General features: G+C 47.4%; 1 protein-coding gene across 1 annotated transcript; it reads left to right on the top strand.

Annotated features, from left to right (window-relative positions):
• The first annotated feature begins 26,476 nt into the window (after positions 1-26,476).
• On the top strand, positions 26,477-59,266 carry LOC122544263 (sialic acid-binding Ig-like lectin 13). Its single transcript, XM_043683340.2, has 8 exons — positions 26,477-26,585; positions 30,133-30,214; positions 38,362-38,727; positions 39,591-39,884; positions 40,656-40,937; positions 45,288-45,384; positions 47,141-47,225; positions 58,427-59,266. The coding sequence occupies exons 2-8, from the start codon at positions 30,175-30,177 to the stop codon at positions 58,532-58,534; spliced, it is 1,272 nt and encodes a 423-aa protein (XP_043539275.2). The 5' UTR covers positions 26,477-26,585; positions 30,133-30,174; the 3' UTR covers positions 58,535-59,266.
• Positions 59,267-71,680: the final 12,414 nt, after the last annotated feature.

Below are 71,680 nucleotides of genomic sequence, written 5' to 3'. Positions count from 1 at the left end.
GTGAGTGTGAGAGTGTGTGTGTGAGAGTCTGTGCATGTGTGAATGAGAGTGGGTATGTGAGTGTGAGAGTGTGTGTGTGCATGTGTGAATGAGAGTGGGTATGTGAGAGTGTCTGCATGTGTGAATGAGATTGAGTATGTAAGAGTGAGAGTGTGTGTGTGAGTGTGAGAAAGTGTGTGTGCATGTGTGAATGAGAGTGGGTATGTGAGTGTGAGAGTGTGTGTGTGAGAGTGTGGGTGCATGTGTGAATGAGAGTGGGTATGTGAGTGTGAGAGTGTGTGTGTGAGAGTGTTTGTGCATGTGTAAATGAGAGTGGGTATGTGAGTATGAGAGTGTGCGTGTGTGAGAGTGTGTTTGTGTGAGTGTGTGTGCATGTGTGAATGAGAGTGGGTAAGTGAGTGTTAGAGTGTGTGTGTTAGGGTGTGTGTATATGTCTGAATGAGAGTGGGTATGCGAGTGCGAGAGTGTGTGTGTGAGAGTGTGTGTGCATGTGTGAATGAGAGTGGGTATGTGATTGTGAGAGTGTGTGTGTGAGAGTGTGTGTGCATGTGTCAATGAGAGTGGGTATGTTAGTGTGAGAGTGTGTGTGTGAGAGTGTGTGAGCATGTGTGAATGAGAGTGTGTATGTGAGAGTGAGAGTGTGTGCGTGAGAGTGTGTGTGCATGTGTGAATGAGAGTGGGTATGTGAGTGTGAGAGTGTGTGTGTGAGAGTGAGTGCATGTGTGAATGAGAGTGGGTAAGTGAGTGTGAGAGTGTGTGTGAGAGTGTGTGTGTGAGAGTGTGTGTACATGTGTGAATGAGAGTGGGTAAGTGAGTGTGAGAGTGTGTGTGAGAGTGTGTGTGTGAGAGTGTGTGTACATGTGTGAATGAGAGTGGGTATGTGAGAGTGAGAGTGTGTGTGTGAGAGTGTGTGTGCATGTGTGAATGAGAGTGGGTATTTGAGGGTGAGAGTGTGTGTGTGAGAGTGTGTGTGCATGTGTGAATTTGAGTGGGTAAGTGAGTGTGAGAGCGAATGTGCTTGTGTGAATGAGAGTGGGTAAGTGAGTGTGAGAGTGTGTGTGAGAGTGTCTGTGTGAGAGTGTGTGTGCATGTGTGAATGAGAGTGGGTATGTGAGAGTGAGAGTGAGAGTGTGTGAGAGTGTGTGTGCATGTGCGAATGAGAGTGGGTATGTGAGTGTGAAAGTGTGTGTGTGAGAGTGTGTGTGCATGTGTGAATGAGAGTGGGTATGTGAGTGTGAAAGTGTGTGTGTGAGAGTGTGAGTGCATGTGTGAAAGAGAGTGGGTAAGTGAGTGTGAGAGTGTGTGTGAGAGTGTGTGTGCTTGTGTGAATGAGAGTGGGTAAGTGAGTGTGAGAGTGCGTGTGAGAGTGTATGTGTGAGAGTGTGCGAGCATGTGTGAATGAGAGTGGGTATGTGAGAGTGAGAATGTGTGTGTGAGAGTGTGAGTGCATGTGTGAATGAGAGTGGGTATGTGAGTGTGAGAGTGTGTGTGTGAGAGTGAGTGCATGTGTGAATGAGAGTGGGTAAGTGAGTGTGAGAGTGTGTGTGAGAGTGTGTGTACATGTGTGAATGAGAGTGGGTATGTGAGAGTGAGAGTGTGTGTGTGTGAGTGTTTGTGTGCATGTGTGAATGAGAGTGGGTATGTGAGAGTGAGAGTGTGATAGCGTGTGTGCATGTGTGAATGAGAGTGGGTATGTGAGTGTGAGAGCGAGTGTGCTTGTGTGATTGAGAGTGGGTAAGTGAGTGTGAGAGTGTGTGTGTGAGAGTGTGTGTGCATGTGTGAATGAGAGTGGGTATGTGAGTGTGAGAGTGTGTGTGTGAGAGTGTGTGCATGTGTCAATGAGAGTGGGTATGTGTGTGTGAGAGTGTGTGTGTGAGAGTGTGTGTGCATGTGTGAATGAGAGTGGGTATGTGAGTGTGAGAGTGTGTGTGTGAGAGTGTGTGTGCATGTGTGAATGAGAGTGGGTATGTGAGTGTGAGGGTGTGTGTGTGAGACTATATGCATGTGTGAATGAGAGTGTGTATGTGAGTGTGAGTGTGTGTGTGCATGTGTGAATGAGAGTGGGTATGTAGTGTGAGAGTGTATTTGTGAGAGTGTGTGTGCATGTGTGAATGAGAGTGGGTATGTGAGTGTGAGAGTGTGTGTGTGAGAGTGTGTGTGCATGTGCGAATGAGAGTGGGTATGTGATCATGAGAGTGTGTGTGTCAGAGTGTGTGCATGTGTGAATGAGAGTGGGTATGTGAGTGTGAGAGTGTGTGTGTGAGAGTGTGTGTGCTTGTGTGAATGAGAGTGGGTATGTGAGTGTGAGAGCGTGTGTGTAAGTGTGTGCATGTGTGAATGAGAGTGGGTATGTGAGTGTGAGAGTGTGTGTGTGAGAGTGTGTGTGCTTGTGTGAATGAGAGTGGGTATGTGAGTGTGAGAGCGTGTGTGTAAGTGTGTGCATGTGTGAATGAGAGTGGGTATGTGAGTGTGAGAGAGTGTGTGTGTGAGAGTGTGTGTGCATGTGTGAATGAGAGTGGGTATGTGAGTGTGGGAGTGTGTGTGTGAGAGTGGGTGTGCTTGTGTGAATGAGAGTGGGTAACTGAGTGTGAGAGCGCGTGTGAGAGTGTATGTGTGAGAGTGTGTGAGCATGTGTGAATGAGAGTGTGTATGTGAGAGTGAGAGTGTGTGCGTGAGAGTGTGTGTGCATGTGTGAATGAGAGTGGGTATGTGAGTGTGAGAGTGTGTGTGTGAGAGTGAGTGCATGTGTGAATGAGAGTGGGTAAGTGATTGTGAGAGTGCGTGTGTGAGAGTGTGGGTGCATGTGTGAATGAGAGTGGGTATGTGAGTGAGAGAGTGTGTGTGTGAGAGTGTGTGCATGTGTGAATGAGAGTGGGTAAGTGATTGTGAGAGTGCGTGTGTGAGAGTGTGGGTGCATGTGTGAATGAGAGTGGGTATGTGAGTGTGGGAGTGTGTGTGTGAGAGTGTGTGCATGTGTGAATGAGAGTGGGTATGTGAGTGTGAGAGTGTGTGTGTGAGAGTGTGTGCATGTGTGAATGAGAGTGGGTATGTGAGTGTGAGAGTGTGTGTGTGAGAGTGGGTGTGCTTGTGTGAATGAGAGTGGGTAACTGAGTGTGAGAGCGCGTGTGAGAGTGTATGTGTGAGAGTGTGTGAGCATGTGTGAATGAGAGTGTGTATGTGAGAGTGAGAGTGTGTGCGTGAGAGTGTGTATGCATGTGTGAATGAGAGTGGGTATGTGAGTGTGAGAGTGTGTGTGTGAGAGTGAGTGCATGTGTGAATGAGAGTGGGTAAGTGAGTGTGAGAGTGTGTGTGAGAGTGTGTGCGTGAGAGTGTGTGTGCATGTGTGAATGAGAGTGGGTATGTGAGTGTGAGAGTGTGTATGTGAGAGTGAGTGCATGTGTGAATGAGAGTGGGTAAGTGAGTGTGAGAGTGTGTGTGAGAGTGTGTGTGTGAGAGTGTGTGTACATGTGTGAATGAGAGTGTGTAAGTGAGTGTGAGAGTGTGTGTGAGAGTGTGTGTGTGAGAGTGTGTGTACATGTGTGAATGAGAGTGGGTATGTGAGAGTGAGAGTGTGTGTGTGTGAGAGTGTGTGTGTGAGAGTGTGTGTACATGTGTGAATGAGAGTGGGTATGTGAGAGTGAGAGTGTGTGTGTGTGAGAGTGTGTGTGCATGTGTGAATGAGAGTGGGTATGTGAGAGTGAGAGTGAGAGTGTGTGAGAGTGTGTGTGCATGTGCGAATGAGAGTGGGTATGTGAGTGTGAAAGTGTGTGTGTGAGAGTGTGTGTGCATGTGTGAATGAGAGTGGGTATGTGAGTGTGAAAGTGTGTGTGTGAGAGTGTGAGTGCATGTGTGAAAGAGAGTGGGTAAATGAGTGTGAGAGTGTGTGTGAGAGTGTGTGTGCTTGTGTGAATGAGAGTGGGTAAGTGAGTGTGAGAGTGCGTGTGAGAGTGTATGTGTGAGAGTGTGCGAGCATGTGTGAATGAGAGTGGGTATGTGAGAGTGAGAATGTGTGTGTGAGAGTGTGAGTGCATGTGTGAATGAGAGTGGGTATGTGAGTGTGAGAGTGTGTGTGTGAGAGTGAGTGCATGTCTGAATGAGAGTGGGTAAGTGAGTGTGAGAGTGTGTGTGAGAGTGTGTGTACATGTGTGAATGAGAGTGGGTATGTGAGAGTGAGAGTGTGTGTGTGTGAGTGTTTGTGTGCATGTGTGAATGAGAGTGGGTATGTGAGAGTGAGAGTGTGAGAGTGTGTGTGCATGTGTGAATGAGAGTGGGTATGTGAGTGTGAGAGCGAGTGTGCTTGTGTGATTGAGAGTGGGTAAGTGAGTGTGAGAGTGTGTGTGTGAGAGTGTGTGTGCATGTGTGAATGAGAGTGGGTATGTGAGTGTGAGAGTGTGTGTGTGAGAGTGTGTGCATGTGTCAATGAGAGTGGGTATGTGTGTGTGAGAGTGTGTGTGTGAGAGTGTGTGTGCATGTGTGAATGAGAGTGGGTATGTGAGTGTGAGAGTGTGTGTGTGAGAGTGTGTGTGCATGTGTGAATGAGAGTGGGTATGTGAGTGTGAGGGTGTGTGTGTGAGACTATATGCATGTGTGAATGAGAGTGTGTATGTGAGTGTGAGTGTGTGTGTGCATGTGTGAATGAGAGTGGGTATGTAGTGTGAGAGTGTATTTGTGAGAGTGTGTGTGCATGTGTGAATGAGAGTGGGTATGTGAGTGTGAGAGTGTGTGTGTGAGAGTGTGTGTGCATGTGCGAATGAGAGTGGGTATGTGATCATGAGAGTGTGTGTGTCAGAGTGTGTGCATGTGTGAATGAGAGTGGGTATGTGAGTGTGAGAGTGTGTGTGTGAGAGTGTGTGTGCTTGTGTGAATGAGAGTGGGTATGTGAGTGTGAGAGCGTGTGTGTAAGTGTGTGCATGTGTGAATGAGAGTGGGTATGTGAGTGTGAGAGTGTGTGTGTGAGAGTGTGTGTGCTTGTGTGAATGAGAGTGGGTATGTGAGTGTGAGAGCGTGTGTGTAAGTGTGTGCATGTGTGAATGAGAGTGGGTATGTGAGTGTGAGAGTGTGTGTGTGTGAGAGTGTGTGTGCATGTGTGAATGAGAGTGGGTATGTGAGTGTGGGAGTGTGTGTGTGAGAGTGGGTGTGCTTGTGTGAATGAGAGTGGGTAACTGAGTGTGAGAGCGCGTGTGAGAGTGTATGTGTGAGAGTGTGTGAGCATGTGTGAATGAGAGTGTGTATGTGAGAGTGAGAGTGTGTGCGTGAGAGTGTGTGTGCATGTGTGAATGAGAGTGGGTATGTGAGTGTGAGAGTGTGTGTGTGAGAGTGAGTGCATGTGTGAATGAGAGTGGGTAAGTGATTGTGAGAGTGCGTGTGTGAGAGTGTGGGTGCATGTGTGAATGAGAGTGGGTATGTGAGTGAGAGAGTGTGTGTGTGAGAGTGTGTGCATGTGTGAATGAGAGTGGGTAAGTGATTGTGAGAGTGCGTGTGTGAGAGTGTGGGTGCATGTGTGAATGAGAGTGGGTATGTGAGTGTGGGAGTGTGTGTGTGAGAGTGTGTGCATGTGTGAATGAGAGTGGGTAAGTGAGTGTGAGAGTGCGTGTGAGAGTGTATGTGTGAGAGTGTGCGAGCATGTGTGAATGAGAGTGGGTATGTGAGAGTGAGAATGTGTGTGTGAGAGTGTGAGTGCATGTGTGAATGAGAGTGGGTATGTGAGTGTGAGAGTGTGTGTGTGAGAGTGAGTGCATGTGTGAATGAGAGTGGGTAAGTGAGTGTGAGAGTGTGTGTGAGAGTGTGTGTACATGTGTGAATGAGAGTGGGTATGTGAGAGTGAGAGTGTGTGTGTGTGAGTGTTTGTGTGCATGTGTGAATGAGAGTGGGTATGTGAGAGTGAGAGTGTGATAGTGTGTGTGCATGTGTGAATGAGAGTGGGTATGTGAGTGTGAGAGCGAGTGTGCTTGTGTGATTGAGAGTGGGTAAGTGAGTGTGAGAGTGTGTGTGTGAGAGTGTGTGTGCATGTGTGAATGAGAGTGGGTATGTGAGTGTGAGAGTGTGTGTGTGAGAGTGTGTGCATGTGTCAATGAGAGTGGGTATGTGTGTGTGAGAGTGTGTGTGTGAGAGTGTGTGTGCATGTGTGAATGAGAGTGGGTATGTGAGTGTGAGAGTGTGTGTGTGAGAGTGTGTGTGCATGTGTGAATGAGAGTGGGTATGTGAGTGTGAGGGTGTGTGTGTGAGACTATATGCATGTGTGAATGAGAGTGTGTATGTGAGTGTGAGTGTGTGTGTGCATGTGTGAATGAGAGTGGGTATGTAGTGTGAGAGTGTATTTGTGAGAGTGTGTGTGCATGTGTGAATGAGAGTGGGTATGTGAGTGTGAGAGTGTGTGTGTGAGAGTGTGTGTGCATGTGCGAATGAGAGTGGGTATGTGATCATGAGAGTGTGTGTGTCAGAGTGTGTGCATGTGTGAATGAGAGTGGGTATGTGAGTGTGAGAGTGTGTGTGTGAGAGTGTGTGTGCTTGTGTGAATGAGAGTGGGTATGTGAGTGTGAGAGCGTGTGTGTAAGTGTGTGCATGTGTGAATGAGAGTGGGTATGTGAGTGTGAGAGTGTGTGTGTGAGAGTGTGTGTGCTTGTGTGAATGAGAGTGGGTATGTGAGTGTGAGAGCGTGTGTGTAAGTGTGTGCATGTGTGAATGAGAGTGGGTATGTGAGTGTGAGAGTGTGTGTGTGTGAGAGTGTGTGTGCATGTGTGAATGAGAGTGGGTATGTGAGTGTGGGAGTGTGTGTGTGAGAGTGGGTGTGCTTGTGTGAATGAGAGTGGGTAACTGAGTGTGAGAGCGCGTGTGAGAGTGTATGTGTGAGAGTGTGTGAGCATGTGTGAATGAGAGTGTGTATGTGAGAGTGAGAGTGTGTGCGTGAGAGTGTGTGTGCATGTGTGAATGAGAGTGGGTATGTGAGTGTGAGAGTGTGTGTGTGAGAGTGAGTGCATGTGTGAATGAGAGTGGGTAAGTGATTGTGAGAGTGCGTGTGTGATAGTGTGGGTGCATGTGTGAATGAGAGTGGGTATGTGAGTGAGAGAGTGTGTGTGTGAGAGTGTGTGCATGTGTGAATGAGAGTGGGTAAGTGATTGTGAGAGTGCGTGTGTGAGAGTGTGGGTGCATGTGTGAATGAGAGTGGGTATGTGAGTGTGGGAGTGTGTGTGTGAGAGTGTGTGCATGTGTGAATGAGAGTGGGTATGTGAGTGTGAGAGTGTGTGTGTGAGAGTGTGTGCATGTGTGAATGAGAGTGGGTATGTGAGTGTGAGAGTGTGTGTGTGAGAGTGGGTGTGCTTGTGTGAATGAGAGTGGGTAACTGAGTGTGAGAGCGCGTGTGAGAGTGTATGTGTGAGAGTGTGTGAGCATGTGTGAATGAGAGTGTGTATGTGAGAGTGAGAGTGTGTGCGTGAGAGTGTGTATGCATGTGTGAATGAGAGTTGGTATGTGAGTGTGAGAGTGTGTGTGTGAGAGTGAGTGCATGTGTGAATGAGAGTGGGTAAGTGAGTGTGAGAGTGTGTGTGAGAGTGTGTGCGTGAGAGTGTGTGTGCATGTGTGAATGAGAGTGGGTATGTGAGTGTGAGAGTGTGTATGTGAGAGTGAGTGCATGTGTGAATGAGAGTGGGTAAGTGAGTGTGAGAGTGTGTGTGAGAGTGTGTGTGTGAGAGTGTGTGTACATGTGTGAATGAGAGTGGGTAAGTGAGTGTGAGAGTGTGTGTGAGAGTGTGTGTGTGAGAGTGTGTGTACATGTGTGAATGAGAGTGGGTATGTGAGAGTGAGAGTGTGTGTGTGTGAGAGTGTGTGTGTGAGAGTGTGTGTACATGTGTGAATGAGAGTGGGTATGTGAGAGTGAGAGTGTGTGTGTGTGAGAGTGTGTGTGTACATGTGTGAATGAGAGTGGGTATGTGAGAGTGAGAGTGTGTGTGTGTGAGAGTGTGTGTGCATGTGTGAATGAGAGTGGGTATTTGAGGGTGAGAGTGTGTGTGTGAGAGTGTGTGTGCATGTGTGAATTTGAGTGGGTAAGTGAGTGTGAGAGCGAATGTGCTTGTGTGAATGAGAGTGGGTAAGTGAGTGTGAGAGTGTGTGTGAGAGTGTCTGTGTGAGAGTGTGTGTGCATGTGTGAATGAGAGTGGGTATGTGAGAGTGAGAGTGAGAGTGTTTGAGAGTGTGTGCGCATGTGCGAATGAGAGTGGGTATGTGAGTGTGAAAGTGTGTGTGTGAGAGTGTGTGTGCATGTGTGAATGAGAGTGGGTATGTGAGTGTGAAAGTGTGTGTGTGAGAGTGTGAGTGCATGTGTGAATGAGAGTGGGTAAGTGAGTGTGAGAGTGTGTGTGAGAGTGTGTGTGCTTGTGTGAATCAGAGTGGGTAACTGAGTGTGAGAGTGCGTGTGAGAGTGTATGTGTGAGAGTGTGCGAGCATGTGTGAATGAGAGTGGGTAGGTGAGAGTGAGAATGTGTGTGTGAGAGTGTGAGTGCATGTGTGAATGAGAGTGGGCATGTGAGTGTGAGAGTGTGTGTGTGAGAGTGAGTGCATGTGTGAATGAGAGTGGGTAAGTGAGTGTGAGAGTGTGTGTGAGAGTGTGTGTGTGAGAGTGTGTGTACATGTGTGAATGAGAGTGGGTATGTGAGAGTGAGAGTGTGTGTGTGTGAGTGTGTGTGTGCATGTGTGAATGAGAGTGGGTATGTGAGAGTGAGAGTGTGCGTGTGAGAGTGTGTGTGCATGTATGAATGAGAGTGGGTATGTGAGTGTGAGAGCGAGTGTGCTTGTGTGATTGAGAGTGGGTAAGTGAGTGTGAGAGTGTGTGTGTGAGAGTGTGTGTGCATGTGTGAATGAGAGTGGGTATGTGAGTGTGAGAGTGTGTGTGTGAGAGTGTGTGCATGTGTCAATGAGAGTGGGTATGTGTGTGTGAGAGTGTGTGTGTGAGAGTGTGTGCATGTGTGAATGAGAGTGGGTATGTGATCATGAGAGTGTGTGTGTCAGAGTGTGTGCATGTGTGAATGAGAGTGGGTATGTGAGTGTGAGAGTGTGTGTGTGAGAGTGTGTGTGCTTGTGTGAATGAGAGTGGGTATGTGAGTGTGAGAGCGTGTGTGTAAGTGTGTGCATGTGTGAATGAGAGTGGGTATGTGAGTGTGAGAGTGTGTGTGTGAGAGTGTGTGTGCTTGTGTGAATGAGAGTGGGTATGTGAGTGTGAGAGCGTGTGTGTAAGTGTGTGCATGTGTGAATGAGAGTGGGTATGTGAGTGTGAGAGTGTGTGTGTGTGAGAGTGTGTGTGCATGTGTGAATGAGAGTGGGTATGTGAGTGTGGGAGTGTGTGTGTGAGAGTGGGTGTGCTTGTGTGAATGAGAGTGGGTAACTGAGTGTGAGAGCGCGTGTGAGAGTGTATGTGTGAGAGTGTGTGAGCATGTGTGAATGAGAGTGTGTATGTGAGAGTGAGAGTGTGTGCGTGAGAGTGTGTGTGCATGTGTGAATGTGAGTGGGTATGTGAGTGTGAGAGTGTGTGTGTGAGAGTGAGTGCATGTGTGAATGAGAGTGGGTAAGTGATTGTGAGAGTGCGTGTGTGAGAGTGTGGGTGCATGTGTGAATGAGAGTGGGTATGTGAGTGTGGGAGTGTGTGTGTGAGAGTGTGTGCATGTGTGAATGAGAGTGGGTATGTGAGTGTGAGAGTGTGTGTGTGAGAGTGTGTGCATGTGTGAATGAGAGTGGGTATGTGAGTGTGCGAGTGTGTGTGTGAGAGTGGGTGTGCTTGTGTGAATGAGAGTGGGTAACTGAGTGTGAGAGCGCGTGTGAGAGTGTATGTGTGAGAGTGTGTGAGCATGTGTGAATGAGAGTGTGTATGTGAGAGTGAGAGTGTGTGCGTGAGAGTGTGTATGCATGTGTGAATGAGAGTGGGTATGTGAGTGTGAGAGTGTGTGTGTGAGAGTGAGTGCATGTGTGAATGAGAGTGGGTAAGTGAGTGTGAGAGTGTGTGTGAGAGTGTGTGCGTGAGAGTGTGTGTGCATGTGTGAATGAGAGTGGGTATGTGAGTGTGAGAGTGTGTATGTGAGAGTGAGTGCATGTGTGAATGAGAGTGGGTAAGTGAGTGTGAGAGTGTGTGTGAGAGTGTGTGTACATGTGTGAATGAGAGTGGGTAAGTGAGTGTGAGAGTGTGTGTGAGAGTGTGTGTGTGAGAGTGTGTGTACATGTGTGAATGAGAGTGGGTATGTGAGAGTGAGAGTGTGTGTGTGTGAGAGTGTGTGTGTGAGAGTGTGTGTACATGTGTGAATGAGAGTGGGTATGTGAGAGTGAGAGTGTGTGTGTGTGAGAGTGTGTGTGCATGTGTGAATGAGAGTGGGTATTTGAGGGTGAGAGTGTGTGTGTGAGAGTGTGTGTGCATGTGTGAATTTGAGTGGGTAAGTGAGTGTGAGAGCGAATGTGCTTGTGTGAATGAGAGTGGGTAAGTGAGTGTGAGAGTGTGTGTGAGAGTGTCTGTGTGAGAGTGTGTGTGCATGTGTGAATGAGAGTGGGTATGTGAGAGTGAGAGTGAGAGTGTTTGAGAGTGTGTGCGCATGTGCGAATGAGAGTGGGTATGTGAGTGTGAAAGTGTGTGTGTGAGAGTGTGAGTGCATGTGTGAATGAGAGTGGGTAAGTGAGTGTGAGAGTGTGTGTGAGAGTGTGTGTGCTTGTGTGAATCAGAGTGGGTAACTGAGTGTGAGAGTGCGTGTGAGAGTGTATGTGTGAGAGTGTGCGAGCATGTGTGAATGAGAGTGGGTAGGTGAGAGTGAGAATGTGTGTGTGAGAGTGTGAGTGCATGTGTGAATGAGAGTGGGTATGTGAGTGTGAGAGTGTGTGTGTGAGAGTGAGTGCATGTGTGAATGAGAGTGGGTAAGTGAGTGTGAGAGTGTGTGTGAGAGTGTGTGTGTGAGAGTGTGTGTACATGTGTGAATGAGAGTGGGTATGTGAGAGTGAGAGTGTGTGTGTGTGAGTGTGTGTGTGCATGTGTGAATGAGAGTGGGTATGTGAGAGTGAGAGTGTGCGTGTGAGAGTGTGTGTGCATGTATGAATGAGAGTGGGTATGTGAGTGTGAGAGCGAGTGTGCTTGTGTGATTGAGAGTGGGTAAGTGAGTGTGAGAGTGTGTGTGTGAGAGTGTGTGTGCATGTGTGAATGAGAGTGGGTATGTGAGTGTGAGAGTGTGTGTGTGAGAGTGTGTGCATGTGTCAATGAGAGTGGGTATGTGTGTGTGAGAGTGTGTGTGTGAGAGTGTGTGTGCATGTGTGAATGAGAGTGGGTATGTGAGTGTGAGAGTGTGTGTGTGAGTGTGTGTGTGCATGTCTGAATGAGAGTGGGTATGTGAGTGTGAGGGTGTGTGTGTGAGAGTATATGCATGTGTGAATGAGAGTGTGTATGTGAGTGTGAGTGTGTGTGTGCATGTGTGAATGAGAGTGGGTATGTAGTGTGAGAGTGTATTTGTGAGAGTGTGTGTGCATGTGTGAATGAGAGTGGGTATGTGAGTGTGAGAGTGTGTGTGTGAGAGTGTGTGCATGTGTGAATGAGAGTGGGTATGTGATCATGAGAGTGTGTGTGTCAGAGTGTGTGCATGTGTGAATGAGAGTGGGTATGTGAGTGTGAGAGTGTGTGTGTGAGAGTGTGTGTGCTTGTGTGAATGAGAGTGGGTATGTGAGTGTGAGAGCGTGTGTGTAAGTGTGTGCATGTGTGAATGAGAGTGGGTATGTGAGTGTGAGAGTGTGTGTGTGAGAGTGTGTGTGCTTGTGTGAATGAGAGTGGGTATGTGAGTGTGAGAGCGTGTGTGTAAGTGTGTGCATGTGTGAATGAGAGTGGGTATGTGAGTGTGAGAGTGTGTGTGTGTGAGAGTGTGTGTGCATGTGTGAATGAGAGTGGGTATGTGAGTATGAGAGTGTGTGTGTGCATGTGGGATTGAGAGTGGGTATGTGAGAGTGTGTGCATGTGTGAATGAGAGTGGGTATGTGAGTGAGAGAGTGTGTGTGTGAGAGTGTGTGCATGTGTGAATGAGAGTGGGTAAGTGATTGTGAGAGTGCGTGTGTGAGAGTGTGGGTGCATGTGTAAATGAGAGTGGGTATGAGAGTGTGGGAGTGTGTGTGTGAGAGTGTGTGCATGTGTGAATAAGAGTGGGTATGTGATCGTGAGAGTGTGTGTGTCAGAGTGTGTGCATGTGTGAATGAGAGTGGGTATGTGAGTGTGAGAGTGTGTGTGTGAGAGTGGGTGTGCTTGTGTGAATGAGAGTGGGTAACTGAGTGTGAGAGCGCGTGTGAGAGTGTATGTGTGAGAGTGTGTGAGCATGTGTGAATGAGAGTGTGTATGTGAGAGTGAGAGTGTGTGCGTGAGAGTGTGTGTGCATGTGTGAATGAGAGTGGGTATGTGAGTGTGAGAGTGTGTGTGTGAGAGTGAGTGCATGTGTGAATGAGAGTGGGTAAGTGAGTGTGAGAGTGTGTGTGAGAGTGTGTGTGTGAGAGTGTGTGTACATGTGTGAATGAGAGTGGGTAAGTGAGTGTGAGAGTGTGTGTGAGAGTGTGTGTGTGAGAGTGTGTGTACATGTGTGAATGAGAGTGGGTATGTGAGAGTGAGAGTGTGTGTGTGTGAGAGTGTGTGTGCATGTGTAAATGAGAGTGGGTATTTGAGGGTGAGAGTGTGTGTGTGAGAGTGTGTGTGCATGTGTGAATTTGAGTGGGCAAGTGAGTGTGAGAGCGAATGTGCTTGTGTGAATGAGAGTGGGTAAGTGAGTGTGAGAGTGTGTGTGAGAGTGTGTGTGTGAGAGTGTGTGTGCATGTGTGAATGAGAGTGGGTATGTGAGAGTGAGAGTGAGAGTGTGTGAGAGTGTGTGTGCATGTGCGAATGAGAGTGGGTATGTGAGTGTGAAAGTGTGTGTGTAAGAGTGTGTGTGCATGTGTGAATGAGAGTTGGTATGTGAGTGTGAAAGTGTGTGTGTGAGAGTGTGAGTGCATGTGTGAATGAGAGTGGGTAAGTGAGTGTGAGAGTGTGTGTGAGAGTGTGTGTGCTTGTGTGAATCAGAGTGGGTAACTGAGTGTGAGAGTGCGTGTGAGAGTGTATGTGTGAGAGTGTGCGAGCATGTGTGAATGAGAGTGGGTATGTGAGAGTGAGAATGTGTGTGTGAGAGTGTGAGTGCATGTGTGAATGAGAGTGGGTATGTGAGTGTGAGAGTGTGTGTGTGAGAGTGAGTGCATGTGTGAATGAGAGTGGGTAAGTGAGTGTGAGAGTGTGTGTGAGAGCGTGTGTGTGAGAGTGTGTGTACATGTGTGAATGAGAGTGGGTATGTGAGAGTGAGAGTGTGTGTGTGTGAGTGTGTGTGTGCATGTGTGAATGAGAGTGGGTATGTGAGAGTGAGAGTGTGCGTGTGAGAGTGTGTGTGCATGTGTGAATGAGAGTGGGTATGTGAGTGTGAGAGCGAGTGTGCTTGTGTGATTGAGAGTGGGTAAGTGAGTGTGAGAGTGTGTGTGTGAGAGTGTGTGTGCATGTGTGAATGAGAGTGGGTATGTGAGTGTGAGAGTGTGTGTGTGAGAGTGTGTGCATGTGTGAATGAGAGTGGGTATGTGTGTGTGAGAGTGTGTGTGTGAGAGTGTGTGTGCATGTGTGAATGAGAGTGGGTATGTGAGTGTGAGAGTGTGTGTGTGAGAGTGTGTGTGCGTGTGTGAATGAGAGTGGGTATGTGAGTGTGAGGGTGTGTGTGTGAGAGTATATGCATGTGTGAATGAGAGTGTGTATGTGAGTGTGAGTGTGTGTGTGCATGTGTGAATGAGAGTGGGTATGTAGTGTGAGAGTGTATTTGTGAGAGTGTGTGTGCATGTGTGAATGAGAGTGGGTATGTGAGTGTGAGAGTGTGTGTGTGAGAGTGTGTGCATGTGTGAATGAGAGTGGGTATGTGATCGTGAGAGTGTGTGTGTCAGAGTGTGTGCATGTGTGAATGAGAGTGGGTATGTGAGTGTGAGAGTGTGTGTGTGAGAGTGTGTGCGCATGTGTGAATGAGAGTGGGTATGTAGTGTGAGAGTGTGTGTGTGAGAGTGCGCATGTGTGAATGAGAGTGGGTATGTGAGTGTGAGAGTGTGTGTGTGAGAGTGTGAGCATCTGTGAATGAGGGTGGGTATGTGAGTGTGAGGGTGTGTGTGTGCATGTATGAATGAGAGTGGGTATGTAGTGTGAGAGTTTGTGTGTGAGAGTGTTTGCATGTGTGAATGAGAGTGGGTATATGAGTGTGAGAGTGTGTGTGTGCGAGTGTGTGCATGTGTGAAAGAGAGTGAGTATGTGAGTGTGAGAGTGTGTGTATGTGAGAGAGAGTGTGTGTGCATGTGTGAATGAGAGTGGGTATGTGAGTGTGAGAGTGTGTGTGTGAGAGTGTGTGTGCATGTGTGAATGAGAGTGGGTATGTGAGTGTGAGAGTGTGTGTGTGTGAGAGTGTGTGTGTGAGAGTGTGTGCATGTGTGAATGAGAGTGGGTATGTGAGTGTGAGAGTGTGTGTGTGAGGGTGTGTGTGCATGTGTGAATGAGAGTGTGAGAGTGTGTGTGTGTGAGAGAGAGAGTGTTTGCATGTGTGAATGAGAGTGGGTATGTGAGTGTGATAGTGTGTGTGTGAGAGTGTGTGTGCATGTGTGAATGAGAGAGGGTATGTGAGTGTGATAGTGTGTGTGAGAGTGTGTGTGCATGTGTGAATGAGAGTGGGTATGTGAGTGTGAGAGTGTGTGTGTGAGAGTGTGTGTGCATGTGTGAATGAGAGTGGGGATGTGAGTGTGATAGTGTGTGTGTGAGAGTGTGTGTGCATGTGTGAATGAGAGAGGGTATGTGAGTGTGATAGTGTGTGTGAGAATGTGTGTGCATGTGTGAATGAGAGTGGGTATGTGAGTGTGAGAGTGTGTGTGTGAGAGTGTGTGTGCATGTGTGAATGAGAGTGGGGATGTGAGTGTGAGAGTGTGTGTGTGAGAGTGTGTGCATGTGTGAATGAGAGTGGGTATGTGAGTGTGAGATTGTGTGTGTGTCTGTGTGAGTGTGTGTGCATGCGTGAATGTGAGTGAGTATGTGAGTGTGAGAGTGTGTGTGAGAGTATGTGGGCATGTGTGAATGAGCTTGGGTATGTGAGTGTGAGAGTGTGTGTGTGTGAGAGTGTGTGCATGTGTGAATGAGCTTGGGTATGTGAGTGTGAGAGTGTGTGTGTGAGAGTGTGTGCATGTGTGAATGAGAGTGGATATGTGAGTGTGAGAGTGTGTGTGTGTGAGAGTGTGTGCATGTGTGAATGAGCTTGGGTATGTGAGTGTGAGAGTGTGTGTGTGAGAGTGTGTGCATGTGTGAATGAGAGTGGGTATGTGAGTGTGAGAGTGTGTGTGTGTGTGTGAGAGAGTGTGTGTGCATGTGTGAATGAGAGTGGGTTTGTGAGTGTGATAGTGTGTGTGTGAGAGTGTGTGTGCATGTGTGAATGAGAGTGGGTATGTGAGTGTGAGAGTGTGTGTGTGTGTGAGAGAGTGTGTGTGCATGTGTGAATGAGAGTGGGTTTGTGAGTGTGATAGTGTGTGTGTGAGAGTGTGTGTGCATGTGTGAATGAGAGTGGGTATGTGAGCGTGAGAGTGTGTGTCAGAGTGTGTGCATGTGTGAATGAGAGTGGGTATGTGAGTGTGAGAGTGTGTGTGTGAGAGTGTGTGTGCATGTGTGAATGAGAGTGGGTATGTAGTGTGAGAGTGTGTGTGTGAGAGTGTGCATGTGTGAATGAGAGTGGGTATATGAGTGTGAGTGTGTGTGTGTGAGTGTGTGTGTGTGAGAGTGTGTGCATCTGTGAATGAGGGTGGGTATGTGAGTGTGAGAGTGTGTGTGTGAGAGTGTGTGCATGTGTGAATCAGAGTGGGTATGTGAGTGTGAGAGTGTGTGTGTGAGAGTGTGTGTGCTTGTGTGAATCAGAGTGGGTATGTGAGTGTGAGAGTGTGTGTGTGTGTGAGAGAGTGTGTGTGCATGTGTGAATGAGAGTGGGTTTGTGAGTGTGATAGTGTGTGTGTGAGAGTGTGTGTACATGTGTGAATGAGAGTGGGTATGTGAGCGTGAGAGTGTGTGTCAGAGTGTGTGCATGTGTGAATGAGAGTGGGTATGTAGTGTGAGAGTGTGTGTGTGAGAGTGTGCATGTGTGAATGAGAGTGGGTATATGAGTGTGAGTGTGTGTGTGTGAGTGTGTGTATGTGAGAGTGTGTGCATCTGTGAATGAGGGTGGGTATGTGAGTGTGAGAGTGTGTGTGTGAGAGTGTGTGCATGTGTGAATGAGAGTGGGTATGTGAGTGTGAGAGTGTGTGTGTGAGTGTGTGTGTGTGAGAGTGTGTGCATCTGTGAATGAGGGTGGGTATGTGAGTGTGAGAGTGTGTGTGTGAGAGTGTGTGCATGTGTGAATGAGAGTGGGTATGTGAGTGTGAGAGTGTGTGTGTGCATGTATGAAGTTGAAACTGGATGCTGCCTGACCTGCTGTGCTGTTCCAGCAGGTCACACTCTCACACACACACACTCACACACACACTCTCACACTCACATACCCACTCTCATTCACACATGCACATACTCTCACACACACACTCTCACACTCACATACCCACCCTCATTCACAGATGCACACACTCTCACACACACACACTCACACACACACACTCACACTCATATACCCACTCTCATTCACACATGCACACTCTCACACACACACTCTCACACTACATACCCACTCTCATTCATACATGCACAGGAGAAAGTGAGGTCTGCAGATGCTGGAGATCAAAGTTGAAACATTATTGCTGGAACAGCACAGCAGGTCAGGCAGCATCCAGGGAACAGGAGATTCGACGTGAGGACCATTGGGGTTCTGTCCTGGTGGCGGTTGGAGGGGCGGGGCTCAAGGGCGGAGGAGCGGGAAGTGGAGGAGATGCGGTGGAGGGCACCGTCGACCACGTCGGGGGGGAAATTGCGGTCCTTGAAGAAGGAGGCCATCTGGGTTGTACGTATTTTGAACTGGTCCTCCTGGGAGCAGATGCGGCGGAGTCGAAGGAATTGGGAGAATGGGATGGCGTTTTTACAGGGGGCAGGATGGGAGGAGGTGTAGTCCAGGTAGCTGTGGGAGTCGGTTGGTTTGTAGTAGATGTCCGTGTTGATTCGGTCGCCCGAGATAGAAACAGAAAGGTCTAGGAAGGGGAGGGAGGAGTCCGAGACTGTCCAGGTGAATTTGAGGTCGGGGTGGAAGGTGTTAGTGTAGTGGATGAACTGTTCAACCTCCTCGTGGGAGCACGAGGTAGCGCCGATACAGTCATCAATGTAGCGAAGGAAAAGATGGGGGGTGGGGCCAGTGTAGTTGCGGAAGATGGATTGTTCCACATACCCTACGAAGAGGCAGGCATAGCTGGGGCCCATGCGGGTGCCCATGGCTACTCCTTTTGTTTGGAGAAAGTGGGAGGATTGGAAAGAAAAGTTGTTCAGGGTGAGGACCAGTTCGGTCAGTCGAAGGAGGGTGTCGGTGGAAGGGTACTGGGTGGTACGGCGGGAAAGGAAGAAGCGGAGTGCTTTGAGTCCTTCGTGATGGGGAATGGAGGTGTACAGGGACTGGATGTCCATGGTGAAGATGAGGCGTTGGGGACCGGGGAAGCGGAAATCCTGGAGGAGGTGGAGGGCGTGGGTGGTGTCACGAACGTAGGTGGGGAGTTCTTGGACTAAGGGGGACAGGACCGTGTCGAGGTATGCCGAGATGAGTTCGGTTGGGCAGGAGCAGGCTGAGACGATGGGTCGTCCGGGGCAGTCAGGTTTGTGGATTTTGGGCTGGAGGTAGAAACGGGAGGTGCGGGGTTGTGGGACTATGAGGTTGGAGGCGGTGGATGGGAGGTCCCCTGAGGTGATGAGGTTATGGATGGTCTGGGAGATGATGGTTTGGTGGTGGGGGGTGGGGTCATGGTCAAGGGGGCAGTAGGAGGAGGTATCTGCGAGCTGGCGTTTGGCCTCAGCGGTGTAAAGGTCAGTGCGCCAAACTACTACTGCGCCTCCCTCGTCAGCTGGTTTGATGGTGAGGTTGGGGTTGGAACGGAGGGAGTGGAGGGCTGCGCGTTCCGAGGGTGAGAGGTTGGAGTGGGTGGGAGGGGTGGGGGAGTTCAGGTAGCGGTTAATATCGCGGCGGCAGTTTGCTATGAAGAGGTCGAGGGCAGGTAGGAGGCCAGCACGGGGTGTCCAGGTGGGCGGGGTGTGTTGGAGGTGGGAGAAGGGGTCGTCAGAGGGTGGGCGAGAGTCTTGATTGAAGAAGAAGGCACGGAGGCGAAGGCGGCGGAAGAATTGTTCGATGTCACTCCGTGTATTGAATTCATTGACCCGAGAACGTGTGGGAACGAAGGTGAGACCCCTCCTGAGGACTGATCTCTCATCCTCAGAGAGGGGCAGGTCCAGAGGGATGGTGAACACACGGCAGGGCGGGGAGCTAGGACCTGGTGTGGGGCTGGAGCTGGATGTGGGGGCGGGGTTAGGCCTGGGGGTGGGGACAGAGGTCGGCGTGGGGGCGGGGCTAGGTCTGGGGGCGGGGACAGAGGTCGGCGTGGGGGCGGAGCTGGACATGGTGATGGACACCGGCGGGGGGGCGGGGTTAGGCGTGGTGATGGAACGCGGTGTGGGGGCGGAGACACATGTGCCACCAGGACAGAACCCCACTGGTCCTCACCTACCACCCCACCAATCTCCATGTACAGCGCATCATCCGCCGTCACTTCCGCCACCTCCAAACAGACCCCAGCACCAAGGATATATTTCCCTCCCCTCCCCTATCAGCTTTCCGTAGAGACCACTCCCTCCGCGACTCCCTTGTCAGATCCACACCCCCCACCGACCCAACCTCCACTCCCGGCACCTTCCCCTGCAACCGCAGGAGGTGCAACACTTGCGCCCACACCTCCCCCCTCACTTCTCTCCAAGGCCCCAAAGGAAACTTCCATATCCTCCACAGATTCACCTGCACCTCCACCCACATCATCTACTGCATCCGCTGCAGCCGGTGTGGCCTCCTCTATATTGGGGAGACAGGCCGCCTACTTGCGGAGCGATTCAGAGAGCACCTCTGGGCCACCCGGACGAACCAACCCAACCAACCTGTGGCACAGCATTTCAACTCCCCCTCCCACTCCACCGAGGATATGCAGGTCATTGGACTCATCCACCGCCAAACCACAACAACCCGACGGTCGGAGGAGGAGCGTCTTATCTTCCGACTGGGAACCCTCCAACCGCAGGGGATGAACTTGGACTTCACCAGTTTCTTCATCCCCCCTCCCCCCACCTTGTCTCAGCCGGATCCCTCCAGCCCGGCACCGCCTTCCTGACCTGCAGTCTTCTTCTTGACCTCTCCGCCTCCATCCTACTCCGACCTATCACCCTCACCTTGACCTCTTTCCACCTATCACATTTCCAACGCCCCTCCTCCAAGTCCCTCCTCCCTACCTTTTATCTTCTCCTGCTGAACACTCTCTGCTCATTCCTGAAGAAGGGCCTGTGCCCGAAACGTCGAATCTCCTGTTCCCTGGATGCTGCCTGACCTGCTGTGCTGTTCCAGCAATAAAGTTTCAACTTTGATCTCCAGCATCTGCAGACCTCACTTTCTCCTGTGCATGTATGAATGAGAGTGGGTATGTAGTGTGAGAGTGTGTGTGTGAGAGTGTGTGCACGTGTGAATGAGAGTGGGTATATGAGTGTGAGAGTGTGTGTGTGAGAGTGTGTGCATGTGTCAATGAGAGTGGGTATGTGTGTGTGAGAGTGTGTGTGTGAGAGTGTGTGTGCATGTGTGAATGAGAGTGGGTATGTGAGTGTGAGAGTGTGTGTGCATGTGTGAATGAAAGTGGGTATGTAGTGTGAGAGTGTATTTGTGAGAGTGTGTGCATGTGTGAATGAGAGTGGGAATGTGAGCGTGAGAGTGTGTGTGTCAGAGTGTGTGCATGTGTGAATGAGAGTGGGTATGTGAGTGTGTGAGTGTGTGTGTGAGAGTGTGTGTGCATGTGTGAATGAGAGTGGGTATGTAGTGTGAGAGTGTGTGTGTGAGAGTGTGCATGTGTGAATGAGAGTGGGTATGTGAGTGTGAGAGTGTGTGTGTGAGAGTGTGTGCATCTGTGAATGAGGGTGGGTATGTGAGTGTGAGAGTGTGTGCGTGAGAGTGTGTGCATCTGTGTATGAGGGTGGGTATGTCAGTGTGAGAGTGTGTGTGTGAGAGTGTGTGCATGTATGAATGAGAGTGGGTATGTAGTGTGAGTGTGCGTTTGTGAGAGTGTGTGCATGTGTGAATGAGAGTGGGTATATGAGTGTGAGAGTGTGTGTGTGAGAGTGTGTGCATGTGTGAATGAGTGTGAGTATGTGAGTGTTAGAGTGTGTGTGTGTGAGAGAGAGTGTTTGTGCATGTGTGAATGAGAGTGGGTACGTGAGTGTGAGAGTGTGTGTGTGAGAGTGTGTGTGCATGTGTGAATGAGAGTGGGTATGTGTGTGTGAGAGTGTGTGTGAGAGTGTGTGTGCATGTGTGAATGAGAGTGGGTATGTGAGTGTGAGATTGTGTGTGTGAGAGTGTGTGTGCATGTGTGAATGAGAGTGGGTATGTGAGTGTGAGGGTGTGTGTGTGAGAGTGTGTGCATGTGTGAATGAGAGTGGGTATGTGAGTGTGAGTGTGTGTGTGCATGTGTGAATGAGAGTGGGTATGTAGTGTGAGAGTGTGTGTGTGAGAGTGTGTGCATGTGTGAATGAGAGTGAGTATGTGAGTGTGAGAGTGTGTGTGTGTGAGAGAGAGTGTTTGCATGTGTGAATGAGAGTGGGTATGTGAGTGTGAGAGTGTGTGTGTGTGAGAGTGTGTGTGCATGTGTGAATGAGAGTTGGTATGTGAGTGTGAGAGTGTGTGTGAGAGAGAAAGTGCATGTTAAATAGTGTATGCGAGTGTGTGTGTGCATGTGTGGGTGTGTGCGTGTGTGTGGGAGAGTGTGTGAGTAAGAATGTGTGTGTGTGTGCATGAGAATGAGTGTTTGAGAATCTGATTGTGTGCAATTGATTGTGAGTGACAGAGGGAGTGTGCATGCTGCGCTGCGCTCACCAAGTATTTCCAGAATTTACTGTCTTTTCCCTTTCGCAGTCCTTTACTGTTTTACGAATCTCCCAGAGATGAGGCAGGAGAGTGCGGCAGGGTGCTAGACTGGATAGGTTGAGGATTTACCTTTGGGAAGACCAAAGGATGGAGCTGAACCTGCCACGGTTGAGCACTGCATATGGGGACAGGGGAGGGGTGGATGGTCCATGCATTCAGACTTCCCCAACTGAACTAGTCCCCCTTGCCTGTGTTTGGCCCACATCCCTCTAAACCTTTCCTATTCATGTACCAATCCGAATGTTTTTAAATGTCGGAACTGATTCACTACAGCATGGAAGAAGGTCACTTGGTCCATATCGACCCTCTGAAGAGCATCCCACCTCGACCTACCCATGGCTAACTCACCAAGCTGCACATCCCTGAATACTATGGGTAATTTAGCGTCACCAATAAACCTGACCTGCACATCTTTGGACTGTGGGAGGAAACTGGAGCACCCGGAGGAAACCCACGCAGACATGGGGAGAATGTGCTAACTCCACACAGACAGTTGAGTGAGGCTGGAATCGAACCTGGGTCCCAAGAGCTGTGAGGTCACAGTGCCAATTACTGAGCTGCCATTGCATTAGGGAACGTGGCCCCTGTCAGTGACCCCCAAATACCATGATCATGCTTCAGAAAAAAAACTGCTGGCTACTTCCGTGTTTAGCGCCCTGTGGTTTTCTGACTTTTTAGTGATGTTTAGCAGCCAATAGAACAGGAAGTGACCGAGTCACCCCACTAATACATGATGCACTCATCTGATTCATGAGTGGCTTCGAGGGAAGAAAGTCCATCTGGTCTTAATTGGTCTACACCACAATTTAGGAAGGCCTTTAAGAGAGTGCAGAAAGGATTCAAGAGAGTTCTGGGTTGATGCACATCAGTGACTTTGAGAGACTGGAGACACCTGGGCTGTCCTACTTGGTGAGGAAAAGGCTAAGAGAGAGCGAGAGAGAGAGGTGTTCAAAATCATGAGGAGTCTGGAGAGAAGTAGAAACTGTTCTCATTGAGGAAGGAGGAAAGAATGACAGGGCACATAACAACATAAGAAGCTATAGTAAGCCATTCAGCCCTTCGAGTCTGCTACTCCATTTAATGCCTGATCTTATCGAGTCACACAGCCCGGAAACAGACCCTTAGGCCCAACCAGTCCATGCCAAGCACAATCCCAAACTAAACTAGACCCACCGGCTTGCTCCTGACGCACATCCCTCCAGACCTTTCCTCCTCACGTACTGATAAAAGCATCTTTTAAATGTTGTAACTGTACCTGCTCCTACCACATTCTCAGGAAGTTCACTTACTCTCTGTGTAAAAAACATTTGCCCCTCATGTCTTTTTCTCTCACGTTAAAACTATGCTGCCTAATCTTGAAAGTCTCCATCCTCTGGAGAACACATCTACCATTAATCCTATCTACACCCCCATGATATTACAAATCTCGATAAGGTCGCCTCCTGACATCCAATGCTGCAGTGAAAAAAGTCCCAGCCTATTTAGCCCCTCCTTAGAACTCAAACCCTCCATCCTTGGCAACATCTCGGTGCATCTCTTCCGAACCCTCTCTCGCTTATTAATATCCTTCCAATAACAGGGCAACCAGAACTGGACAGAGTACTCTAGAAGTGGCCTCACCCACATCCTGTGCAACATCTTGGCTTCAACTCCACCCTCCTGTCCACTTTCCATAACTCTCCAACCCAAATATCTGTTGACAGACTCATTTAGCTTCTGCATCGTCCTGGGGTTCACAGCACTCCGGGTTTAGTGAATTCAAGAAATTCATAGTCATTGGTAAAACAGGTTAGAATATTTATCATGCAGTGAATGGCTGGCTGTAAAGTTTGAGAGTGGCGGTCTCAGGTGGGGTTTTCAGAAAGGAACTGGACAGATTGGTGCAAAGGGCAAACAGGCAAGATGAAAGGAAGAAGGTCTCACTCAATCGAGTTGATGGAATTATCATGTTTCACCTTCTTTTCACTTCTCCAATGCAGTCACTTCCTTCCTCAAATAAGGAAACCAAAACAGCACACTGTTTTTGAAATGTGGTCTCACCAGTACACTGTATAACTGAACCACAACCTCTGTATTTTTACAACTAAGGGCATGAGATGGCCATTCAGCCCCCGGAGGTCTGCTTTGTCATTTGATACAATCATGGCTGATCTCATCTCCCGGCTTCGACTCCACTTTCCTGGCCAATCTCCACACTCCTTTAGCTCATTACTCATTAAAAACCCTGTCCACCTCTCCTTAAATTGATTTCATGTCCTGGCATCCACCGCACTCTGGGGCAGTGAATCCCACAGCACCATAAGATCATAAGACTCGGAATGGGCAATAAATGCTGTCCAGCCAGCAATGCCTACATTCTCCAAATGAATTTGACTAAACAAAACAGGAGCAGAATGAGGTCATTCAGCCCATCAAGTTTGCTCCGCCATTCGACCATGGCTGATATATTTCTCAATTCCATTTTTCTGCCGTCTCCCCGAACCCTTGATTCCCTTCACTAATCAAGAATCCATCTATTTCTGTCTTAAATACATTCCATTGCCTCCTGTGGCAGCGAGTTCCACAGACTCACCACCCTCTGGCCAACGAAATTCCTCCTCATCTGATTTCTAAAGGGTCGTCCCTTCTCTCTGAGGCTGCGCCCTTGGGTCCTAGTCTCTCCTACGAGAGTGGAAACATCTCTATTTTAAATCTGCTACTTATTCGCTGTGCTAAAGTATACTGTGAAGGGACATTAGACTCCCCCTGCAAGTGTAGGTAGGAAGGAATTAAGCCTTTCTCTCTCTGGCCTTCTCCCCCTGATTGGTGTAAACAAGTACATCAAGTCAGCAAAAGAGACTGGAGAAACTCTGGACAAGTACTGAACTGCCAATGGAATAAGAAGTATCCACCTTAATGGCAACAATATCTCACAACCAATTCACCAGAGACAAGTCAAACATTGATTCTTTTTTTGACCTGTACATTTTAGACTCAACTCTCATTTCTATTCTGTACAGATGCGGGCTGCGTTTCTGAAAAATATTTTCTGATAAACCTCTTCAGTGATGTCACGTCACATCACTGGAGGAATTGAGACTTGAACCCAGGTCTTACGGACCAGAGGAAGGGACACTACCACAACAGCCCAAAATATTGCACTGCATTTTTTTTTTCCTCAAGTAATAGTTGTGAATAAATCCATTCCTTCTTTAGCTCTAGAACACCCGGTTAAAATTGCTCCTTTTATAACAAAGCGATAACTTTTCAATGGAAAACCTTATCCATAAAGGACAGGATCTCTTTCAAATTAAGTAAATTGTTGCGACCAACTAAGGAAGGGGTGCAGTGAAAAAGAGAAGCCAGGTCATTCCGACTCCTTACTCAGGGTATTCTATCTCGACTCAAAATGAACTGGGGACCTTTGGCCAGAGACTTGTTGTAATAATGCTCAGATCCCTCTGCATCTCAGAGCACTGCAATCTCTTAGGTCATCTATGTCCCTTTTATTCTTCCCATCAAAATGGACAATTTCATACTTTCCCTCATCATATTCCATTTGCCCACTCCCTCAAACTACCTATATCTTTTCTTGCAGCCTGTTTTGCACCCACTTCACCAGTTAGGGTCTTTTCGGTAATAATGTCAGCAACAAATTTGGCAATATACCTTACATCCCTTCATCCAAGTCATTAATATAATTGTAAGCAGTTGAGGATGCAGCGCTGCTCCTGCGACACACTATTTGTACATATCCTACTGTATGCCATATAACATAATGGCTGGTACCTAAAAACTGTTATGGACCAGGCCAGACCCCCTCCCAACTTTTTAAGAAGATAGCCCATACCCTAATTTTTTTTTTTATTTGACAGAGGTAAAGTGGATATTCCAGTAGAGATGCAGCTGGTCAAACCACTCAGCTTTAAGCAAACCAAGATTTATTTAAACATTATGGATGAAACACGAACAAAAGAAAACAGAATTTAGAACAACTTATTTGATAACCCAACCGACCATATCACAACTTAACAAAAGAGCTGTTCCAATTCCTACAACATCCCAGAGACACACGTCTTGGCAAAAGGTAAATTCAAACACAGGTTCTTTCAGGCAGGAATCGTTTCAGAGAGAAAGTTCAGGCAAGAAACATCTGTTAAAGCCTGGAACTTCATTTCACTGTAGCTGCTTCTCTCGGTTCCAAGCAGTTTTCTGATTGCCTGCTAAAACTAAATCAAACTGAAAAAAACCTGAATGGGACAACTGTCCACTCCCTTGCCATTGTTTTGAAGTAGCAATTTCCAGACAAATTGACACCTCTGCCTTTACGACCCCTCTTGAAAAATAACAAGGACAACATAACTTCGCTAGAGGGGTAGCATCGCCACACAACCAAACATCCACAACACAGGATCTGTCCATGACAGACACTGTGAAGCTGCATAGTCAAGACATGATAACAGCATATGGATTCGATTCAGTTATGTTGTATGTCTGCGAAAGTATTATTCAACATTATATGTCGAAAGATAGCGTACTGATGTGCATTCTTGCACATACTTGTCAGAGCAGGTTTCCTGCTATTCAGAGGTCTGAAGGGGATGCTGTATTATTGCATATATCTCAGAAAAGCACAAAACCATTAGACAGCAAGATGGCATGATAACATGTGATGCTGTAGTATAAGAGATGTCCATTTCTTCGATTAGTAGTTATCATTTAGTCACTTTGGCAGCAGTCAGTCAGTCTAGGAGTCAGACGAAAGTGAGGACTGCTGATGCTGGAGATCAGATTCGGGAGTGTGGTGCTGGAAAAGCACAGCAGGTCAGGCAGCATCTGAGAAGCAGGAGAGTCAACGTTTCAGGCAAAAGCGCTTCATCAGGAAACGGTCTAGCAGTCAGTCAGTTAACTATTTGCTAACTATATAGTAATTGAAGTATACAAGTCAGACTGTATATGAAAGTCAAAGAGCTCATATTAGTGAGGATTGTTTTTTATTTTGTCAATGATCTCCCAGATATCTGACTCAATACAAAAACAAGCGCTCAATGGTCCATGTTTTATCGGCTAACTCACAGAAACCCACAAGCACTAAAGCTGCTGCGTAAGGACTGGGAGGATCATTTCATGCCCTTGAGCCTGTGATACAGGAAATGCTGAAGACTATTATAGCCCATTACAGCCTGTTATACAGGAGCTCATTCATCTCCTGAAATCCTCTCAACACATGTCCAGGCTGCTCCAGTCATTTTCACACTGGGTCAACACACAAGCCTTAACAGTTCCTTAAATTATCAAAGTGCAGTTTCTCAATTCGTTCCTACTTCCTCATCTGACTGGCAGCAACACACCAACTTTTCCTCACTAGGAATACATTGAGGCAACAGCACAGAAAGGCAGCATTCAGTCCACGAAAGACTGGGACAGCGGTCACTCCCAAGCCAGCAGCTGAACAGTTGCATGGTAAGTAACATACTGATGGGAATTCACTCCCACTGTTAACATCATCCCTTGTGGATAATGTGCCTTTTAAAAAAAAAATTCCAATGATTGATGCCTTCAAACATTTTTATGAAGACTCAAGTCTGTGTTTGAACAGAACATTGTTATAGCTCAAGGGATGATGAAACAGCAGAGCATGAGGTTTACTCCATAATGCATGCTGATGCAGAAACATTGTTTACTAAGAACGTGCTGTACAACAGTAGGGAGAGAGACAGAGAGCACAATACTGGTGGAGGGTCAGCACTGAGGGAGCGCCGTACTGTCGGAGGATCAGTGCTGAGGGAGTGCTGCAGTGTCGGAGGGTCAGTGCTGAGTGAGTGGGCACTGTCGGAGGGTCAGTGCTGAGGGAGTGCCGCAATGTCGGAGGGTCAGTGCTGAGGGAGTGCCGCACTGTCGGAGGATCAGTGCTGAGGGAGTGCCGCAGTGTCGGAGGGTCAGTGCTGAGTGAGTGGGCACTGTCGGAGGGTCAGTGCTGAGGGAGTGCCGCAATGTCGGAGGGTCAGTGCTGAGGGAGTGCCGCACTGTCGGAGGATCAGTGCTGAGGGAGCGCCGCAGTGTCGGAGGGTCAGTGCTGAGGGAGTGCCGCACTGTCGGAGGGTCAGTGCTGAGTGAGTGGGCACTGTCGGAGGGTCAGTGCTGAGGGAGCGCCGCAGTGTCGGAGGGTCAGTGCTGAGGGAGTGCCGCACTGTCGGAGGGTCAGTGCTGAGGGACCACCGCACTGTCAGAGGGTCAGTGCTGAGGGAGCACCGCACTGTCGGAGGGTCAGTGCTGAGGGTGCGCCGCACTGTCGGAGGGTCAGTGCTGAGGGAGTGCCGCAGTGTCGGAGGGTCAGTGCTGAGTGAGTGGGCACTGTCGGAGGGTCAGTGCTGAGGGAGTGCCGCACTATCGGAGGATCAGTGCTGAGGGAGCGCCGCAGTGTCGGAGGGTCAGTGCTGAGGGAGTGCCGCACTGTCGGAGGGTCAGTGCTGAGTGAGTGGGCACTGTCGGAGGGTCAGTGCTGAGGGAGCGCCGCAGTGTCGGAGGGTCAGTGCTGAGGGAGCACCGCACTGTCGGAGGGTCAGTGCTGAGGGAGCGCCGCAGTGTCGGAGGGTCAGTGCTGAGGGAGTGCCGCACTGTCGGAGGGTCAGTGCTGAGGGACCACCGCACTGTCAGAGGGTCAGTGCTGAGGGAGTGCCGCACTGTCGGAGGGTCAGTGCTGAGTGAGTGGGCACTGTCGGAGGGTCAGTGCTGAGGGAGCGCCGCAGTGTCGGAGGGTCAGTGCTGAGGGAGTGCCGCACTGTCGGAGGGTCAGTGCTGAGGGACCACCGCACTGTCAGAGGGTCAGTGCTGAGGGAGCACCGCACTGTCGGAGGGTCAGTGCTGAGGGTGCGCCGCACTGTCGGAGGGTCAGTGCTGAGGGAGTGCCGCAGTGTCGGAGGGTCAGTGCTGAGTGAGTGGGCACTGTCGGAGGGTCAGTGCTGAGGGAGTGCCGCACTATCGGAGGATCAGTGCTGAGGGAGCGCCGCAGTGTCGGAGGGTCAGTGCTGAGGGAGTGCCGCACTGTCGGAGGGTCAGTGCTGAGTGAGTGGGCACTGTCGGAGGGTCAGTGCTGAGGGAGCGCCGCAGTGTCGGAGGGTCAGTGCTGAGGGAGCACCGCACTGTCGGAGGGTCAGTGCTGAGGGAGCGCCGCAGTGTCGGAGGGTCAGTGCTGAGGGAGTGCCGCACTGTCGGAGGGTCAGTGCTGAGGGACCACCGCACTGTCAGAGGGTCAGTGCTGAGGGAGTGCCGCACTGTCGGAGGGTCAGTGCTGAGGGAGTGGGCACTGTCGGAGGGTCAGTGCTGAGGGAGTGCCGCACTGTCAGAGGGTCAGTGCTGAGGGAGTGCCGCACTGTCGGAGGGACAGTGCTGAGTGAGTGGGCACTGTCGGAGGGTCAGTGCTGAGGGAGCGCCGCAGTGTCGGAGGGTCAGTGCTGAGGGAGTGCCGCACTGTCGGAGGGTCAGTGCTGAGGGACCACCGCACTGTCAGAGGGTCAGTGCTGAGGGAGCGCTGCACTGTCAGAGGGTCAGAGCTGAGGGAGTGCCGCACTGTCGGAGGGTCAGTGCTGAGGGAGCGCTGCACTGTCGGAGGGTCAGTGCTGAGGGAGTGCCGCACAGTGAGAGGGTCAGTGCTGAGGGAGTGCCGCACTGTCGGAGGGTCAGTGCTGAGGGAGTGCTGCACTGTCAGAGGGACAGTGCTGAGGGAGCGCCGCACTGTCGGAGGGTCAGTGCTGAGGGACCACCGCACTGTCAGAGGGTCAGTGCTGAGGGAGCGCTGCACTGTCAGAGGGACAGTGCTGAGGGTGCGCCGCACTGTCGGAGGGACAGTGCTGAGGGAGTGCCGCACTGTCGGAGGGTCAGTGCTGAGGGAGCACTGCACTGTCGGAGCGTCAGTGCTGAGGGAGCACCGCACTGTCAGAGGGTCAGTGCTGAGGGACCACCGCACTGTCAGAGGGTCAGTGCTGAGGGAGTGCTGCACTGTCAGAGGGTCAGTGCTGAGGGAGTGCCGCACTGTCAGAGGGACAGTGCTGAGGGTGCGCCGCACTGTCGGAGGGTCAGTGCTGAGGGAGCTTCATTGATTTACTCACCGAGTATGGACCAGCATTCATTTCCCAACCCGAGACGCCAAGAAGGTGATTGTGAGCTTATGATTGTGATTCTTGAACCACTGCAGTGCAGTCCATGTGATGTAGGTTGATACACAATGTCCTTCAGGAGGGAATTCCAGGAGTTTGACCCAGCTATACCAAAGGAATGGTGATATATCTCCTAGTTAGTACGGTGAGTAGATCAGAGGGGACCTTGTTCCCATGTATTTGCTGTCCCTATCCTTCCAGATGGTCGTAGGTTGGAAGGTGCTGCCTGAGGATCTTTGGTGAATTTTTGCAGTAGTAACAGTGCTGCTGCTGAGCATCGGTAGTGGAGGGAGTGAATGTTTGTGGGTGCGATGCCAATCAAACAGACTGCTTTTTCCTGGATAGCGTTGAACATCAAGTGCTATTGGAGTGCAGCTCTGTCGGTCGGTCAGTGCTGAGCAAAGGTGTATCTGTTCAGTGATGTGATCATTTGGAAACTGATTCATTCTGCCCCCTCAGCTAGATGTGAAATTTTCCACGGTACCCTCTTTGTCGAGAAGCAAATCATGAACCAAGCATTAACTAACTGCAGGTCATGGAAGACCGTGCAGAGTATTGCATTGTTCGTCATGGTATCTTTCTGTGTGTAAATTGACTGCCAAACTTCTCCCAACAAAACAATTAAAAACCATTCCATTCATGCACAGCACTAGTGATATTGTGTGGCATCAATGGGCACTTGGCGAATGCAAGTCCTGGATTGTTTCACTTTCTTGAAGCCTTCTATCACTCTGCAGAGTCCCTACCATCCCAGGGAATGTAAGTAATCTGTGAGCACTTTATCTGAAGCCAATCTGATCTCCCAAGAGCTGATGGTCAAGATGTGAGTTCTCATTAACTCCTTTCCCTTTCAGAGCCTGAGAAGGAGAAGCCGATGAAATAACTGTGAACAGACTATGTTCCAGAAGTCTTACTTCCTGCTCTCACTTCTCCAAGGTAATGGCATTGTCAGCTCAGACAGGTTTATGGTTAGAAATCTTTTTAAAAGATCGTTGCTATTGGAAACCAATTTAGCAGTGAGCCAGCTATGATTGGGAATTAATTCAGCAGTGAGCCAGAGAAACTTGTACCAAGTCCCATTTAACCATCAGACTATGCTCACTGGTATGCACTGGTTCCTGTCTATAAAACATTGCATTATGAATTCATTACCTTGTCTTCAAAACCCAAACTGATCTCTGTAACCTCCTCCAGCCCCTACACCCCTCCCTATCTTTGTAACTTCATCCAGCCCCTACACCCCCTCCCCATCTCTGTAACCCCCTGCAGACTCTACACCCCTCCCGATCTCTGTAACTCCCTCCAGCTCCAAAACCCCACCCTATCTCTGTAACCTCCGACAGCCCTACACTCCTCCCTATCACTGTAATTCCATCCAGCCCCTAAACCCCTCCCTATTTCTGTAACCCCCTCCAGCCCCTAAACCCCTCCCTATCTCTGTAACCCCCTCCAGCCCCGACACCCCTCCCTATCTCTGTTACATCCTCCAGCTCCAAAACCCCTCCCTCTCTCTGTAACCCACTCCAGCCCCACACCCCTCCCTATCTCTGTAACCTCCTCCAGCCCCACACCCCTCCCTATCTCTGTAACCTCCTCTAACCCCTACACCACTCCCGATCTCTGTAACCCCCTCCAGCCCCTACACCCCTCCCTATCTCTGTAACCTCCTCCAGCCCCGACACCCCTCCCTATCTCTGTAACCTCCTCCAGCCCCTACACCCCTCCCTCTCTCTGTAACCCCCTTTAGCCCCTGCACCCCTCCCTATCTCTGTAACCCCCTCCAGCCCCTATACCCCTCCCTATCTCTGTAAACCCCTCCAGCCCCTACAACCCTCCCTATCTCTGTAACCTCCTCCAGCCCTGACACCCCTCCCTATCTCTGTAACCTCCTCCAGCCCCTACACCCCTCCCTCTCTCTGTAACCCCCTTTAGCCCCTACACCCCTCCCTATCTCTGTAACCTCCTCCAGCCCCTACACCCCTCCCTCTCTCTGTAACCCCCTTTAGCCCCTACACCCCTCCCTATCTCTGTAACCTCCTCCAGGCCCTACACCCCTCCCTATCTCTGTAACCTCCTCCAGCCCGTACACCCCTCCCTATCTCTGTAATCCCATCCAGCCCCTAAATCCCTCCCTATCTCTGTAATTCCATCCAGCTCCTAGAATCCCTCCCTATCTCTGAAACCTCATCCAGCCCCTACACCCCTCCCTATCTCTGTAATTCCATCCAGCCCCTACAATCCCTCCCTATCTCTGTAACCCCCTGCAGCCACTACACCCCTCCCTATCTCTGCCACATCCTCCAATCCCTACATCCCCTCTCTCTGCAACCTCCTCCAATCCCTATGCCCCCTCCCTATCTCTGTAACCTCCTCCAGCCCTGACACCCCTCCCTATCTCTGTAACCTCCTCCAGCCCCTACACCCCTCCCTCTCTCTGTAACCCCCTTTAGCCCCTACACCCTTCCCTATCTCTGTATCCTCCTCCAGCCCCTACACCCCTCCCTCTCTCTGTAACCCCCTTTAGCCCCTACACCCCTCCCTATCTCTGTAACCTCCTCCAGGCCCTACACCCCTCCCTATCTCTGTAACCCCCTCCAGCCCGTACACCCCTCCCTATCTCTGTAATCCCATCCAGCCCCTAAATCCCTCCCTATCTCTGTAATTCCATCCAGCTCCTAGAATCCCTCCCTATCTCTGAAACCTCATCCAGCCCCTACACCCCTCCCTATCTCTGTAATTCCATCCAGCCCCTACAATCCCTCCCTATCTCTGTAACCCCCTGAAGCCACTACACCCCTCCCTATCTCTGCCACATCCTCCAATCCCTACACCCCCTCTCTCCGTAACCTCCTCCAATCCTTATGCCCCCTCCCTATCTCTGTAACCTCCTCCAGCCCCTACACCCCTCCCTATCTCTGTTACCCCCTCCAGCCCCTACACCCCTCCCTATCTCAGTTACCCCCTCCAGCCGCTACACCCCCTCCCTATCTCTGTTACCCCCTCCAGCCCCTACACCCCTCCCTATCTCTGTTACCCCCTCCAGCCGCTACACCCCCTCCCTATCTCTGTAACCCCATCCAGCCTCTACACCCCTCCCTATCTCTGTAGCCCCCTCCAGACCCTACACCCCTCCCTATCTCTGTAACTCCTTCCAGACTCTACATCCCTCCCTATCTCTGTAACCTCCTCCAGCTCCCACACCACTCCCTATCTCTGTGACCTCCACTTCCACTACAACCCTCCCTGTCTCTGCCACCTCCTCCAATCCTTGCACCCCCTCCCTATCTCTGTAACCCCCTCCAATCCCTGCACCCCCTCCCTATCTCTGTAACCTTCTCCAATCCCTGTACCCCCTCACTATCTCTGTAACCCCCTCCAATCCCTGTACCCTCTCCCTATCTCTGTAACCTTCTCCAATCCCTGTATCTCCTCCATATCTCTGTAACCCCCTCCAATCCCTGCATCCATCCCTATCTCTGTAACCTCCTCCAATCCCTGTACACCCTCCCTATCTCTGTAACCCCCCTCCAATCCCCGATTCTTATCCCTCAGCCATAGGGTCCATCTCTGGCCGTCTGATAGCCCTGACCTCCAGGATTCCCTCCCTAAACTTTAGGGACAGGTGTCACATCTGAAGGGATATGTGCTCGTTTCAGTGATACGTTCCCATGGCCATATTGTTGCGTCCTTTAGAAGACTCAGAGAGTTCAGGTTGTGTACCCCTGATTCACCTCTATGAAAGAGAAAACCACAGAAGGAACTATTTCAGTACTGACGAACCATCAGTCCTCAGCTAAGGAATCACCTTCATTCCACTACACCCCCATGTCAACGAATTCCACGGTACTCACCTCTTTTTCCTCTGCCTCCATGCCTACCTTTTCGATCGTGACTCCAACCCACTCTCTGAAGACCCCTTCTCCCACCTCCAACAAACTCCGTCTGCTTTGACACCCTGTACTGGGCTCTCACCCTCCCTCGGCCTCTGCATCTCCGACTGCCATTGCGAAATCAACCTCTCCACCCATTCCAACCTCCTGACTGTCCACTCCCTCTGCTCCAACCCCAACCTCACCAGCAAACCAGAGGACAACGGTGGTTGGACGGCACACTGACCTCTACATTGCTGAGGCCAGATATCAACTCGCTGAAACCTCCTCCTACTGCCCCATTGACCATGAGCCCACCTCTCATCACCAAGCCATTGTCTCTGACACCAACCCCCACCTCATCACCTCAGGCAATCTCCTATCCACAACCTCCAACCTCATTGTTCCCCAACACCACATTGCCCGGTTCTATCTTTTACCCAAAATTCACAAACCTGACTGCCCCAGTCGACTGGTTGTCTCTGCCTACTCCTGCCCTACTGAATTCATCTCTGCTTATCTCAAATTGGTAAAAACAATGACTGCAGATGCTGGAAACCAGATTCTGGATTAGTGGTGCTGGAAGAGCACAGCAGTTCAGGCAGCATCCAAGGAGCTTCGAAATCAACGTTTTGGGCAAAAGCCCTTCATCAGGAACCAAGAGTGGAGATGTGGGAAATGGAGGAGATGCGATTGAGGGCTTTGTTGATCGTGGGGGAGGGGAAATTATGACCCTTGAAGAAGGAGGACATCTGGGATATCCTGGAGTGAAATCGCTCACCTTGGGAACAGATATGGTGGAAGCGGAGGAATTGGGAGTAATGGATCGTGTTTTTACAGGAAGGGACCCAAACAGTCTGCCTCCAACGACATTCTCATTAGATCAGCAGAATTGCTCCTCACCCTCAACAAATTCTCCTTTGAATCCTCCCAGTTCCTACAAACCAGAATGTTGGTTGTGGGTTCCCACGTGGTTCCCACCTTTCCCCCTGCCTCTTCACAGGGCATGTGGAACAGTCCCTCTACCACAGCTACACCATCGCCCAACTTTCCCTCTGCTACGTTGATAACTGTATTGGGTGCTGCCTTGTGCTCTCATGAGGAGCTTGAACAGTTCATCAATATCACCAAAACCTTCCACCCTGACCTCCAATTCTTCTGGACCATCTCTGACACCTCCTACCCCTTCCTGGACCTTTCTATCTTTGTCTCTGGCAAACTGGAAATCTACTTCAAACCCACGGAATCCCACTGCTACCTTGACTACACTTACTCCCCATCTCCCTTCCAGTAAAAACACGATCCATTACTCCCAATTCCTCTGCTTCCACCATATCTGCTCCCAAGGAGAGCGATTTCACTCCAGGATATCCCAGATGTCCCCCTTCTTCAAGGGTCATAATTTCCCCTCCCCCACGATCAACAAAGCCCTCAATCGCATCTCCTCCATTTCCCACATCTCCACTCTTGGTTCCTACACCCTCAACCACATCAAGGATCAAATCCCAATCCACCTTACTAATCTCCAAATCCAGCGCACCATACTCCAGCATTTTCACCACCTACAGTCAGACCCCACTACCAAAAATACATCTCCCTGCCCACCCCTATCTGCGTTCCATTAGGACGTTCCCTCCACGACTCCTTTGTTAGGTCCACGTTCCCCATCAACCCCTTCTCCACAGCCAGTACCTTCCCTTGCTGCCAGAAAACTGTGCCCACCCCTCCCCTTTCACCTCCGTCCAAGGCCCCCAAAGGACCATTGCAAATTCAGTAGAGATTTACTTGCATATCCTTCGACCTCATTTACTGCATCCGTTGCTCTCGACGTGGTCTCCTCTGATTTGGAGAGACCGAGAGCAAACTTGTGGAACGGTTTAGGAAACATCTCTGGTGCGTACGCACCAACCAACCCCACTTTCTGGTGGCCAGCCATTTCAATCCCCTTTCCACCCCCCTGATGACATGCCCTTTCTGGGCTTCCTCCACTGCTTAAGCAAGGCCACCCACAAACAGCAGGGGGAAGGACACCTCAACTCCCGCCTTGGGACCCTGCAACCACATGGCCTCAACATAGAATTCACCAGTTTCCAAATCTCCCCACCCCATCCCAGATCCAACCCTCTGACTCGGCACCACTCTCTTGATCTGACCATCTTCCTTCCCACCTATCTGCTCCACCCTTCCCATTGACCGATCACAATCACCTCCTACCTTTCCCCTCAGCTGCTCCCCCCCACCTTTTAATTATCAGCCCCCTTCCCCCTCCTCAGTCCTGATGAAATGTCCTGCCCAAAATGTTGACTCTCCTGCTCCTCGGCGCTGCCTGACCTGCTGTGCTTTTCCAGCTACAAGCTTTATCGACTCTCACTATCTCCTAGTGTGAACTCTTTGAAAGGTCGCTCCAAATAGAGCCCCTCGGCCTCCACCCCCCACCCCCACCGGCTCTTTTCCATCACTGCCCTGCAGATTGCTCCTTTGGGCTATTCCTCACACTGCATGTAAAAGCTCTGTGCTCCTCCTAGATCTGAGGAAGAGTCATACCGAACTCGAAAGGTAGCCCCCCTTTTCGTCTCCATGTGTCTTGCTGGATCTGTGAGATTCTCTCATGTCCTCTGTGCCTGATGCAGCACTTCTCCCAACAGCATGAGCCGTGGCCGTCACTGCTTGGACACATGGCCACATCCTAACTCTTTTAGAATTAGAATTAGAATCCCGACATTGTGGAAACAGGCCCTTCTGTCCAACAAGTCCACACTGCCCCTTCCAAAGAGTATCCCACCCAGACTCATTATCCTGCATTTACCCCTGACTAATGCACGTCACTTACACATCCCTGGGTACTATGGGGCAATTTAGCACGGCCAATCCGCCCAAACCTGCACATCCCTTAGCACTATGGGACAATTTAGCATGGCCAATCCACCCTAACCTGCACATCCCTGGGCACTATGGGATGCAGGCCCGAAGGGCAGAATGGCCTACTCCTGCACCTATTGTCTATTATCCCCTGGACACGATGGGACAATTTAGCATGGCCAATCCACCCTAACCTGCACATCCCAGGGCACTATGGGATGCAGGCCCGAAGGGCAGAATGGCCTACTCCTGAACCTATTGTTTATTACCACCTGGGCACTATGGGACAATTTATGGGCCAATCCACCCTAACCTACGCATCCCTGGACATGATGGGACAATTTAGCATGGCCAATCCACCCTAACCTGCACATCCCTGGGCACTATGGGACAATTTAGCATGGCCAATCCATCCTAACCTGCACATCCCTGGGCACTATGGGACAATTTAGCATGGCCAATCCATCCTAACCTGCACATCCCTGAACACTATGGGGCAATTTAGCAATGGCCAATCCACCCTAACCTACACATCCCTGGGCACTATGGGTAATTTAGCATGGCCAATCCACCCTGACCTGCACATCCCTGGGCACTATGGGACAATTTAGCATGGCCAATCCACCCTAACCTGCACATCCCTGGACACTATGGGACAATTTAGCATGGCCAATCCACCCTAACCTGCACATGGAGCACCTGAAGGAAACCCACGCAGACACGGGGAGAATGTGCAAACTCCACACAGACAGTCGCCCAGGGCTGGGATCGAACCCGGATCCTTGGCACTGAGCCACCGTGCCGCCGCATTCTATTTGCTGAAGGGTTCCTCTTGCCATTTTTAGTTGGATTTTTTCACCACTGCCTCACAGTGACAGCCTCGTGTTATGTTCTCTCCACACAATCCAAACCTTTCAGTATCTCAACAATCTCAAGGAGGTCACCTTTCAGCCTTCTGTTCTCTTGCTTAAAAAAGCATGAAGTCCCCCAGGTCCTGAGGAGATCAATACCAGAATGCTGAGGGAGGTGAGGGAGAAAATCATATCAACTAGTCAAGATGTCCAGCCTCGCATTGATCACATTGGACTGCATGTATTAATGATTTGTCCATTCCACAAGTTAACTAATGTCTTCCCGTTGTTGTGCCACCTTCCAGCCACTAAATTTGGTGTTCTGCCCAAGTTTAGAAATTATGGTCTTGCTCCAAATTGCTCATGCAATCTGTCAGCAGGCCCTCTTTGCCTCTCCTGTTGAATTCAGCACATTTATAGAAGGACACGTTCTAATGTTGGTTCCTATTCAATTTTAATAAAAAGGCAGTGAGACCATCTGTGAAAGTTGTGCACCCAACAACGATGGGTATCCTCTGACATGTGCAAAACTCATGCTAGAGGCTTTTCGCTTGACTGTTTCATAGTGTCTGCTGGAGGAGGGTCAGTGCTGAACTTGGGGATGATAGGATAGTGAAGGCAGCATTTGGTATGCTTTCCTTTAATGGTCAGAATATTGAGTACAGGAGTTGGGAGTCATGTTGTGGCTGTACAGGACATTGGTTAGGCCACTGTTGGAATATTGTGTGCAATTCTGTTCTCTTTCCTATCGGAAAGATGTTGTGAAACTTGAAAGAGTTCAGAAAAGATTTACAAAGATGTTGCCAGGGTTGGAGGATTTGAGCTATAGGGAGAGGCTGAACAGGCTGGGGCTGTTTTCCCTGGAGCGTCGGAGGCTGAGGGGTAACCTTATAGAGGTTTACAAAATTATGAGGGGCATGGATAGGATAAATAGACAACGTCTTTTCCCTGGGGTCGGGGAGTCCACAACTAGAGGGTATAGGTTTAGGGTGAGAGGGGAAAGATATAAAAGAGACCTAAGGGGCAACTTTTTCACGCAGAGGGTGGTACGTGTATGGAATGAGCTGCCAGAGGAAGTGGTGGAGGCTGGTACAATTGCAACATTGAAAAGGCATCTGGATGGACATATGAATAGGAAGGGTTTGGAGGGATATGGGCCGGGTACTGGCAGGTGGGACTAGATTGGGTTGGGATATCTGGTCGGCATAGGCGGGTTGGACCGAAGGGTCTGTTTCGGTGCTGTACATCTCTATGACTCTCTGAGTTGGCCTCCAATGTTGCATTGGAATCAGCAATACAACAATGTGGAGTCTGGATCAGAGATGATTCCTCAGACAATGAGGATCCAAAGAGATCCCTTTTCCAGTGCGGGTACATTGATATCACTTTGACACTGAGCATCCGAAAAGATCGCTCAGGCAATGAGGATCCAGGAAATTCCTTTACAATTAGATTTGGAATCTCTGTTAATACTGTTGCTAAATAGTGTTATTTCTCTGCCCAGCTGGACTGGCACAAGAATGGAAAGCCAATACTCCAGGTGAGGTGGTGGCACAGGAAGGTTCCTGTGCACAGATTCCATGCCGCTACAGTTACCCTTCACATCTGGCAAACCAATCGCGAGTCGGAATTTGGTTTAATAATGAGGATCAGAGAACACTGCCAACTGTTTTTCACTCCAAGGATCATAGTCGTGAGTTGGCACGGTTCCGCCATCGGACCCAGCTGTCTGGTGACTTGAAAGACGGAGACTGTTCCCTGATTATGAACAACATCACACGGGAAGATGCAGGATCCTATTATTTCAGAGTAGAATTTGACAATACGAACAGTTACAGCTACCGTCCTGTCACCCAGCTTCACGTTTCTGGTAAGAACTGTGTTATAATGACACAACTATTCACATCCAGCACTCAAGTGGAATTAACACAAACTGCAACATTTACTGATGAACACAGAGTTTATTATGACACAGTGACTGATCTCAATAACTTGGTGATAACTTCCAGTTCAGTCACAGAGCAACCTCTTACGCTGACTTCAATGTCAGTGATTAAATATGTTGACTGTGCCCATCGGTGCTATCAGGTTGTCCATTCCCAACCATCTCCCTGATCCTGTTTAAAGATCTTGCACAGTCAAAGGAAAGACTGACATACTTAAAGTGTTTTTAAGCTCAGAGTGTTCCCAGAGATGTTAAGCTGATGAACCTTGCAGAATGGTCACCATTTAGAAGCGAGTCTGTGCAGCAGGTTCCCGCAAGCAGACCCCTGAAGAATAAAAAAATTGTCCTGACGAAGAGTCACCAAACCCGAAACTTTAACCTTGCTTTCTTCCCACAGGTAACGCCAGAACTTTGATTTTCTCCAGCATATTTTTATTCCTGTGATGAGAAAGAAAAATCTGTTCATGTTCTATGTGCTGGCTTAGAAATACATTCAAATTGTCTCTTTGCTGTCTTGTTCAGGATTTAGTCTACTTTTTAAAGTGACTTTTGAATAAGAGCTAGTTTTGCCCAAGTAGGGAACTCAGATTCAACCCGACTTCAGTGTAATCCAGAAGCAGCTCAGAAACACAAATTCCACACTAATCAGAAATTGCTCCCTGATCATTATAATTTCTCAGTTCTGATATTGTCCTTGTAAACATGCTTTCCTATGTAGGTCTGTGATTTATATTTGAGCTGTTGCTTCACATTATATACATCTAAAGGATCCATTCTCTATGTGTTAGATTTCAAAGATAAACCCACGATATTCCCTGAGGAAATTATCGCTGGGAAGCGTATGAACTTAAGTTGCACCTTCAACACAACGTGCAATGGAACAGCTCCTGTCTTAGCCTGGGACACTCCCACTGCCGTACCTGGATCAGTCTCAAACACTGTAACTCAGCATGGTGTCACTCTGACCTATACTTCTGTTCTGAGCCTGATCCCATCACCCAGACACCAGGGACAAACTCTCACCTGCAGAGTGAGTTATCCAACTGTTTCATCAGAGCAGCCCTTCGTACTGACAGTGCAATGTAAGTATGGACATCCTTCATTATTTATGTTGTGCACAGCAGGATCTCACACTGTGGTGACAGCAGGATTTTTTTTTATTCTTTAAATTGTCCAGCGAGAAATAGCCATTCAATATTGCTATGGGAACATCGATAAGTAGAGCAGACAGAATCAGTTTCATATCTTGGACGGAATATATCATTATCGTCAGTACGGCACATTTTCAGCACTGACCCTCTGACAGTGCGGCGCTCCCTCAGCACTGACCCTCCGACTGTGCGGCACCCCCTCAGCACTGACCCTCCGACAGTGCGGCGCTCCCTCAGTACTGACCCTCTGACAGTGTGGCGCTCCCTCAGTACTGACCCTCTGACAGTGCGGCACTCCCTCAGCACTGACCCTCCCACAGTGCGGCGCTCCCTCAGCACTGACCCTCCGACAGTGCGGTGCTCCCTCAGCACTGACCCTCCGACAGTGCGGCACCCCCTCAGCACTGACCCTCCGACAGTGCGGCACGCCCTTAGCACTGACCCTCCGACAGTGTGGCGCTCCCTCAGTACTGACCCTCCGAGAGTGTGGCGCTCCCTCAGCACTGACCCTCCGAGAGTGTGGCACTCCTTTAGTGCTGACCCTTCAACAATATGCCACTCCGATTCTGCTAAAATGAACTACCTTTGGTTATGTGATTGGTGGTGAATGCACTTTCATTCACATTGCACCTTTCATTATCCCATGGTCTCTCAAAGTGCTTCACAGACAATGTGTGTTAACTGATCTTAATTTGGTTTTAGACTCACCACGGAATCTCACAATTACTTTCCTTCGTGTGATTGAAGATTCATTGATCAATTCACCTAAATGGAATTCTACAATGATAATCTGCTCTGTGGAGAGTTTCCCAGCTTCTAACTTGACATGGAGACATCTTCATGTGATAATGAACAGAACAAGTTCCAACAATGAGCTGTGGTTGGAGATTCCTCACATTACGTACAGGGAGACTGGAGACTATCAGTGTGTGGCAGAGAATGAACATGGAGCAGTGGAGGGCTCCATAACCATCACAGTGGATCGTGAGTGTACACAGACTTCAACAACTGTTTAATGATCAACAAATTGGCATCTGTAAGAATTGTGGGTTTCACAAAGACACTTTGGCTGTAATTGTGTCAATAACCGATGTGGGTTTGCCTGATTGAGGAGTCACCAGCAGTTACGTGCCTACACTCAGAAACACACAGACACACACATTCATGCACACAATTACACACACTCACAAGCACACACTGAAAAAACACACACATTACAGTATCATAATTTCACTTGGAAGTATACATTGATAATCATGTCCTACCATTCTACAAACTGTCACAAAATGAATAACTGTATAAAATTGCAGCAAGATCAGCAAAATGACAAATTTGCCTAACTGATGGAGAAAGGTAATTTATATCAGGTTTCATCATTTACAGAAAATAACTCTACTTATTGTAATCCACTTAAGTCTATCAGAAACAGGGAAAGTACAGGATTTCTGATATACAATTTAAACAATATCCTTCAAAAATCCCAAATATGCCATTAATCAATTGGGATTATAAAAAAAAGTCATATGCTTTGACAAACATACTATTGATGAGGAAAGAATATTCACAAGGAACTATCTTGTTAGCTTTAAATAAAATTTAATAGACATTTATCGGGATATTGAGTATAAGAGCTGGCAGGTCATGTTCAAATTGTACAAGACATTGGTTTGGCCGCATGTAGAGTACTGTGTACAGTTCTGGTCGCCACATTACCAAAAGGATGTGGACGCTTTGGAGAGGGTGCAGAGAAGGTTTACGTGGATGTTGCCGGGTATGGAAGAGGCTAGCTATGAAGAGAGGTTGAGTAGGTTAGGTTTGTTTTCATTAGAAAAAAGGAGATTGAGGGGAGACCTGATTGAGGTTTACAAAATCATGAAGGGTATAGATAGGGTGGATAGAGACAAGCTTTTTCCCAGGGTGAGAGATTCAATAACGTGAGGTCACACTTTCAAGATGAGAGGTGAAAGGTTTAAGGGGGATACACTCAGCAAGTACTTTACACAGAGGGTGGTAGGTGGCTGAAACGCGTTGCCAGCAGGGGTAATTGAGGCAGGCATGGTAAGTTCATTTAAGATGCGTCTGGACAGATGCATGAGTAGGTGGGGAGCAGAGGGATACAGATCCTTAGGAATTGGGCGATAGGTTTAGACAGTGGATTTGGATCGGCACAGGTTTGGAGGGCCGAAGGGCCTGTTCCTGGGCTGTAAATTTTCTTTGTTCTTTAATTTTAAGTAAATAGTTGCTACAGGGTAAAAATGGACAGTCAGCGGGGTAGTATGTGTCTGCTGAAAATTGTGGGAATTTAGAGACAGTTGGAACGTCTCTGATGACAACATCTGCAGGAAGTGTGTCCAATTGCAGCTCTGTCAGACCTCATGGATAAGTTGGAGTGGCAGTTGGACACACCTAGGAGCATGCAGGAAGTGGAAAGTGTCATAGAGAGGAGCTTTAGAGACATGGTCACACCCAAGCTTCAGGCAGATGGATGGGTGACTGCTAGAAGGAACAAGCAGACAGTGCAGGATTCCCCTGTAGCTAACCCACTCTCTAACAAGTATACTACATTGGATACTGTGAGGTGGGGGTATTGCCTATCAGGGGATAGTGAAAGCAGTAGCCAGAGCAATGGTACCTCTTTGTTGTTCAGCAGGGAGGGTCAAAGTGCAGGAGAGTAGCTGTAATATGGGATTTTATAGTCAGATGTACACCTTGATGGCTGCGAAAGAGACTCCAGGACTGTTTATTGCCTTCCTGGTGTCAGGATTAAGGGAGTCTCTGAGTGGGCATGGGATATTCTCAAAAGGGAAGGTAAGCAGCCAGAGGTTGTGGTATACATTGGTACCTACAACGTAGGCATGAAGCGTGACAAATGTCCTGCAAAGGGAAAATCCTGTAAAGCAGGACTTGGGATTACTCCCTGTGCCAGGAGATCAGGAATAGGTAGATGGTACAATTGAATGCGTGACTAAAGAGCTTATGGTGGAGGGAAGGTTTCAGCTATGTGGATCATTGGATTGTCTTCAAGGGCATGTGGGACCTCAATAATGAGAGCGGGTTGCATCTAAACTGGATGGACACCAATATCCTGGCAGGGAGGTTTATTAGTGCCACTCGGGAGGGTTTAAACTAGTGTGGCAGGGGATAGAGAGCAGAGCTGTAGGTCAGCACATGAAATGACTTGAGGAGTTAGAGACTAAAGCCAGTAAGGCTAAGGGGAAGAACAGTCCCCTGTTACTGGAGAGAGGTTACTGAACTTGGCAGGGCTGTCTGTCTGAAGTGCATTTGTTTTAATGCGAACAGCATGACAGGTAAGGTGGATGAACTTAGAATTTGGATCAGTATATATAACTATGATGTTGTAGCTATTACAGATACATGACTGGCAACTCAGTATTCCATGATTGAGGTGGTTCAGTCAAAATAGAAGACTGTGTAGAGGAGATGGGGGAATTGCTGATTCAGGAGAGAGAATGACTTGGAGGGCTCATCCAGTGATGCCATATGGGTAGAACTCAGGAATAGAAAGAATGCAATCTCTTCATAGAACATAGAAAAATACAGCACAGAACCGGCCCTTCTGCCTACGATGTTGTGCCGAAGATTAATCCTAATGTAAAATCAAATAACCTTACCTACGCACCCCTCAACTCACTGCTCTCCATGTGCCTGTCCAGCAGGCACTTAAATATCCCTAATGACCCTGCTTCCACCACCGCAGCGAGCAACACATTCCATGCATTCACAACTCTCTGCGTAAATAACTTACCTCTGACGTTTCTTCTATACCTTCCTCCTAATATCTTAAAACTATGACCCCTCGTCCTAGTCAATCCTGCCCTGGAGAAAAGTCTCTGGCTATTGACTCTATCCATGCCTCTCATTACCTGTATACCTCGATCAGGTCTCCTCTCTTCCTCCTTCTCACCAGAAAGAAAAATCCAAGCTTAGTCAACCTCTCTTCATAAGACAAGCTCTCCAGTCCACGTAGCATCCTGGTAAACCTTCTTTGCACCCTCTCCAAAGCCTCTGTATCTTTCCTATAGAGTTCTTTCTTCGATGGGATTGTACAACAAATCCGGTTGCTCCAGTTTCCTCCCACGGTCCGGGTATGTGCAGACTGGGTGGATTGGCCATGCTGGATTCCCTGTGGTGTTTGGGGATGGGTGTGTTGGGTGCAATAGTCAGGGGTAAGTATAGAATAATAGGTGGAGGGAAATGGGCCAGGGTGGGTTACGCTTCAGAGGGCCGGTGTGGATTTGTTGGGCCGAAGGGCCTGTTTCCACACTGTAGGGATTCTATGATTCTGAGTCTCCCAACAGCCAGAGGGAGATAGAGGTACAGTTATGTGAACAGATTATGGAAAAATGTAAAAACAGCAGGGTTATGTAGTGGATAACTTTAACTTTCCCTATAATGACTGGGACTCAAGTAGTGGGACTGGCACTCGAGAGGCATAGATGGGGTTAAGGGATGGGGTTGGGTGGTGGATTTGTTCGGTTTGTCCAGGGAGGTTTCTTGAAGTAATATGTAAGTAGTCAGCTAGGGAAGGGGCAATATTAGATCTGGTACTGGGGAATGAGTCTGGCTAGGTATTCGAAGGTTCAGTAAGGGAGCATTTTGGGATCAAAATTCTGTACGCTTTATAAATTCGGGGAAGATTAACTACAACAATATTAGGCAGGAACTGAAGAAAGTAGAATGTTTTGGGAGATGCACACAACATGCTGTCAAACACAGAGTAAGAGACATACTCAAACAAGCAATACATGGAAGCACACTCACACAGAGAAGAACATGTGATACACTGGATGTAGGTTTGCTTGCTGAGCTGCAAGGGTCATTTCCAGACATTTCGTCACCCTACTAGGTAACATGTTCAGTGGGCCTCAGGTGAAGCACTGCTGATAATTCCTGCTTTCTGTTTATATGTTTGGGTTTCTTTGGGTTGGTGATGTCATTTTCTGTAGTGATGTCATTTCCTGTGGTGAAGTCACTTCCGGTGACACAGAGAAACGCACAGAGAAAAAGAGGCGCACAAACAGACAATACACAGACACGTACAAAGAAACACGCTCTCAAACAAACACGATACATAACACATAGAGAGAAATATGCAGTTACAGAGAAGGCAATAGACAGACATTCACAGAAACCCTCACCAAATACACACACACACTTGCGCTTTCTACTGGCATCTCCAATAATCAAGTTGTTCCTCAGCCTGTCATTGTCCAATTCGACTTGATCAGAGGGACTCACAGGTAAGGTCAGAATGATGAAAGGTGCACCTGAGCACCCTTGAAAAACTGCTCAGTCACTGGTTCATTCTTCCAGGTCAAGCTTTCGGTGAATGGAAAGCAGGATTGTTTGGAGCTGGAATCACTTTGAGTGTTGGACTGAGTGCATTCTTCATCTTCAGATGTATGCGAACGTAAGTGCAAGGGTTTTATTAGTCGTTTCTCATCCTGCTGAGTTCAAACATCTCTCTTTCAAGAAGGAATTTGTCATTCAAAACCTCCCAATCCAAGTCATTGGGAATTAAATAACCACACCCAATATAAGAAATGCACCAGCCAATTTATGGAGAGCAAGTTTCACAAATATCAACATGACATCAGTCGGATAACCTGTTGTTAGTCATGTTGGGATTTGAAAGTTTCATCAGACAGTAAGGTGCTCGTTCAGTACTGCTACTGACAATATCAACTGCAAGTGTGACAGATGTTATGAGATGCTTGCAAGTTCCCTAGGATGGTTACTTTTAATTTGGGATGTGCCTCGTGCTGGGGCCACCATTACTTACAGTATATATTAATGATTTGATGAGAAAAGAGAATGTACATTGGCGATGTTTTCAGATGACTCAAAAGTAGGTGGAAAAGCAAGCGGTGAAGATGACACTAAGCATGGGATACAGACAAGTTAAGATGGTGGGCAAAATCTTGGCAGATGGAACATAAGGTGGGGAGATGTGAGACTGTGCACTTTAGCAGGAAGAACTGAGGAATTGAAAATGTTTTTTAATGGAGAAAACCTGCAGAAAACACAGAGGGATTGGGAGTCCTTGTTCATGAATCGAAGGAATGATCTAATGATAGGGAAGGTTCACTTGTCGGATCCAGGGTATGGAGGGACTGTCTTATGAGAGGTTGGGTAGGTTGGAACTGTACTTGCTGGAATATAGACAAATAAGAGGAGACTTTATTGAAACACTCAAGATTCTTAGGACACCTGACAGGGTAGATGCAGAAAGATTATTGCCCCTTGTGGGACCAGAGGGACATAACCTCAAAGTAAGGTGTCACACAGTTCCAACAGATATGAGGAGGAATTTCCTTCCTCAGAGAGGAGTAAATCTATGGAATTCTTTACTGCAGAAGGTAATCAAGGCTTGGTCATTAAGCATATTCAAGGCTGAGGTAGACAGGTTTTTAAGTAAGGGGAATCAAAGATTATAGGAAAAAAGCAGGAAAGTGGATTATCAGATCAGTCAAGAAGGGTGGAGTAGACTCAATGGGCTGAATGGCCTAATTCTGTCCCTGCATCTAATGGCCTTATATGCAAGTCTTCCAATCACTGGTTACTGGCTTCAAACAGGATCCCATTTCCTTGTGAAAAAAATGGGTCAGAAAATTGGGACAACCTGTCAAAGGTCATGAAACCAAATGCGGCGCTCAAAAATATACAGCATGTTAATATGTTGACACTGTGACTCTGCTGTCACAAGTACTGTCAGAGGTTCAAATAAGAAATCGTGCAGTGAGAATGAGAGCTTTCTGACTCGATTTATTTCTGGCCATGATCATGAAAGTAATACGTCACATTCTCTTTGCCTCGCTCTTTTCTTCCTCCTTTGCTGTCTCACTCACTCTTTCTTTCTTCACTGGTGCTCAATCTCTTACCCTTGTCCTCTTGAGCACTGTCCAGTTCCTTAGTGATTTAAAGAGTGCAGAGTAACATCTGCTCCTGCAGAAGTTCCCTCTTCACCCACTGGAGGGAACAGTGAATGACAACTTAATGTCAGTGACTGCCCAGCCTTACACTGCAATATCGTCACAGAAACAGCACACAAAGGTTAATGGTTTACTAACAATGAAAGATAAAGGTCCGGCATTCCAGAAAAAGGGTTTTTACACTTCCTGATTCAACCCAGCGTGAAACATCAATTGTTTCCAATTAAATTACAGAGCAAGAAACACAGGAAGAGACCATTCAGCCCAAACCAACCATGTGGGCAGAGACGTCCAAGAGGAACAGCTGGACAAGTCCAGGGTAAGTAATGTCATTACTGGAATTCACTTCCATGACTAATGGGAAGGGCCAGAGAAAATAATTTATTTGCATGGTGTCAATAATTCAGTATCGATAATTAAACACCACACTATTCAGCATCGATAACCGAACCCTACACCGTTCACTATTGATAATCAAACCCCATTCTGTACTGAAAACCAAACCCCACACCGTTCACTGTTGATAATCAAACCGCATTCAGTATTGATAACCGAACCCCACACCGTTCAGTATCGATAATCAAACCCCATTCAGTATTGATAACCGAACCCCACACCGTTCACTATTGATAATCAAACCCCATTCAGTATTGATAACCGAACCCCAAATTGATCAGTATTGATAATCAAACCCATTGAGTATTGATAACCGAACCCCACGCCGTTCAGTATCGATAATCAAACCCCATTCAGTATTGATAACCGAACCCCACACCGTTCAGTATCGATAATCAAACCCAATTTAGTATTGATAACCAAACCCCGCACTGTTCAGTATCGATAATCAAACCCCATTCAGTATTGGTAATCAAACCCCACACCGTTCAGTATCGATAACCAAACCCCACACCGTTCAGTATCGATAATCAAACTTGAATCAAATCAAATTTGATTGGAACCTCCTTTGAGCAGAATATTTGAATGGAACTGTTTTTGTAAGGTGTGTTCAGGAGGGTTTCCTAACTCAGTACGTTGACAGGCCGACGAGGGGAGAGGCCATTCTTGACTGAGTGCTCGGAAATGAGCCGGGGCAGGTATCAGATCTTTTGGTGGGTGAGCATTTTGGTGATAGTGACCATAACTGCCTCACATTCAACACAGCTATGGAGAAGGAGAGGATTAGGCAAAATGGGAGGATATTTAATTGGGGAAGAGGGAACTATGATGCGATTAGACATGAATTAGGAAGCATGGATTGGGAGCAATTGTTCCATGGTAAATGCACTATAGAAATGTGGAGACTGTTTAAGGAAAAGTTGTTGCAAGTGATGAATAAATATGTCCCTCTGAGACAGGCAAGAAGTGGTAAGATAAAGGAACCTTGGATGACGAGAACGGTGGAGCTTCTCGTCAAAAGAAAGAAGGTAGCTTACAAAAGGTGGAGGAAGCTAGGGTCAAGCTCAGCTCTACAGGATTACAGGCAGGCGAGGAAGGAGCTTAAAAATGGTCTGAGGAGAGCCAGGAGGGGGCATGAGAAAGGCTTGGCAGAACGGATTAGGGAGAACACAAAGGCATTTTACACTTATGTGAGGAATAAGAGAATGGTCAAAGAAAGAGTAGGGCCGATCAGGGATAGCATAGGGAATTTGTGTGTGGAGTCTGAGGAGGTAGGGGAAGCCCTAAATGAGTTTTTTGCTTCTGTCTTTACGAAAGAAACAAACTTTGTCGTGAATGAAACCTTTGAAGAGCAGGTGTGCATGCTGGAATGGATAGAGATAGAGGAAGCTGGTGTGCTGAACATTTGTCAAACATTAAGATTGACAAGTCGCCAGGCCCAGACCAGATTTGTCCTCAGCTGCTTTGGGAGATGAGAAATGCAATTGCTTCGCCACTTGCGAAGATCTTTTCATCCTCGCTCTCCACTGGAGTCGTACCTGAGGACTGGAGAGAGGCAAATGTAATTCCTCTCTTCAAGAAAGGAAATAGGGAAATCCCTGGCAATTACAGACCAGTCAGTCTCACGTCTGTCGTCTGCAAGTTGTTAGAAAGGATTCTGTGGGATAGAATTTATGACAATCTGGAAGAGCATGGCTTGATTAAAGGCAGTCAGCACGGCTTTGTGAGGGGCAGGCCATGCCTCACAAACCTTATCGAGTTCTTTGAGGATGTGACTAGAAAAGTTGATGAGGGTCGAGCTGTGGATGTGGTGTATATGGACTTCAGCAAGGCATTTGATAAGGTTCCCCATGGTAGGCTCATTCAGAAGGCCAGGAGGAATGGGATACAGGGGAACTTAGCTGTCTGGATACAGAATTGGCTGGCCAACAGAAGACAGCGAGTGGTAGTAGAAGGAAAATATTCTGTCTGGAAGTCTGTGGTGAGTGGTGTTCCACAGGGCTCTGTCCTTGGGCGTCTATTGTTTGTAATTTTTATTAATGACTTGGATGAGGGGATTGAAGGATGGGTCAGAAAGTTTGCAGATGACACAAAGGCTGGAGGTGTCGTTGACAGTATAGAGGGCTGTTGTAGGCTGCAACGGGACATTGACAGGATGCAGAGATGGGCTGAGAGGTGGCAGATGGAGTTCAACCTGGATAAATGCGAGGTGATGCATTTTGGAAGGTTGAATTTGAAAACTGAATACAGAATTAAGGATAGGATTCTTGGCAGTGTGGAAGAACAGAGGGATCTTGGTGTGCAGGTACATAGATCCCTTAAAATGGCCACTCAAGTGGACAGGGTTGTTAAGAAAGCATATGGTGTTTTGGCTTTCATAAATAGGGGGATTGAGTTTAAGAGTCGTGAGATCTTGTTGCAGCTCTATAAAACTTTGGTTAGACCGCACTTGGAATACTGCATCCAGTTCTGGTCACCCTATTATAAGAAAGATGTGGATGCTTTGGAGAGGGTTCAGAGGAGGTTTACCAGGATGCTGCCTGGACTGAAGGGCTTATCTTATGAAGAGAGGTTGACTGAGCTCGGAACATTTTCATTGGAGAAAAGGAGGAGAAGAGGGGATCTAATTGAGGTATACAAGATAATGAGAGGCATAGATAGAGTCGATAGCCAGAGACTATTTCCCAGGGCAGAAATGACTAACACGAGGGGTCATAGTTTTAAGCTGGTTGGAGGAAAGTATAGAGGGGATGTCAGAGGCGGGTTCTTTACACAGAGAGTTGTGAGAGCATGGAATGCGTTGCCAGCAGCAGTTGTGGAGGCAGGGTCATTGGGGACATTTAAGAGACTCCTGGACATGCATATGGTCACAGAAATTTGAGGGTGCATACATGAGGATCAGTGGTCGGCACAACATCGTGGGCTGAAGGGCCTGTTCTGTGCTGTACTGTTCTACGTTCTAAACCCCATACTGTTCAGTATCGATAATCAAACCCCATTCAGTATTGATAACCGAACCCCACACCGTTCAATATCGATAATCTAACTCCATTCAGTATTGATAACCGAACCCCACACGGTTCTGTATTGATAATCAAACCCCATTCAGTATTGATAACCGAACCAAACACTGTTCAGTATCGATAGTCAAACCCCATTCAGTATTGATAACTGAACCCCGCACCATTCCGTATTGATAATCAAACCCCATTCAGTATTGATAACTGAACGCCACACCGTTCACTGTTGATAATCAAACCCCATTCAGTATTGATAACCAAACCCCACGGCGTTCAGTATCGATAATCAAACGCCATTCAGTATTGATAACCGAACCCCACATTGTTCAGTATCGATAATCAAACCCCATTCAGTATTGACAACCGAACCCCACACTGTTCAGTATCGATGATCAAACCCCATTCAGTATTGATAACCAAATCCCACACCGTTCAGTATCGATAATCAAACTCCATTCAGTATTGATAACCAAACCCCGCACTGTTCAGTACGATAAGCAAACCCCATTCAGTATTGATAACCGAACCCCACGCCGTTCAGTATCGATGATCAAACCCCATTCAGTATTGATAACCAAACCCCACACCGTTCAGTATCGATAATCAAACCCCATTCAGTATTGATAACCAAACCCCACACCGTTCAGTATTGATAATCAAACCCCATTCAGTATTGATAATCAAACCCCACACCGTTCAGTATTGATAATCAAACCCCATTCAGTATTGATAATCAAACCCCACACGATTCAGTATCGATAATCAAACTCCATTCAGTATTGATAACCAAACCGCACACGGTTCAGTATCGATAATGAAACCCCATTCAGTATTGATAACCGAACCCCACAACGTTCAGTATCGATAATCAAATCCCATTCAGTATTGATAACCAAACCCCACCCCGTTCAGTATCGATAATCAAACCCCATTCAGTGTTGATAACCGAACACCACACCGTTCAGTATCGATAATCAAACCCCATTCAGTATTGATAACCGAACCCCACACCGCTCAGTATTGATAATCAAACGCCATTCAGTATTGATAACCAAACCCCACACCGTTCAGTATCGATAATCAAACCCCATTCAGTATTGATAACCGAACACCACACCGTTCAGTATCGATAATCAAACGCCATTCAGTATTGATAACCAAACCTTGCACCGTTCAGTATCGATAATCAAACGCCATTCAGTATTGATAACCGAACCCCACACCGTTCAGTATCGATAATCAAACCCCATTCAGTATTGATAACCGAACCCCACACCGTTCAGTATCGATAATCAAACCCCATTCAGTATTGATATCCAAACCCCACACTGTTCAGTATCGATAATCAAACCCCATTCAGTGTTGATAACCAAACCCCACACTGTTCAGTATCAATAATCAAACCCCATTCAGTATTGATAACCGAACCCCACACTGTTCAGTATCAATAATCAAACCCCATTCAGTATTGATAACCGAACCCCACACCGCTCAGTATCGATAATCAAACGCCATTCAGTATTGATAATCAAACCCCACACCGTTCAGTATTGATAATCAAACGCCATTCAGTATTGATAATCAAACCCCACACCGCTCAGTATCAATAATCAAACCCCATTCAGTATTGATAACCAAACGTCGCACCGTTCAGTATTGATAATCAAACCCCATTCAGTATTGATATCCAAACCCCACACCGTTCAGTATCGATAATCAAATCCCATTCAGTATTGATAACCAAACCCCACACCGCTCAGTATCGATAATCAAACGCCATTCAGTATTGATATCCAAACCCCACACCGCTCAGTATCGATAATCAAACCCCATTCAGTATTGATAACCAAATCCCACACCGTTCAGTATCGATAATCAAACCCCTTTCAGTATTGATAATCAAACCCCACACGATTCAGTAACGATAATCAAACCGCATTCAGTATTGATAACCAAATCGCACACCGTTCAGTATCGATAATCAAACCCCATGCAGTATTGATAATCAAACCCCACACGGTTCAGTATCGATAATGAAACCCATTCAGTATTGATAACTGAACCCCACACCGTTCAGTATCGTTAATCAAACCCCATTCAGTATTGATAACCAAACCCCACCCCGTTCAGTATCGATAATCAAACCCCATTCAGTGTTGATAACCAAACCCCACACTGTTCAGTATCGATAATCAAACCCCATTCTGTATTGATAACCGAACCCCACACCATTCAGTATCGATAATCAAACCCCATTCTGTATTGATAACTGAACCCCACACCGTTCAGTATCGTTAATCAAACCCCATTCAGTATTGATAACCAAACCACACACCATTCAGTATCGATAATCAAACCCCATTCAGTATTGATAACCAAACCCCACACTGTTCAGTATCAATAATCAAACCCCATTCAGTATTGATAACCAAACCCCACACCGTTCAGTATCGATAATCAAACGCCATTCAGTGTATTGATAACCGAACCCCACACCGCTCAGTATCGATAATCAAACCCCATTCAGTATTGATAACCAAACCCCACACTGTTCAGTATCGATAATCAAACCCCATTCAGTATTGATATCCAAACCCCACACCGTTCAGTATCGATAATCAAACCCCATTCAGTATTGATAACCAAACCCCACACTGTTCAGTATTGATAATCAAACCCTATTCAGTATTGATAATCGAACTCCATTCAGTATTGATAACCGAACCCCACACCGTTCAGGATCGATAATCAAACCCCATTCAGTATTGATAACCAAACCCACACCTTTCAGTATTGATAATCAAACCCCATTCAGTATTGATAACCGAACCCCACACCGCTCATTATCGATAATCAAACCCCATTCAGTATTGATAACCAAACCCCACACCGTTCAGTATCGATAATCAAACCCCATTCAGTATTGATAACTGAACCCCGCACCATTCCGTATTGATAATCAAACCCCATTCAGTATTGATAACTGAACGCCACACCGTTCACTGTTGATAATCAAACCCCATTCAGTATTGATAACCAAACCCCACGCCGTTCAGTATCGATAATCAAACCACATTCTGTATTGATAACCGAACCCCACATTGTTCAGTATCGATAATCAAACTCCATTCAGTATTGATAACCGAACCCCACGCCGTTCAGTATCGATAATCAAACGCCATTCAGTATTGATAACCAAACCCCACACTGTTCAGTACGATAAGCAAACCCCATTCAGTATTGATAACCGAACCCCACGCCGTTCAGTATCGATGATCAAACCCCATTCAGTATTGATAACCAAACCCCACACCGTTCAGTATTGATAATCAAACTCCATTCAGTATTGATAACCAAACCCCACACCGTTCAGTATTGATAATCAAACTCCATTCAGTATTGATAATCAAACCCCGCACCGTTCAGTATTGATAATCAAACTCCATTCAGTATTGATAACCGAACCCCACACCGTTCAGTATCGATAATCAAATCCCATTCAGTATTGATAACCAAACCCCACCCCGTTCAGTATCGATAATCAAACCCCATTCAGTGTTGATAACCAAACCCCACACCGTTCAGTATCGATAATCAAACCCCATTCAGTATTGATAACCAAACCCCACACCGTTCAGTATCGATAATCAAACCCCATTCAGTATTGATAACCGAACACTACACCGTTCAGTATCGATAATCAAACCCCATTCAGTATTGATAACCAAACCCCACACCGTTCAGTATCGATAATCAAACCCCATTCAGTATTGATAACCGAACACTACACCGTTCAGTATCGATAATCAAACACCATTCAGTATTGATAACCGAACCCCACACCGCTCAGTATTGATAATCAAACGCCATTCAGTATTGATAACCAAACCCCACACCGTTCAGTATCGATAATCAAACCCCATTCAGTATTGATAACCGAACACCACACCGTTCAGTATCGATAATCAAACCCCATTCAGTATTGATAACCGAACCCTACACCGTTCAGTATCGACAATCAAACCCCATTCAGTATTGATATCCAAACCCCACACCGTTCAGTATCGATAATCAAACCCCATTCAGTATTGATAACCAAACCCCACACCGTTCAGTATCGATAATCAAACCCCATTCAGTATTGATAACCGAACACCACACCGTTCAGTATCGATAATCAAACCCCATTCAGTATTGATAACCAAACCCACACCGCTCAGTATCGATAATCAAACCCCATTCAGTATTGATAACCAAACCCACACCGTTCAGTATCGATAATCAAATCCCATTCAGTATTGATAACCGAACCCCACACCGTTCAGTATTGATAATCAAACCCCATTCAGTATTGATAACCAAACCCCACCCCGTTCAGTATCGATAATCAAACCCCATTCAGTGTTGATAACCAAACCCCACACTGTTCAGTATCGATAATCAAACCCCATTCAGTATTGATAACCAAACCCCACACTGTTCAGTATCGATAATCAAACCCCATTCAGTATTGATAATCAAACCCCACACCATTCAGTATTGATAATCAAACCCCACACGATTCAGTATCGATAATCAAACTCCATTCAGTATTGATAACCAAACCCCACACGGTTCAGTATCGATAATGAAACCCCATTCAGTATTGATAACCGAACCCCACACCATTCAGTATTGATAATCAAACTCCATTCAGTATTGATAATCAAACCCCACACGATTCAGTATCGATAATCAAACTCCATTCAGTATTGATAACCGAACCCCACACCGTTCAGTATCGATAATCAAACCCCATTCAGTATTGATAACCAAACCCCACACGGTTCAGTATCGATGATCAAACCCCATTCAGTATTGATAACCGAACCCCACACCGTTCAGTATCGATAATCAAACCCCATTCAGTGTTGATAACCAAACCCCACACTGTTCAGTATCGATAATCAAACCCCATTCAGTATTGATAACCGAACCCCACACCGTTCAGTATCGATAATCAAACCCCATTCAGTATTGATAACCGAACCCCACACCGTTCAGTATCGATAATCAAACCCCATTCAGTATTGATAACCAAACCCCACACCGTTCAGTATTGATAATCAAACCCCATTCAGTATTGATAACCAAACCCCACCCCGTTCAGTATCGATAATCAAACCCCATTCAGTGTTGATAACCAAACCCCACACTGTTCAGTATCGATAATCAAACCCCATTCAGTATTGATAACCAAACCCCACACTGTTCAGTATCGATAATCAAACCCCATTCAGTATTGATAACCGAACCCCACACCGTTCAGTATTGATAATCAAACCCCATTCAGTATTGATAATCAAACCCCACACCATTCAGTATTGATAATCAAACTCCATTCAGTATTGATAATCAAACCCCACACGATTCAGTATCGATAATCAAACGCCATTCAGTATTGATAACCAAACCCCACACCGTTCAGTATCGATAATCAAACCCCATTCAGTATTGATAACCGAACCCCACACCGTTCAGTATCGATAATCAAACCCCATTCAGTATTGATATCCAAACCCCACACCGTTCAGTATCGATAATCAAACCCCATTCAGTGTTGATAACCAAACCCCACACTGTTCAGTATCGATAATCAAACCCCATTCAGTATTGATAACCAAACCCCACACTGTTCAGTATCGATAATCAAACCCCATTCAGTATTGATAACCGAACCCCACACCGTTCAGTATCGATAATTAAACCCCATTCAGTATTGATAACCAAACCCCACACCGCTCAGTATCGATAATCAAACGCCATTCAGTATTGATAATCAAACCCCACACCGCTCAGTATCGATAATCAAACGCCATTCTGTATTGATAACCAAACGTCGCACCGTTCAGTATTGATAATCAAACGCCATTCAGTATTGATAACCGAACCCCTCACCGTTCAGTATTGATAATCAAACCCCATTCAGTATTGATATCCAAACCCCACACCGTTCAGTATCGATAATCAAATCCCATTCAGTATTGATAACCGAACCCCACACCGCCCAGTATCGATAATCAAACGCCATTCAGTATTGATAATCAAACCCCACACCGTTCAGTATCGATAATCAAACCCCATTCAGTATTGATATCCAAACCCCACACTGTTCAGTATCGATAATCAAACCTCATGCAGTATTGATAACCAAATCCCACACCGTTCAGTATCGATAATCAAACCCCTTTCAGTATTGATAATCAAACCCCACACGATTCAGTAACGATAATCAAACCGCATTCACTATTGATAACCAAATCGCACACCGTTCAGTATCGATAATCAAACCCCATGCAGTATTGATAATCAAACCCCACACGGTTCAGTATCGATAATGAAACCCATTCAGTATTGATAACTGAACCCCACACCGTTCAGTATCGTTAATCAAACCCCATTCAGTATTGATAACCAAACCCCACCCCGTTCAGTATCGATAATCAAACCCCATTCAGTGTTGATAACCAAACCCCACACTGTTCAGTATCGATAATCAAACCCCATTCTGTATTGATAACCGAACCCCACACCATTCAGTATCGGTAATCAAATCCCATTCAGTATTGATAACCAAACCACACACCATTCAGTATCGATAATCAAACCCCATTCAGTATTGATAACCAAACCCCACACTGTTCAGTATCAATAATCAAACCCCATTCAGTCTTGATAACCAAACCCCACACTGTTCAGTATCAATAATCAAACCCCATTCAGTATTGATAACCGAACCCCACACCGCTCAGTATCGATAATCAAACCCCATTCAGTATTGATATCCAAACCCCACACCGTTCAGTATCGATAATCAAACCCCATTCAGTATTGATAACCAAACCCCACACTGTTCAGTATTGATAATCAAACCCTATTCAGTATTGATAATCGAACTCCATTCAGTATTGATAACCGAACCCCACACCGTTCAGTATCGATAATCAAACCCCATTCAGTATTGATAACCAAACCCACACCGTTCAGTATTGATAATCAAACCCCATTCAGTATTGATAACCGAACCCCACACCGCTCATTATCGATAATCAAACCCCATTCAGTATTGATAACCAAACCCCACACTGTTCAGTATCGATAATCAAACCCTATTCAGTATTGATAATCGAACTCCATTCAGTATTGATAACCGAATCCCACACGGTTCAGTATCGATAATTAAACCCCTTTCAGTATTGATAACCGAACCCCACACCGTTCAGTATCGATAATCAAACCCCATTCAGTATTGATAACCAAACCCCACACCGTTCAGTATTGATAATCAAACCCCATTCAGTATTGATAACCGATCCCCACGCCGTTCAGTAACGATAATCAAACCTGATATGGTTCGGTATCAATAATCAAATCCAACATCTTTCAATATCAATAATCAAACCCCATACCATTCATTATCAATAATCAAACCACATACCGTTCAGTATTGATAATCCAACTACACACTCTTCAGTTCCGATGATCAAACCCCACACTATTCAGTATTGATAACCAAACCCCACACTATTCAGTATTGATAACCAAACCCCACACTGTTCAGTACCGATAATCAAACCCCACACTGTTCAGTAATGATAATCAAACCCCACGTTATTCAGTGTCGATAATTTATGGACATATTGTGAATATAATTTCAATTGGGATCAATAAAGGTTGAGAGGTGACCTGATAGAAGTTTATAAAATGATAGGAGATATACATATATTGATGGTAGTTGTCTTTTCCTTGAGGGGGAAGAGTAGGGGGCACATTTTTTAGGTGAAAGGAAAGAGATTTTAAAAAGACACGAGGTAAATGTTTTACATAGAGGGCTGTTCGTGTGTGGAATGAACATCCAGAGGAAGTACTGGATGTAGGTACAATTTTAACGTTTAAAAGACACTTGGATACATGAATAGGAAAGATTTGGAGGGATATGGGCCAGGAACAGGCAAATGGGACTAGCTACGTTTGGGATTATGTTTGGCACTGACTGGTTGGATCGCTGGGTCTGTTTCAGATCTGTATGACTCTAGTGCTCTGCTCATTTCTCCTTCTATTGCAGCAGAAAGACAACAAGGGACAGGAAACAAAATCTAAACTGAATTCATATGTTGAAGATCTGTATGAAAACTGCACGTGTGACCAGGGTGTTGTGTATGGAAATGTATAAACAGAAACAGAACAAGGGATGCATTCTCAAGAAGAGAGAATGAGTGAATGGATTGAGACTCCAATTCAATCTAGTAAAGACCACAGGATATCTCCTCTCTTTTGGTATTCCCCTTCCCAACGCCAATGGATAGAAACCTCTTTTTATAGCTTTTTTAGTGCCAGTGCAATCCCACGCCAGTAAGCTCTCAGTCACAGGAACTGTCTGGGCAAATCATCACCCTATCAGTTATTCACGATGGGAAACTACAGATGGTTGTCGACCAGATCATGCATACAAAATCCAAAATACAATGCCTACCAGCAGATGTGATTCTGCGATTGGGGACAGCACTTGCTGAACATCTCAGAGTGTGCCAGACACCAATTAAATAAAAACAAATGAGCTCGTAAACTGCTTCATTTGATTGCCGTAAGTAACACATCTTCGTACACCGGGACACCCTCTCTGCAAAGAAAAAAGTTAACTTCTTGAGCTTCTTTTCTGATATATCTTGAGCCTGATTACCGGGGAACTGAAGACACCTATAGTTTTGTATTGCTCTGATTGTGACAATGCCTCAGACTTTAGATTCACGCTGCTAACCAATCCATCCCCGTTCCTCTTGCAGTATAAATTGCTGTGATTATTATATTTCAGATTTATATCATGACTGTAACAGCGGGAGGCAGGGAAATAGACTTTGGATCAGTGGTGCTGGAAGAGCACAGCAGTTCAGGCAGCATCCGAGGAACAGCAAAATCAACGTTTCGGGCAAAAGCCCTTCATCAGGAATAAAGGCGGAGAGCCTGAAGCATGGAGAGATAAGCTAGAGGAGGGTGGGGGTGGGGAGAAAGTAGCATGGACTACAATGGGTGAGTGGGGGAGGGGATGAAGGTGATAGGTCAGGGAGGAGGGTGGAGTGGATAGGTGGAAAAGAAGATAGGCAGGTAGGACAAGTCATGGGGACAGTGCTGAGCTGGAAGTTTGGAACTAGGGTGAGGTGGGGGGGAAGGGGAAATGAGGAAACTGTTGAAGTCCACATTGAAATAGACTGTTTGTAGAACGGGGAGATTTTCTGCAGTACAGACTGAGATGGGAAATATAGGCATTATAGCATCACCACTGGCTGCAGGACATCATTACACTGTGACGTTTACATTGATGTTTCCAATGTAATTGCAAACTAGAAACGCTGATATGAAATGTTGATCGCAGATGTGAGATTTTCAACATATCATTGTTGGATGGAGCAACTAGAGAATGAGCTATAATCAACTGTATCTTCGAAAATAGAACCGATCCCACCCTAAGAGCTGACTTGATGTGTGGAACTGCATATTGCAAAATCAGTTACAGAGATAGAACTCCAATATCCTTGTTCTGGTCAAAGTCAGGTTAAAGGTTTCACCCAGGTCCCTAGATCAGAGCTGAAGAAAATAAATAATTCCCCTCCTCTTAATCTGTAACTGTTCTTTCTCTGTTAATTATTGTAGGAGAGAGTTGAGTTTGAAGAGTACTCCTCAAAAATCAAACACACCCTTTGATAGGCTGTCAAATTGGAGAAAGAGGCCAGTCACTCCCTTGAATCTGATACACAGGAACAGGAGGAGGTCCCACTCAGTCCCCTCCTTGTGCCTATTACACAGGAACAAGAGGAAACTATTCAAACCTTTGAGCCTGTTACAGAAACAGATTCCTGATGAAGGGCTTATGCCTGAAACATTGATTCTCCTGCTCCTCGGATGCTGCCTGACGTGCTGTGCTTTTCCAGCACTACATTCCTGACTCCACAGAAACAGATTCAGACTGTTGAACAAGTTACACAGGAACATAATGGGCAAATTGGCCAACTCTTCTGAAATAAAATAAGGGACTCTTTGATCACTGGGATGGGGCAGGAGACTCACTGAACAGACGAGCAGGGTTTACTTATGAATGTGAGAGGTGGGATGGATTAGTTTCTGGGGTTCAAATGAGCATGAGATGTGAGGTGCAGAAGTAGGCTATTCAGCCAGGCAAATTGTTTAAAAGTAATTTTGGTTCCAAATTACTATGCTGACCTTTTGTGACTACTTTTAACTTTTCAAACTGTCCAGCGATAACCTCCTGAACGATTGATTGAAACCCCTTCCTCATGAGAGACTTTAATCTAACTGGTCTCCAGTTTCTTGTACTCAGCCTCCCTCCCTTCTTGAATACTGGGGTTATATTGGCTACTTTCCAGACAGGTGGAAACTTCATTTGGGATATAGGGCACTCTGTCTGGAGCTCACCTGCTCCAACCATTCCTTTCTATTTTTTTTCCTCCTTCTCCCTTTTTGTGTTTCTCCCTGACCTCAGCACATATCAGCACAGCACTGTCTGTGGCGCTGTCTTGGCCTGGCATCTTGGCAGCCCATTGCGGTGTCTTGGCCTGATCTCTTAGTGGTCCATGGTGGTCCCTCCGCCCGGTTTATCACGGCACAGTTTCGGCCTGATCTCTCAATCGTCCATAGTGATGCGTCGGCCCGGTTTATCACGGCACAGTATCGGCCTGATCTCTCAGTGGTCCATGGTGGTGCGTTGGCCCGGTCTATCACGGCACAGTATTGGCCTGATCTCTCAGTGGTCCATGGTGGTCCCTCGGTCCAGTTTCTCACGGCACAGTATCGGCCTGATCTCTCAGTGGCCCATGGTGGTCCCTCGGCCCGGTTTATCACGGCACAGTATCGGCCTGATCTCTCAGTGGTCCACGGTGGTGCGTTGGCCCGGTCTATCACGGCACAGTATCGGCCTAATCTCTCAGTGGTCCATGGTGGTGCGTTGGCCCGGTCTATCACGGCACAGTATCGGCCTGATCTCTCAGCGGTCCATGGTGGTCCCTCGGCCCGGTTTATCACAGCACAGTATTGGCCTGATCTCTCAGTGGTCCATGGTGGTGCGTTGGCCCGGTATATCACGGCACAGTATTGGCCTGATCTCTCAGTGGTCCATGGTGGTCCCTCGGTCCAGTTTCTCACGGCACAGTATCGGCCTGATCTCTTAGTGGTCCACGGTAGTGCCTCAGCTCGGTTTACCACAGCACAGTATTGGCCTGATCTCTCAGTGGGCCATGGCGGTGCGTTGGCCCGGTTTATCATGGCACAGTATCGGCCTGATCTCTCAGTGGGCCATGGCGGTGCGTTGGCCCGGTTTATCATGGCACAGTATTGGCCTGATCTCTCAGTGGGCCATGGCGGTGCGTTGGCCCGGTTTATCATGGCACAGTATCGGCCTGATCTCTTAGTGGTCCACGGTGGTGCCTCAGCTCGGTTTACCACAGCACAGTATTGGTCTGATCTCTCAGTGGGCCATGGCGGTGCGTTGGCCCAGTTTATCATGGCACAATATCAGCCTGATCTCTCAGTGGTCCATGGTGGTCCCTCAGCCCGGTTTCTCATGGCAGAGTATCGGCCTGATCTCTCAGAGGTCCGGGGTGGTGTCAGCCCGGTTTCTCAGTGCCTGATGGCAATCTCTTGGCCCGATCTCTCGTTGGCTTGTTGTGGTGTCCTGGCATGTGAGGAGTCCTGCCCGGGCACACTCCAGCGGTGCCGTGGGAGATCAGGGTGGCACTTCAGCAGCAGCAGACATGGCATCACATTCTAATGCGGGAAGAGCAAGCGGTGACGGGGGGGGGTGGGGGGGTGTACTCCAATATCTGAGGTGGCAGCATCAAGAACAGGCAGCTGAGATCTCCCAGGGACCAAGATAACCACTGGACCCATCAAAGACTGCTGAACTTTTAACATATTTTTCTACTTTAAATTATGAAAGACTTCAATGTGAACAATTACCATATTTATTTTATTTTCTACTTATTCTGTGAAGATAATGCTCAAACTTTTAACTCTATTTCTCTCACTACTTTGTACGGAAGCTTTTTGTACCTAAGATGGCGCAATGTTTGGTGACATTATTCACTTTTCTCTGGGATCCCGTATTTCTGTACTTGAGTACATCTCACAATAAAATCTAAATCTAACCTTTCCAGAATTTAGTGCATTTTGGAAGTTAACACTATCACGTCATTATCTCATTTGCCACCTCCTTTAGGGCGCTGGAATAAAGTCCATCAGCAGCTGGAGACTTATTGACCCAAACGTCCATCAGTTTTCCAATGTTCTCCTGGGGATCGGGTTCCCAGATGTTTGGGTATTAAGGACTTTGATATTGGGCGTATTTGTCTTCCCTGCTGCTCGTCTTTGTTGTTTCCACCTCATCCCAGCTAGTCATCAATTATGCCCACATTTTGCCTCCTCCTTCCTAACCAAATCCCTACACAATTCAGGAGGTTAACCTTGGTTCCTTGGGCGTTCATTTTTATTAACAGTTTCTCGTGTGGAATCAAATTCAATACCTTCTGGAAATCCATAACTGCAAAGATTATGACCTATTCTTTATCATCCACATCCGTAAGACTGCTCAAAACATTCAACGATGTTCATTGGATCAAACTTACCTTTTTAACAAATTTGTGCTGGTTCTCTCGGGTCATCTCAAATTTCCCTAAAGTTCTCAGTCACTCAGTCCCCAGGAATTGATTCCTGCTATGTCTCCAGGTTAATCAATTCAAAGTGATCCCTCTGCACTCTTAAATCAGGAAACAACACGGCTAACAACTGAAGGAAACATTGGGAGTAAAAACAGGAGTGAGAAAAGAAAAAAATCAGATGGTTGGATAATATTGAGGTGTGAACTGAGGGAGGTTTGATGAAAGCCAGAGAAGATGAGCAACTCCAGCTCTGGCTATGGGTGACCCACCCATGACCAGATGGTTCTTATAAACGTTTCAGTGATGTTGATCATTTTCCTCACCCAATGTGGTAATTCCTGAATAAAGAATATTTCGAAGATCATGATTAATGCGTCCACAATTTCCTTGTTGTTTCTTCACTGCAGCCTGGACGTTGTAGCATTAGATCCAGAATAGTTTACCAGCTTCAGTCTGGTTATTTTCTCCATCTTTATTGGAACTTACACTGAATCCATTCAGCTCCCCTTCCTGAATCATTTCAAGTTTCCCTTAAGTGCCGACAGAGCTCTCTCCCCTGGAAGGAACGGGTTGGGCCTTAAGGATACAAGTCCATTGGCCTCACCATCCCATCCAACTGGTAATGTTTGCCAATTCCAGCTGGCCATGTTGCTGCAGGTGAAATCCACTGACTTTTGCACTTTGAACCAACCATTGACTCCTGCCAACTCCAAGCTCTCCTGCCATTCCCATTAGTCACTGATTGTGACCGACCTCAGAGCCATGCCCCCCCCACAACTGGGCATTTCTCACCCACCGGTCAATGGCAACACCCCCCCAATCTTCAACATGATGATAACTGAGGAGGGTGAGTGGATGGAGGCACATTTTGGCTTTTCAATCTCTATTGGGATTGGGTTGACCCTCATTCGGAGTTTGCTGAGGAAACCCGTCCCGCCGTTGGCGCCAAGGGGCCATTCCGGGGACGGTTGGTGATGGGGCTGGGCGGGAAAGTTCGAACCTGCCGCACGACAGGCCGCTGGGCGCGCGTGCGCGGGAAGCCAACCGTCACCCTCTCCTTACACCCCGCCCCTTACACACGGCCACGCCCCCCCCTTGGGCGGAGTTTTCTTTCCCGCCGGAGAGAGTTCCCATTGACCCGAGAGAAGGGGAGGAGGAGGAGGGTGTGGGGGAGGGCGGAGGTGGCGAGGGTGTGGGGGAGGTGGTGAGGGTGGAGGGTGTAGGGGAGGTGGTGAGGGTGGGTGGGGAATGTGAGGTGGAGGTGGTGAGGGTGGAGGGTGTAGGGGAGGTGGTGAGGGTGGGTGGGGAATGTGAGGTGGAGGTGGTGAGGGTGGAGGTGGAGGTGGAGGTGGTGAGGGAGGGCGGAGGTGGTGAGGGTGGGTGGGGAATGTGAGGTGGAGGTGGTGAGGGTGGAGGTGGAGGTGGTGAGGGCGGAGATGGTGAGGGAGGGTGGAGATGGTGAGGGTGGAGGTGGTGAGGGTGGAGGTGGTGAGGGTGGAGGGTGTAGAGGAGGGTGGAGATGGTGAGGGTGGAGGGTGTAGGGGAGGGCGGTGATGCTGAGGGTGGAGGGGAGGGCGGAGATGGTGAGGGTGGAGATGGTGAGGGTGGAGGGTGGGCAGAGATGGTAAGAGTGAAGGGTGTGAGGGAAGGTGGAGGTGGTGAGGCTGTAGGAGGGGAGGAGGATGTGTGGGTGGGTGGATGGGGAATGTGAGGGAAGGTGGAGGTGGTGATGGAGCCGGAGGTAGTGAGGGTGGAGGGTGTGAGGGAGGGTGGAGATGGTGATGGAGGCGGAGGTAGTGAGGGTGGAGGGTGTGGGGGAGGTGGTGAGGGAGGGTGGAGATGGTGATGGAGGCGGAGGTAGTGAGGGTGGAGGGTGTGGGGGAGGGTGTGAGGGAAGGTGGAGGTGGTGATGGAGCCGGAGGTAGTGAGGGTGGAGGGTGTGGGGGAGGGTGTGAGGGAGGGTGGAGATGGTGATGGAGGCGGAGGTAGTGAGGGTGGAGGGTGTGGGGGAGGGTGTGAGGGAGGGTGGAGATGGTGATGGAGGCGGAGGTAGTGAGGGTGGAGGGTGTGGGGGAGGGTGTGAGGGAGGGTGGAGATGGTGATGGAGGCGGAGGTAGTGAGGGTTGAGGGTGTGGGGAAGGGTGGAGGTGGTGAGCATGGAGGGTTTGGGGAGGTGGGAAGTGAAGTGCTGTGAGTGAGGGGAACATGATGGGCTGGAGCATGAGGGGGATGTGAAGGAGTGAGGGATAGATGAGGATTTGAGGTGGGTGTGAGTAATGGGAGGAAACGAGAGGAGGGTGTGGTAGGCCAATGTGATGTGAGGGAGATTAGGGGAACGTGAGGGGGATTGGTATGAGATCGGAAGTGAAGTGTTGGGCCAAGGGTTTGGGGAAGAAACTGAGGATGAGGGAGATAAGGAGTAAGGAACCTGAGGACGAGGGCAGAGGAAATGTCAGGGAGCAGGAAGGAGCAGGGTGCAATGGTGTCATGTCTGTGAAGGGACCCAGTGCTGTTGAGGAGGGTGCTGAAAGGGAGGGTGCTGTGTGGTGTATGAGGTAGGGGTGAGGAGAAAGGCATAAACAGTTGTGAGGGGGTAGGCTTTGTGAGGGTTGGATTTGTGAGACATAGGTGTCTGTGAGGATAGGAAGTGACACATTCCCTTTTTTAAAAACAACAGCATCATTGAATAGGTAATTGTTCTCTGATGAATTGTCCATGGCACCATTTTAACCAATCAGAGTTCATGCAGTATAAATTAATGTCCCTTGTGAAACTTGATGGTTCTGCGTCTGTCCTGATGAGCGCAAGGTGAAGAATTTGACACTATGTCACTTCTATCTACAAAACTTCAATGTGTTCAGCCAAGGAAGGGCTATCGCTGGATGAGGGACTGTGCTGTTGAGAGAGTGTGGTGCAGGGGCATCGCAGTTCAGGCCTCTGGGTCAAGTCCTCCCAGTTTGAATTTGTGAAGCTTTCCTCCTGTAAGCTGTTGCCCCTCTAGTGCCAGTCAATGCCATTCTCAAGCTGATCGCCAATAGTCTGAAGAAGCTCACCCAGAATTTGTGTGAAGATTCCCCTCTGAAATCCATTATTCCCAAGTTGCTGGTCTGGTTAAAAAAAAAGTTTACATGCGTTCATATCACTTTTGGAGTTTAGATTTCAAAAACTGACATATAAGTGTGTGTTGGTGACATTTGTGAAAGGATTACTGAGGAAAAGCATGGTCAGAGAGTTCCCCCGGAACGGTGACCTAATCTAGTATGTATCAAATTGCAGGTGACTGCAAAGCCCTGGGGTTTTAATGGAATAAGATGTTTGGTTTGTGACAGGTTGGAGAAATACGTAAGGCAATTGGGTTTGTTTTCCGTTCAAATGAAGCTGTGATCAGCTGTGGTTCAGCATATGCCAGTCTTGAGTTCCGACGTCAGTATAATCTCTTTGCTTGAATCAAGATTCAGGGCAATTCGGGGAATTAAGTACCTCACAGCAGATTGAAACTTCTAAATTTGGAGGAGTTTAGTGAGAAATCTGCAGGTTATTGGAATTAAGAGCACTTTGGCTGTCAAATGTATGTAAAAGTTCATGTTGGCACACTTGGAAAGGTTCGTCGAATTGTCCCTACAGTCCATAGCCAAAAAAAACCTGCAGAGAGTCAGTTACACAGAAGTCATGTGGTGTATGGTGTGTGATATATATCTATGTTTAAATGTCATTTATTTTGAAATTGGATTTTTGAATTTTGAACTAGTGGCATATTAGTTTTCTAGTGACAGAAGGAGTTTAATGATTAATTAGTGAGTAGCTGTGGTGATAAAACAATTTGAGAGAGAGTCTCAAAGAATTAGTAAACTTTGATTCACATTGGAAAAGTTTATGAGTGAGCAAAATACACGGTACAGTTCACTTGGGTTTCTTGTGGAATGTGGACATGTTTGTAAAGGAATGCTTCTAGGTTCTTTAAAGTAGTGTCTTAGGGATTAATGGGCTTATACTTTAAGCGTATTTATTGTGTTTCAAAATTGTTAAAAGTGCGATATGCAAATATTCATTCTGTTTTGCCTGTAGTTTTTCTGTGTAATAAACTTGTTAAACCAAATCTGGGACATTGTGTGTTTGTGTCCCTGTGAGAGACCACCTTGTTAATAATGGGGAAAAAAAACATGAAATGTGATGTGGAAAGTCAGGTTTCACACTGGGATCTGACTTGGCCATCAGCTGGGTTCACAACAAGTGGGAGCTCTTTACCTCAATCTGAATTCATTGAATTTAAAAGGGATCTGTGTCTTGAGTTACAAGGTAAATTCAAAATCTATCCCCTTTAACACAGTGATAACGACACACAACATGATGCAGGGTATTCTCAATGTGATTATGGGATGTAGTCTCCAAAAGGAGTGTGTGCTGGTCTTTCGTTCAGGTACCATCTTGAACAAATGCATCTGCAGCATGGATGTGGGTAAGGATGAGGTCAAGTAGATTTTTCCCTGCTGGTTCCCAGTGGGATAGCAATGTTCTTCAGGACCTGACCAGCTTAATCAGCACTATAGCTATTGCCAAACCACTGTTGCTGATGGACATTGAAGCCCCCCCCCCCGCCCCCCCCCCCTCATCTATCAGTGCAGATTCTGTGCACTTGCCACCCTCAGTGCTTCCTCCAAGCAGTATTCAACATGAAGGAAAACTGATTCATCATCAGCAAAGGAAGAGTAGTGCGTGATGACGAACAGGAGCTTTCCTTGCCCAAGTTTGACCTGTTACCATGAGACTTCATGGAGTCCAGAGTCAATGTCGAGGTAACTCCTTCCTGACTGTATATCACAGTGCTACACCTCGGAGACCTCAAATGGTGTCTGGGACACTATCTATAAGGTACGAAGCCCTGAGGTACATTGTTGTCTGATGGCTCTGTGGGATACTTCTTCCAATTTTGACAAGCCCTGATCAATGTTGGTAAGGAAGTCTTTGCCATTCTCGTTTCCGGAGCAGAGGTTGACATCTCGTGGTTTATCTGGTTTTGTCCCTTTTCTGAGCTGTTTTAACAGTTCAGTACTAGAGTGGTTTGCCAGTTGAAATGGCCGAGCAGTTAAGAGTCAATCACATTGCTGTGGGCTTGGACTTGTATATATTCCAGCACATTTCCTACCATGAAGGGCGTTATTGAGCCCAGATGGGGTTTTATGACAATGATAAACATGAGGCAATAGGACTATAAGGTGTAGGATAGCAATACACTGTTCCCTATTGTTATGTGGTCTTCAGCAGACATTTAATTCCATATTTTATTTGGAATAGAAATTTCACCATATCGAGGTGGCATGGTGGCTCAGTGGTTAGCACTGCTGCCTCGCAACACCAGGGACCTGGGTTCGATTCCTGCCTCAGGCAACTGTCTGTGTAGAGTTTGCACATTCTACCTGTGTCTGCGTGGGTTTTCTCCCACAATCCAAAGGTATGCAGGTCAGGTGAGTTGGCCATGCTAAATTGCCCCATAGTGTTAGGTGCATTACCCAGGGGTAAATATAGGGTGAGGACTGAGTCTGGGTGGGTTACTCTTTGGAGGGCCGGTGTGGGCCGAAGGGCCTGTTTCCACACTGTAGGGAATCTAAGCTAATCTTAACAAAGTCAGGTCATTTTATCCCAGTGCTGCTACATTGGAGACAGCTTCAACAGCACTTGTGTTATAGACCCCTTCTATCTGAAAAAACCAGCAGACTGTCTGACTGACTACTGCTTATGGATAGTTCTGCATTTCCATTTCTCGCAACTGCTATCGCTAGGGCAGTAAGCAGTTTCTTTTTTGCTTGTGTACCTTATCTATTGAACAACTCACTGAAAGTTTGAATGTATGTTTTAAAAAAATACTCAGATTTCAATTGCAGAGAATGTCCAAAATAAAACTAAAACCATATCTTCCCCGTTTTTTTAACAAACTATAGAAATACAAATTAACTATAAAGCTATGTCTCATTTAGAACCAGTGTTCCCAAACAACAACATTGTGAAGCTTTATCACAATTACCTCTCTTAATGTCTGGCAAATTATTCACAATTCATAAGCTTCACACAATTTCTGATGGCGTGACGCAAATGACTGTTTTCATTGAAAAAAACGCTGCATTTGAAAAGCCTGTTCAGACCTAACACCAAAGTTGAGCAATGTCATTTTCTGTTCATTATTATTTAACCATACTGACTGCACAGACTTCTCACATCCCTCTCCCTGCTCCCCTTTCAGTTTGGCTGCAATCTAATGCCTGCGTATTCTGTGTGCTCACCCCTGTGCACCGTCCCATCTCTGCTGGGCAGCTTTGAGAATTGACGTTGACATAGCGAAGGTCTTCGGTTCTGTCAGGGTTCCTGTGTTCAAATTCCAACCCCCACCGAATCCTCAAAGACGATTCTGGGTAGTCCAAGATGGAGGACGGGGAAAATTTCTGGCTGTAACAGGTGCTCCTGTTTTGAGGTTTTCTTTTAGGTGTTGGAGGTGATTTCCTCGAATTCCAGGAACAACAATTACTGTTTTAAATGCTGTTGCATTGTTTGGAACTTGGAGAAAAAAGAAAGTCATAACAACGGCACTTTTAAAAGGGAGAGGACAGACAAAGGCAGCACATGGTCAGGTCAGTGCGGGAGGGAGACAGAAAAAGAAACCCACACTGCTCCCTAACACAGCAGTGAACCTGCGCAGTTACTGCCTTTGCTGTTTGAAATCGTGTATCACTGGGCACTGGAGTGCGTCTGGAAAAATTAACAAACAGCGAAATTCACAACTGATCATGAAGGAACCTGTTTGGGAGAGGTCACAGCACAGAAACAGATAAGTGAGGAGTTTTAAGTATGGCCTTGCTGTAAGTCTGCAGTAGTGAGTAGAGTGGGTTCTTTCTTGATTATGTGTTTTATTGAGATATGTCTCTTGATTAAATTTGAAAATATAAGCCATAAGTATTAATTTAACCTGGATCAGTGTTTTGTTGAGGAATACGATAGTGCTATTTTCTGGGTTTGCAGATTGGAAGAAGCAAAAATGGCCCTTAGTAGAGTAATATACTCTTCTTGCTGGACGTGGGTGTTTGGGTAAAGTTTACATATTACTGAGGATTATATCTGCAATAAATGTCGTTTGTTGTGAATCCTATCAGATCGAATGGATCGGTTAAAGTGACAGTTAGAGGCAATGAGGAATTTACAAGAGCAAGGGGATGTGATGGATGACAGTTATAGGAAAGGGTGAAGTCACAGATACAGTCAGATAGATGGGTTAGCTCCAGGAAAGGAAAGACAAGTAGGCAGGTAGTGCAGGAGTCTTCTGTGGCTTTCTCCATTTCAAACAAGAATGCGGTTTTGGAAAATGTAGGGGGTGATGGATTCTCAGGAGAAAGTAGCACAAACAGCCAAGTTTCTGGTATTGAGACTGGCTCTAATGCAATGAGGGGTATGTCGGGTTCCAAGAAATCGATGGTGTTAGTGGACTCTCGAGTCCAATGCAGACACTTCTGTGGTCAGCAGCGAACAATTCGAATGGTGTGTTGTCTCCCTGGTGCCAGGATCAAGGATGTCTTAGAGACAGTACAGAATATTCTCAAACGGGAGAGAGGGACTAGCAGGAGGTCATTGTCCACATTGGAACCAAGGACACAGGAAGGGAAAATGATGAGATTCTGAAGGGAGAATATAGAGAGTTAGGCAGCAGTTTAAAAAGGAGGTCCTCGAGAGTAGTAATATCTGGATTACTCCAAGTGCTACGAGCTAGTGACGGCAGGAATAAAGGGTAGAGCAGATGAATGCATGGCTGAGGAGCCGGTGTATGGGAAAAAGATTCACATTTTTGGATCATTGGATCCCTTCTGGAGTAGAAGTGACACGTACAAGAAAGACGGATTGCATCTGGACTTGGAAGGGGACTAATATACTGGCAGGGAAATTTGCTAGGGAGGATTTAAACTAGTAAGGTGGGGGGGTGGGACCCAGGGAGATAGTGAGGAAAGAGATCGATCTGAGACGGGACAGTTGAGAACAGAAGTGAGTCAAACAGTCAGGATAGGCAGGGACAAGGTAGGACTTATAAATTAAACTGCATTCATTTCAATGCAAGGGGCCTAACAGGGAAGGCAGATGAACTCAGGGCATGGTTAGGAACATGGGACTGGGATATCATAGCAATTACAGAAACATGGCTCAGGGATGGGCAGGACTGGCAGCTTAATGTTCCAGGAGACAAATGCTACAGGAAGGATAGAAAGGGAGGCAAAAGAGGAGGGGAAGTGGCATTTTTGATAAGGGATGGCATTACAGCTGTGCTGAGGGAGGATATTCCCGGAAATACATCCAGGGAAGTTATTTGGGTGGAACTGAGAAATAAGAAAGGGATGATCACCTTATTGGGATTGTATGATAGACCCCCTAATAGTCAGAGGGAAATTGAGAAACAAATTTGTAAGGAGATCTCAGTTATCTGTAAGAATAATAGGGTGGTTATGGTAGGGGATTTTAACTTTCCAAACACAGACTGGGACTGCCATAGTGTTAAAGGTTTAGATGGAGAGAAATTTGTTAAGTGTGTACAAGAAAATTTTCTGATTCAGTATGTGGATGTACCTACTAGAGAAGGTGCAAAACTTGACCGACTCATTCCTGAAGAAGGGCTTATGCCCGAA

The sequence above is a fragment of the Chiloscyllium plagiosum genome, unplaced genomic scaffold (genome assembly GCF_037043375.1).
Source record: "Chiloscyllium plagiosum isolate Xiang-an unplaced genomic scaffold, Cpla_swu_hap1 HiC_scaffold_38, whole genome shotgun sequence".
Taxonomy (NCBI): Eukaryota; Metazoa; Chordata; class Chondrichthyes; order Orectolobiformes; family Hemiscylliidae; genus Chiloscyllium; species Chiloscyllium plagiosum.
The sequence above is the reverse complement of the archived record's forward strand: the minus strand, read 5'-3'. Positions and strand labels throughout refer to the sequence as shown.

Bases quoted from the DNA above. Each gene is read 5' to 3' on its own strand.
- LOC122544263 (XM_043683340.2), top strand. From the start codon at position 30,175: ATGTTCCAGAAGTCTTACTTCCTGCTCTCACTTCTCCAAG. The intron at 39,885-40,655 runs GTAAGTATGGAC...ATTTGGTTTTAG, and splicing joins CTTCGTACTGACAGTGCAAT to ACTCACCACGGAATCTCACA. The intron at 47,226-58,426 runs GTAAGTAATGTC...CTTCTATTGCAG, and splicing joins AACAGCTGGACAAGTCCAGG to CAGAAAGACAACAAGGGACA.